The 54476-nt window shown below is 38.5% G+C and overlaps 1 protein-coding gene across 1 annotated transcript; it reads left to right on the top strand.

Annotated features, from left to right (window-relative positions):
* Positions 1–17888: 17888 nt before the first annotated feature.
* LOC140975276 (chitin elicitor receptor kinase 1-like) lies at positions 17889–42473 on the top strand. The gene is made up of 11 exons (XM_073438900.1): positions 17889–18637; positions 21076–21109; positions 21358–21506; positions 38853–39049; positions 39838–39927; positions 40685–40778; positions 40862–41013; positions 41087–41181; positions 41625–41763; positions 41858–41953; positions 42042–42473. Exons 1-11 carry the CDS (start codon positions 18025–18027, stop codon positions 42204–42206), a joined length of 1824 nt encoding a protein of 607 aa, XP_073295001.1. The 5' UTR covers positions 17889–18024; the 3' UTR covers positions 42207–42473.
* The last annotated feature ends 12003 nt before the right edge of the window (positions 42474–54476 follow it).

The raw sequence follows: 54476 nt of genomic DNA, 5'->3' as shown, positions 1-54476 counted from the left end.
TTACCCATCCATATCTCATATGGTGTCTTATCAACTGCCTTTGAATGGACATTGTTCAACAACAGTGCCGCTGTCTCAAGCGCATATCCCCAAAAGGATGGCGGCAACTCTGTGAACCCCATCATAGACCGAACCATGTCCATCAAAGTTCGGTTACGACGCTCCGAAACACCATTCAACTGCGGTGTAGCGGACGAAGTCCACTGCGAGAGAATCCCATTCTCCCTAAGATACTCTTGGAACTCGGCACTCAAGTACTCACCACCTCGATCCGATCGAAGTGTCTTGATGCTTCGTCCCAACTGTTTTTCTACTTCACTTCTGAATTCTTTGAACCTTTTAAAGGCTTCAAACTTGTATTTCATCAAATACACATACCCATACCTCGAAAAGTCATCGGTAAAGGTGATGAAGTAGGCATGTCCATGCTTAGTGGTGATGCTAAGCGGACCGCACACATCGGTATGGATCAAATCCAATAACCCTGGCTCGCTCCACATGGCCCTTAAAAGGGATTTTGGTCATCTTTCCTTTCAAACAGGATTTACAAGTCGTGAGAGCATTAATATCAGACATATCAAACATGCCCACTCCCACTAACTTGTTCATCCTTCTTAAGGAAATATGTCCTAATCGAGCATGCCATAATTGTGCCGAATTTAGAGTATCTTGTTTTCGTTTGTTTGTTGTTGTTATAGTTTGGACATTGTTTAGTGGAATATCTTTCAATTTTAAGTTGTAGAGATCGTTTTCAAGTTCTTCAGTACCAATTAAACATTCATTCTTGTAAATGTTGCAAACACCTTTGCTAAATAAACAAGAAAATCCATCTTTATCAAGCATAGAAATGGAAACAATGTTTTTCACCAATTCAGGTACAAACAAAACATCTCTTAAAATTAACTTAAAGTCATTGTTCAAAAGTAAACAAACATCTCCTACGGCCTTGGCAGCAACTCTTGCTCGATTGCCCATCCTCAAGAAGGTCTCACCTTCCCTTAGTCTCCTACTTCTTCCCATCACCTGCAACTCATTACAGAGATGTGAGCCACAGCCGGTATCTAATACCCAAGAAGTAGAGTTAATTGAAATGTTTACTTTGATATAGAACATACCATTTTCAGAACCTTTCTGGGCAAGATATTCCCTACAGTTACGCCTCCAACGTCCAAGCTTCTTGCAGTGATGATAGATGTCAACAGTCTTGTCAGCTTTAACTCGTGTAGCTGCCCCAATGGGATTCGGAGCTTGCCTCTTCAAGGGCACGTTCTTCTTGGGATGTTGGAAAGAACGCTTTTTTCCCTTCCCATGTGGACCAATCTCCGTACCAGATAAAGAACCCACATAAAGAACCGACTTCTCATCATTCAGAGAAGCCTGCATATAACACTTTGGCTTTCAAGTCATGGTCACACCATTCCTAGTAAGTTTGCAATTCCTCAGGAGTGCAGTCAGTCGGAGCCTCAACAGGGGGCGACTCAGTAAGTGTATACACTATCCTTTCCGAATTCAAGACGATTTTCAGGTTTCTTAGCCAAGTGAGGTAATTAGGTCCAGTTAATATGTGTTTTTCGAGTATTGCAGATAGCGGATTGCGAATCGAAGACATTGTCAAAAATTTGTACTGAAAAGTAAAACAGAAAATGTTAATGACTATTTTAAAATATTTAGTAAGATATAAAGTATGGACATTCACTTTATAAATTTTCGCTCCCACTGTTTTGACATTTTCACTACCCTCTAGTGAAAACGGGAAACTCATTTCCTCAGTAGGTACGTAAGGTCCAATTAGCGAATTATGATCCCGAATAATATCAGCCAATCATTATTCCTAAAAGGTAGTTTCCAATTGCATCACAATGCAACCCTTAACGTAAACTTTTGTCTCACGTTTGATTAGGACCCAATAATATGACGTCGTTCATCTATACGTGTCAAGCCTTACCCATCGATGTTGAACCTTAATGGACGGTCCCATGAGTTCCCTCAATAATATGAGCCGAAATCATGGGAGTTCCACGTAGTTCACATCACCATGTCAACGGATGTCACAGCTTTCCGGCACCCAGGGCCCCCCCAATAATATGAGCCGAGCCCCGAACACGGGTAGCGTTCATCATGCACCCATTGTCGATGGAAGACATGGAAATTATAAACAACTTTTTAATTCCCTTTTTCGGGCTTGATATTAATTTTGAATCTTATTCAAAATGAGGGTTATTAATTTTGAAAGGTCTCATCATTAATTTTATTTTAAAAGCTCGCCATGTTTGATCGTATGTTTGCCGGATTCATGCAACTCTGTTATTATCATAATAATAATGCACATACTCATTATTTATAACATATCATGCATATATTATAAACAGTAAACAAACAAAGATGACCAATCGCCCCAATACTAATGGCCCGTGTGAGCTAAACACGGGCCTAGGTCCAATCCTAGGGAAATGCATAGGATGCAAATGCAACTATTACATTAGCTTCCAATATTTACATGTCTTCAATCTTCATAATCATCAAGGCCACCATCTTCCGGAAGCGCTCATATACTGCTTCCGACCTAGTCCTCATACCCGTGTCTATACCAGCATTATTCTCCGCAAAACTGTGCGAAGAATTGAGTCATTCCAGCAAGCATCTACGTCTGTAAATCTGGTGGTGGACGTGGAGGAGTAACCCTCTCCTCGCCACGAGCCTCACGGCCTTCCTCTCGAATCTCACGGGCAACCAAACGTCTAGGAGGCATACTGTTCCAAAATTAAACACAACACATAACCAACATGCATGAAAATAATATTCATTTTATAGACTAAACATGAATCAAAACTTAAACATGCATATAAAGAAATCATATTTTTGATGCTCCCAACATAAATTTTTTTGAGTAGGTCTTATGTGAGACCGTCTCACTGATCTTAATCTGTGAGACGGGTCAACCCTACCCATATTCACAATAAAAAGTAATACTCTTAGCATAAAAAGTAATACTTTTTCATGGATGACCCAAATAAGAGATCCGTCTCACAAATACGACCCGTGAGACCGTCTCACACAAGTTTTTGCCAATTTTTTTTAATACTTACAGACTTAAGGCGTGACTTCATGAGCTTCTCGCAACCGGCAGTAGGCACAACCCTTCACAAAAACAACGCTCTGATATCGATTGTAACATCCCATAATAAAATAACTACTACTTTAAAATTTACGGAAAATAAAAATTTTTGTTATTTAAATAGTAAACCCAAGCCTTCTGAATTTAAATAAAATGATCGACTAAATTTTTGAAAATAATCCAAGTACAAAACATTTTCATGGCATAAAAAAAATATCATTCATCACTGCTGTAAAAGCGTTATCCAAAACGAGCATTTGAAAATACTTGTTTGCCAACAAATTTTTGAATAAATAAAAATCAGAGTAAAAGTTTAACGTGCATAAAATCCTTTCATAACAATAGCGGCAGGTTTGCAGCTCACACAGTCCGAACAAGCTCAATGGTCAGGACCTCCTATCTCCTCAAAAGCATCAACATCTGCATCGATCAAGTCTAGTGAGCCTAAAGACTCAACATGCATAAACCATTAATAGAAAATAATACTTAATAAAATCACATGCATTTGAAAGTAACGTGTACGAAATAACAGCTGAACATACATAAACATAGACGTGCCATAACTGCATAAACATTTTCATAATAGTGCTTCCATCATAATATACATAATCATACTTAATTTTGCGTATAAATATGTTCAAAGCAAGTGGCCCGTAACATAAATCGCCTGATCATACTAAACCACAGTACTGGGCTGGCAGAGATCACCACAGCCTTTCGACCGGATGTTCACTCCCACATACATAAATCTCCGATCATACTTTACCGTGGAGAGTTCCTCGGTCATGCTTTACCGTTTTCCAATCACATAATCATAAATCCCAAGTCATGCTTTACCGGGTGCCCACAAGACAAATCACATACCTCCAGAATAAAATATTTTTGCACACCGATCATACTTAAAAAAACGTCGAGAGCTTCGTTGGATAGCTCTAAACATGCTGCCCTAACCATAGCGGCAAAGATTCAGGAGATCCCAACGAAACCTACAACCAAAACTTGAGAAAACGTGAAGAACATGCACAAATTTTCACAGCTTGAGCGATTTTACGATGAAAATCATATCTCTCTCATTTCTAATCAAAAAATTACGAATTTGCTATCAAATCGAAGATAACACAGAGTACTACAAATCATATGTTGAAAATATTTCTAGAAAACCAACTTAAAAGTCGCAGAATTTGAAATAACAGAGGGTGATAGGTTTTGTAAGATAGATATTTCACAGCTTGTGCGGTTTACGATAAAAATCATATCTGCCGCGTTTCTTATCAGAAAATTACGAATTTACTGTCGAATCGAAGTTAACACCGAGTAATACAAATCATATGTTGAAAAAATTTCCAAAAAACTAACCTATAAGTCGTAGAATTTTAAATAACAGAGGGTGACGGGTTTTGTGACACAAAAATTTCACAGCTTGTGTGGTTTTACGATAAAAATCATATCTCCTTTGTTTTTTATCAGAAAATTGTGAATTTGCTATCGAATCGAAGATAACACAGAGTGATACAAATAATATGTTGAAAACATTTCCAGAACATCAACCTATAAGTCGCAGAAATCGAAATAACAGAGTGTGACGGGTTTTGTGACATAGAAATTTCACAGCTTGTGCAGTTTTACGATAAAAATCATATCTCCCTAGTTCCTTATCCGAAAATTATGAATTTTGTATCATATCGTGAAAGGGGATCGAATAAGGTGTTCAAATGCGCAACGGATTAAAATTTGTTTTTCAACAAGAAATTCGAACAACTCATGCCTAGAATGTGTAGCAAATACAAAACACCAAAATGTCATACATAGGGTGTTTAAAGAAAATGTACCTATCAATCTCTTGAGATTGATGTTGGCTCCAACATAGTTGATATACAACTAAGCTCTTGAGTGGTAGACAAATCTTCAAACTCTCCTTTGAGCACATCTTGCTCAAATATTAAGCCCACCACTTGCTATCTAGATCCACCTTACACTTGCACTAGAAAATGTAAGGCATTTTTCTTTGAGAAGGGTGTGATTTCCTCGACAAATTGAAGAACAAAATTGGGAGAAAAAATATGCTCAATATTGCGGCCACCACATGGAGGAGGAGAGAAGAATTGCTTTTCTTGGTTGGACAAAAAGTGTGCAAAGTAGCATGTGCATGCCATTCCTTGTTTTATGAAAAAGCACCTCCAACCCTTCACCTTCCATGCATGCTATTAGCTTGGGCTTGTAACAATTACAAGGCCCATGGACTTTTATTTTAAATTGTCTCAAACAAATTTGAGACCATTTAACCTTTACTTGATTTTTACTCAAGCCCACTAGTTTAATAATTATTTCTAATTGGGCTCTACAAGGCCCAATGTTATTTAATTAATTCAACAATTGAATTAATATAATTATTTGGACTCTACTAGGCCCACTAGTGTTTAATTATGGCATCGGTAAAGGTGATGAAGTAGGCATGTCCATGCTTAGTGGTGATGCTAAGCGGATCGCACACATCGGTATGGATCAAATCCAATAATCCTTTGGCTCACTCCACATGGCCCTTAAAGGGAATTTTGGTCATCTTTCCTTTCAGACAGGATTCACAAGTCGTGAGAGCATTAATATCATACATATCAAACATGTCTACTCCCACTAACTTGTTTATCCTTCTTAGGGAAATATGTCCTAATCGAGCATGCCATAATTGTGCCGAATTTAGAGTATCTTGTTTTCTCTTGCTTGTTGTTGTTATAGTTTGGACATTGTTTAGTAGAATATCTTTCAATTTTAAGTTGTAGAGATCGTTTTCAAGTTCTCCAGTACCAATTAAACATTCATTCTTGTAAATGTTGCAAACACCTTTGCTAAATAAACAAGAATATCCATCTTTATCAAGCAAAGAAATGGAAATAATGTTTTTCACCAATTCAAGTACAAACAAAACATCTCTTAAAATTAACTTAAAATCATCGTTCAAAAGCAAGTAAACATCTCCAATAACCTTGGCAGCAACTCTTGCTCCATTGCCCGGCCTCAAGAAGGTCTCACCTTTCCTTAGTCTCCTACTTCTTCCCATCCCCTGCAACTCATTACAGAGATGTGAGCCACAGCCGATATCTAAGACCCCAGTAGTAGAGTTAATTGAAATGTTTACTTCGATATAGAACATACCATTTACAGAACCTTTCTGGGCAAGATATTCCCTGCAATTACGCCTCCAATGTCCAGACTTCTTGCAGTGATGACAGATGTCAACAGTCTTGTCAGCTTTAACTGGTGTAGCTGCCACAACGGGATTCGGAGCTTGCCTCTTCAAGGGCACGTTCTTCTTGGGATGTTGGAAAGAACGCTTCTTTCCCTTCTCATGTGGACCAATTTCCGTACCAGATGAAGAACCCACATAAATAACCGAATTCTCATCATTCATAGAAGCCTGCATATAACACTTTGGCTTTCAAGTCATGGTCACACCATTCCTTGTAAGTTTGCAATTCCTCAAGAGTGCAGTCAGTCGGAGCCTCAACAGGGGGCGACTCAGTAAGTGTATACGCGGTCCTTTCCGAATTCAAGACGATTTTCAGGTTTCTTAGCCAAGTGAGGTAATTAGGTCCAGTTAATATGTGTTTTTCGAGTATTGCAGATAGCGGATTGCGAATCGAAGACATTGTCAAATTTGTACTGAAGAGTAAAACAGATAAATGTTATTGACTATTTTAAAATATTTAGTAAGATATCAAGTATGGACATTCACTTTATAAATTTTCGCTCCCACTGTTTTGACATTTTCACTACCCTCTAGTGAAAACGGGAAACTCCTTTCCTCAGTAGGTACGTAAGGTCCAATTAGCGAATTATGATCCGGAATAATATCAGCCAATCATTATTCCTAAAAGGTAGTTTCCAATTGCATCACAATGCAACCCTTAACGTAAACTTTTGTCTCACGTTTGATTAGGACCCAATAATATGACGTCGTTCATCTATACGTGTCAAGCCTTACCCATCGATGTTGAACCTTAATGGACGGTCCCATGAGTTCCCTCAATAATATGAGCCGAAATCATGGGAATTCCACGTAGTTCACATCACCATGTCAATGGATGTCACAGCTTTCTGGCACCCAGGGCCCTCCCAATAATATGAGCCGAGCCCCGAACACGGGTAGCGTTTATCATGCACCCATTGTCTATGGAAGACATGGAAATTATAAACAACTTTATAATTCCCCTTGTCGGGCTTGATATTAATTTTGAATTTTATTCAAAATGAGGGTTATTAATTTTGAAAGGTCTCATCATTAATTTTTATTTTAAAAGCTCGCCATGTTTGATCGTATGTTTGTCGGATTCATGCAACTTTGTTATTATCATAATAATAACGCACATACTCATTATTTATAACATATCATGCATATATTATAAACAGTAAACAAACAAGGATGATCAATCGCCCCAATACTAATGGCCCGTGTGAGCTAAATACGGGCCTAGGTCCAATCCTAGGGAAATGCATGGGATGCAAATGCAACTATTACATTATCTTTCAATATTTACATGTCTTCGATCTTCATATTCATCAAGGCCACCATCTTCTAATCTTGATCGTCCACTATACTAATATTTACAAATAAATATCCATGGAAAATAGGGATACATCTCATGGGGGTGGGAACGGGCCATAAACCAAGCCCATTTTATAAATTGATAATTATTACAATCATTCAACACAACATATCCTAGCATACACCTAGCAAATTGGGCTTGGGCTTTTGATCATCCGTCATGCATAATATCACATATCATACACCATCAATTAATTATCACATTAATTAATTGATCCAATATTATATATCTTGATCCAATCACTAACCGCCACAATTATAAACTAAATTAACAAAGTATACAAACACCTTGGTCTACTTTCTAATTAATTTATTTATAACCGAATTTCTTGTAAATTACAATTTACTATAAATAATTAAAGTCCAACTTCAATTATTTATTTCATGAGAAAATATTTGCAACCTTTTGTAAATTTAAACTTAAGGGCCCAAAAAATCATTTTTCACCAAAAACATTTTGGCCCATTTAAATTTCACAAATATTTTAGCAATCCAATGGCCCAACAACTCAAGGACCATGACACTTTGATATTTCAAAACACCTTTTGAAAACCCTAGTCGTCATTGCCGTCGCCGGATTCCGGCCAACATGCCAAAATTTGTTTTTTTAATTTTCGAAGGGGGGGTGTTCGGGCAGCCCGTGAGCCCGAGCTGCTCGAAATGAGCAGCAACATGCTGCCCGAAATTTCCCCAAAAACCGGCCTCGATTTTGTTGCCAAAATCCATCTCATGCGGTTAGAAATTGACCTCAATATAATATTATGTAAATGCTACACAAAATAGTATCCTTAGCTCATGATACCACTTGAAAGAGGATCGAATAAGGTGTTCAAATGCGCAACGGAAGTTTTAAAATTTGTTTTTCAACAAAAAATTCGAACACCTCATGCCTAGAATGTGTAGCAAATACAAAACACCAAAATTTCATACATAGGATGTTTAAAGAAAATGTCATATCAATCTCTTGAGATTGATGTTGGCTCCAACTTAGTTGATATACAACTAAGCTCTTGAGTGGTAGACAACTCTTCAAACTCTCCTTTGAGCACACCTTGCTCAAATATTCAGCCCACCACTTGCTATCTAGATCCACCTTACACTTGCACTAGAAAATGTAAGGCATTTTTCTTTGAGAAGGGTGTGATTTCCTCAACAAATTGAAGAACAAAATTGGGAGTAAAAATATGCTCAATATTTCGGCCACCACATGGAGGAAGAGAGAAGAATTGCTTTTCTTGGTTGGACAAAAAGTGTGTAAAGTAGCATGTGCATGCCATGCCTTGTTTTATGAAAAAGTGCCTCCAATCCTTCACCTTCCATGCATGCTATTATCTTGGGCTTGTAACAATTACAAGGCCCATGGACTTTTATTTTAAATTGTCTCAAACACCATTTAACCTTTACTTAATTTTTACTCAAGTCCACTAGTTTAATAATTATTTCTAATTAGGCTCTACAAGGCCCAATGTTATTTAATTAATTCAACACTTGAATTAATATAATTATTTGGACTCTACTAGGCCCACTAGTGTTTAATTAATTCAACACTTGAATTAATTTAATTTAGTCCATAATAATGTTTATGAAAATAACAATTTTCAAATACATTATTCATTTGGTCAACTTTTAATTTAGGAACACATTCATAAATTAAAAGTTACATTCCCCTCATAGAAGTCATACTTCTAATTTTCCTTACGCTTCTAACCTCCTTTATAAGCCGTTCAACACATTGAACTATTTTTATTCTCAACGGTATCTAGAAAGCTAGTACTTGTGTGGCCCTCAATGGATCATTGATACAACTAGTCGTGGGTTCACATCTCCATGTGATTTGGACTAAACATGTCCTTATACGAGCATACCTCAATTGCTCCATTCTTACTTATCAACGCCTTGATAATAAGAACGTCAGAACTCAAGTCTGATAGTACCCAACCAATCATGTTAAATGCCTAGCAGCATCGCATATATGATTCCCTAGGTATCAAATGATAATGCCTGCAAGAACCATTTAATTATGGTTAGCGTACAGTACGGTCCGTTCAACTCATATATCCCGATCGATTCGACAACCATTGGTATATCGAGAGTTGTCAATGAATCGATACTATGTGTCATGTCGTAGTTGCATCGATGGTGTAATCTATGAAACTCCTTTCATAAATACCATCATACTCTGATCAGAGATTTCAAACTACATACACATGAGATCACATAGGATATCCATACCCGAAGGTAAGCGGTGAATCCCCGACTACAATGCATCGACTCCTATATGTTTCGACAGAACACCCAACCTTGCCACCTGATGACCCCATGAGAGTCGGTAAACAAGTCAAAGTACAACGCTAGCACATAGAGTCTCAATATTGTCCCGGGTCATAAGGACTAATGGTGTACAACCATAAACTAGGACGTTTCCACTCGATAAGTGAGAACCACTTGGAAAGTCTTTTACGGAGGGTTGTTCAGTGCACTCTACCAGGAGCACCTATCTGCATGTTCGGACATCACAATGTCCCCTACCAATGAAACATGGTACTCACATCGCAGATGCTAGTCTCAAACTCGAGCGTCATATATCCTTCTTAGTGGCGGCTGAATCGACTAGGAACAGTTTAGAATATACAGTATTCCAAATATGAGTTTCATGATACTCATCATATGAGCATCTTATATTCTTTCTACTATTTTTTTATATATTCAAGGACTTTATCTATGCAACATGCATGGGTAAACAGATAAAGAAGTGCCAAAAAAATAATTTCAAATATTATTATTATTATAAAGACTGTTTAAACATAGAGTTTCATTGTTAACACTCGGCCAACACTTGGCTCGACGTGCACCTACTCTAACAAATCGAAGGTATTACAGAGGATTACAAATCATATGCTGAAGACGTTTCCAGAAAACATACCTATAAACTGCAGTAATCGAAATGACAGCAAATGGCAGGCTGTAGTAATCGAATTGACAGCAAATGGCAGGTTTTGTGACTCAAAATTTTCATAAATCGTTTAAATCATAACCCATCAAACTTTACACATAACGAAAGTATTTTCATGCACAATATACATCAAAATACATATTATGATGAGATCGATGCGTAAAATAAAAATTTATACATGTCTTTGCGTTAAAACGCATGAAGATAATGAATACCGGCGCGGTGGATTACGGGGATGACCGGGAGACGCTTGCTGTATGTTTTCTTGCTAGAAAATGAACGTGAATCTTCATAAATTTGTAAGGAAGAGGATGAGGGTGTGGCTGTTGAAAGAAGAGATTAGAACCCTAGCTTTTCAAGTTTTTTAGTGTGTGTAAAAGTGTGAGTGTGTGTTTGTGTGCGTGCGTGAGTTTAAAGGCTTTCTTCTTCTTCTTCTTTTTAAAATTTTAATTAAATTAATTAAATGGCTAAACTACTAATTAAGTTAAATAATTAAGCTCAAAAAATTTATAAAATAATAAATCATGAGTTAAAGAATTAACTCCTAATTTTCGAAAATTGAAAATAAAATGCTTAAAATATTTTAATTCATCTAATAAATTACCTTAAAATATTAAAATTCATAAATCATTTAAAATAACAAAGTTTCTTGTATTAAAATAAAAATATCACATTTTGTTAAATCACCTACATCGTCTCCAGTCTCCTTTACCCGATCCCGCATCGAATATTCTCCTTAAAAGATAAAGCTCGAGGAAACATTTTAATTTCCATAAAAATAAACATATAAACATTTAGCTTCAATTAAATCATGTAACATGCACCATTTAATTCATTTTAAATTAATTAAATAAGTTAACAAATTAATCATGCATGGGGTTTACGTGTACTGGTTTTCGGGCACTACACTTGTACTACTGTCATATAAAGCTACTACTGTAGATCCCAAAATCAGTACACGTAAACACATACATTTATTTAATGGTTAAATTAATTATTTAATTTTAAAATGATTTTAACGATGCATGATTTATGATTTTGCATTATTTTAAATTATTACACGTTTATTTGATGCAAGTTAAAACGTTTTCTTGAGTTTTATGTTTCAGGCGAATATTCGATACAGGATTGAGAAAAGAGACCGGTGACGATTTAGGCGATTTATGAATGTGTGGTATTTTATTTCAAGTCAAGAAAATTAGCATTTTAATTGATTTATGAAATTTTAAGTATTTTAAAGCCTAATTTAATTTATTAGGTGATTCTAAGATTTAAGCTTTTCAAAAATACTAATTTGATTAGTTGGGGAATTTTAAATCTTTAGAGTTTATCACTTGTGCAATTTATTTAAAATAAGGGGTGCTAGAAAATTAGTGGGAGATTAGTATTTTATTTAACATGTTAATTGTTTATTAGTATTTTTATTAACTTAATCAACTCCTAATTAAAACCCCCTAATTATCCCCACACGCGCACACACACAACACACGCACACACGTGTTGGATTTGAGAGGAAAGTAGGGTTCTAAGTCTTCTTTCAGCAGCAGTCACCCCTTCCCTTTCGAGCTTTCAGTGGATTCACGTTGTTTTTTCGAGTTAGAATCGTGTAGCAAGCATCTCCCAGTCATCTCCCGTAATCCACCACGTAGGTATTCGTTATCTTCAAGCGTTTAGACGCAAAGGTATGTATATTCTTTTATTTCTACAACGATCTTGTCTTAATAGGTATTTTGAAGTGTATTGTCTGTAAAAATTTGTGTATGTCATGCAAAAGTTTGAGCTATGATGTTGAAACGATTTTTGGAATGATTTTTAGATCGCAAAAACCAAATTTGCTGTCATTTCGAGTCTTGTGAATTTTAGGTAGGTTTTTTGAAAAACTTTCAAAATATAAAACGCAGTACTTTTTGATATCTTCGATTTGACAGTAAATTCGTTATTTTCGGACAAGAAAAGAGTGAGTTATGATTTTTCTCGTGTGACTGCTCAAACTGTTAAAAAAATGTGTTTTTGAGAATTTTCGAGTTGCAGGCTTCGTTGGAACTGGACGGCGCCCGAGCGGTAAGATCTTATTGCCCGAGCGCCAGGGCTTCTGGACGAGCAGCGCTGTAACAACCCATAATTTTTTTTTAAATTTTTTAAATTTGCGGAAGAAATAAAAAATTTCTTATTAATACAAACTCGAGTCGTTACAAAAAATAAAATACACTCATGCAACATAAATAAGTATTTTTACAATACACAACCCAGATTAATAATGTCATAGTACTGAAAATTCAAGTTTATAAAATACATAAATAAATACAACACTGGCGGCCCTCGGGTTTTCAACTGCCACAGTCCGAGACCACTCACTGATCACCGCCCCTAGCCTCCTCATCAACAACATCTGCATCAATCATGTATAGTGAGTCTAAAGACTCAACATGCATATACGTGGATAACAAATAATACGTAATAAAAATCATGTCATTTTAACATATTTAATACATGGTAACTTGAAACTGAATAAATAAATATATATGACTTGGCTTCTATATATGAAAATAATTTCCTGACTGTAGTCTCAACAAAAATATGTCATAATATGACGAGAACATAACTGGCATGACACTGTGTGAAAAATCATAACTCTTTCGTTTCTTATCAAAAAATTACGAATTTTATATCGAATCGAATATAACACAATAAACTACAGTTTTTGTGTTAAAAGAATTTTCAGAAAATGGACGGATAGATACCAGGATTTAAAAATACAAAAGATCAGATTTCAAGAGCTTGCTGTCAAAAATATTCTTCGGACAGATTGTGCGGTTTTGCAAGAAAAATCATATCTCCCTCATTTCTTATTCACAAATTACGAATTTCATATCGAATCGAAGATAACACAATAAACTACAATTTTTGTGTTGAAAGTATTTTCATAAAATGGACGGATAGATAACATAATTTAAAAAAACAAAAGATCAGAATTCAAGAGCTTGCTGTCAAAAATATTCTTCAGACAGATTGTGCGGTTTTGACACAAAACGTGTCAAAAGGGTTGAACATAATTGAACGTGAGAAACAATTGTATAATCTTGACATGAACATACTTGCATGAAAATGTTTTTCACAAACATAAAGGGTTGAAAATCCATACTATTACTTGATTGATGAAAAAAGAAACGTAATATACATGCTTTTGGTCTCGAAACGTAGAGAATCTCACAAATCTCGACGATCAGGACACGAAGAATAAATTTGGAGTTCTTTCTATTCTCAAATGGTAGAACCGATGGAAATGGAGCTCAAGAACACTTGAGGAGAGAAGGGAATTAATGAGGGGAAGTGGAGGAGAATTGATGGGCATGTGAAATTTCTTCCGGAGAAGACTTGGCCAAAGTCTTGTAATTTGAGTCAAGTGGGGTGGATTTAGGATATTCTAGGGATAATTTAAATATATTGATTAGGTTTAAACTAATTAATCAATATATGGTGTAAGCCAAATAAAATTTTACACTATTCGAGGCTTGAAAACTGATACATAAAATATTTCTAAATTTACAAAAGTTGCACAACAATTAAGGGAAAATAAAAATACTAATTGTCATAAAATAAAATACTCCATAATTTAAAATAATTTGGGCAGTGAATTTAGCTCAAAAATAAATATCTCTAATATCCTATCCCCGGTCCGATCTCTTGTATTTGCTTGAAAAACTAGAACTCAAATAATAAAATTAACTATATATACATGAATAAAATAATATATAATTGCATAAATAATATTTATAACAATTAAAATATGGTGCATGCATAATTTAAAATAATATAAATACATCATGTTTGATTTTACGTGTACTATTAAATTTTCGGGGCGTTACAAGCGCTCGAGCGGTATGATATTAACGCCCGAGTGCTAGGCATTCTGAAAATTTAAAAAAAATGTTTTAGCATGTGCAGTAGTCGTCCAAGCGGGATCCAACGAAGCCCTCAACGTTATATAAGTATGTTCGGCGTGAAAAAGAAAATGTTTTATATTTTTTAGGTATGTGAATTGTCTTGTGACCAATTATGAACGGGTTTGTAAGCCGGAGAACGTATCCGAGGACCTCTACACCCCGGTAAAGCATGACCGGGTTATGATCAGGATTGGGAAGCGGTAAAGCATGACCAAGGACTAATCCACCCGGTAAAGCATGACCGGAGATCTTATGTATGTGGTAGTGGACATCCCTGCCAGCCCAGTATTGTGGTTTAGTCTGATCAGGCGCAATATGTATGGGTCACTTGCTTGGAAACATATCTCTACGCAAAATGACGATGATTATGCATGTTTAAGTATGTACGATGCAAGCACGTTTATGAAAATATTTGTGAATTAATGGCACGTCTATGTTTATATAAGTATGTTCAAAGTTTAAGTATGTATGTGCTACTTTAAAACGCATGTGGACTTATTATGTATTACTTGCTATTCTCAGTTTATACATGTTGAGTCTTTAGACTCACTAGACTTGATCGATGCAGATGAGGACGAGTTTGAGGAGATGAGAGGCGGAGACCAGTGAGATGGCTCGGACTGGGTGAAGGACTAACCCGAGGACCGCTTAAATATTAAGGATTTTTATGCATATTGAACTCATTTACTCTGATTTTAACGAATTACTTTATGTTGTTTTAAACAAGTACTTGTTGCAAGTTCGTTTACATTCCAAATATTTGATCAAGCATTTTATTTACAAGTGTATTTTGACAGATAGTTAATTATTTATGAAAAAATTTTATTTTTCGCAAATTTGAAGTAGTTTAAAAGTACGGTACGTCACAAATACACCACGATTCAACGGATATTTGTCATTAAATGGTCATTAAATGCATTCAAATACGACCGTTGAGATCGAATACTATATATAGCTGATCGAATCAGTTTAAGAAGTTGGTGACTAAGAACAAGCGAACACAAGAAGCAATCAAACCAATCAATTGCGATACACTTCGTGAACATATTCTCAAGTTTAGAGATCACATTTTTAAGCTCTACAATCATTTTATTTATCAGTAGCATTCAGGCTAAAAATTAGAGCATCTTCAGTTTTATAATTTCTTAAGAATTGTTAGACTAAGAGTTTCAGTTTGGTAATGTGTAAGACCAACTGAAGTAGATTATTACAATTTGCTGTAATATATCAAAGTCTTTTAGTGAAATCATATCCTAGTGATAGAAGGGGTGACATAGGAATAGTTGAAGTCTCCGAACATCCAGAAAAATTCTTTGTGGCTATTTCAGGTATCATTTCAATTTATACTAAGTATTCAATCTATATTTCAGTCTTATTCCGCATTACTTTCAGTTGACTGATATATATCGACAAACAAGATTCTAGGATCAGTTCTTTAAAGAATTGATTCACATTTCAGAAAAGAATCCTAAAGGCCAAAGTGTTTATTCAACCTCTTTTCTAAACACCATAGTTTCCCTAATCGATCCTAACAACATATCATCATCTTGTGCAGCTAGATGAGCCTGCATTCTAATCTTCCAGTAATCAAATTCTTCTGTGGAAAACATTGGGATTTTATTGAAAAAAGACATGATTATCATATATATGTGTTTGAAAATATTCAAAACAAGATTTAACCGCTTTGATACTACTTATTAAGATCGATTAATACAGGTAAAATATTTAGAAGGGGGGAGGAGTTGAATAAACACTTAGTCTTGGAGGGTGAATAAACACATAGGCTTTTTGAACTCTCTTTCGAATATGAATAAGTTTTTTGAGGATCTGATCCTGAAATCTTGTATGTCTATATCGATTAGTTAACTAAAATAGTGCGGAATTAAACTGAAGGATGTGTTTGAATATTTAAGCTAGGGTACTGTGAAAACTGAATGAACAAGAATAATTCACACGAGGATTTTTATGAATGTTTAGAGACTTCAAATGCTCATATGTCACATCTTCTATCTCAAGGATAAATATTCACTAAAAAACTTTGATTAATTACAATAAATGTAATAATTAACTTACTTTAGTTATGAACTTCAATAATACTAAAATGAAACTTTTAGCTTTTCTTACATTTATCAGTTGATAACTGAATAACTCAAATGAGTAGCCTGAAAGCTACAAATATATCAACGAGTTGTGAGCTTGAATTTACAATTTGAAAACTGAATATGAACTTGAAATAAATTGGAACTGACTGAAATATTGATTGTTCTTGTTGTTCGTTACTGACTGTTGTTTGTCACTAACTTCTTCACAATCGAGCTTCTCAGCTATTATAGTCTTCGATTCCAATGGTCACATTGAATGCATTAATTAATGATATTCATCGAGTCGTCTTTTAGTCCGTGTAGACATCTTTTTTCTGACTGAGGTACGATGTATGAAACTGTTATGCTTCGTCTGTTATACTTTGATACGTAGTGTCAGTTTTTCTGTTGAGATTCAAATTGCAACTGATGACGTGGCTAACTGATCAAGAGTCAAATTGTTCGACCGATCAGTTCAGCTGGTCTATGTTAGTTCTAACTTATGTCCTTTCAGTTTGAACGTTCTACTATCAGTTCAGTTTTCAGTTACTTCATGTCAGTTTACATTCAATTCTGCTCTTCAGTTTTGGTAATATTCAGTTTGTCAACCTTCGATTCATGAGTTTGAGACTTATTAATACTTTTGAGAACTTTAGTTTAAATTACTTCAGTTTTACTTGGACCATTTCATTCCGATAAGTCTCCTTCAGTTTTGATATCGGTTACGACACTTTTTTAGTTATTATTCAGTTTCGATCTTGAGTTCTGTTACTGATTGATTTGTCAAATTTTGAAATATGAGATGTGATTTTTCTTAGTGCAATCCATTTATGGGAGAATTACGCAAATTTTTTTGGAATTTTACGATAACAATTGTGTTTTATATTGACACAAAAAATGTAAAAAAAAATACACATTTGACATTTATTTGTGTAAAAAAATGTCAATAACACATAGATAACTTGATTTAAAACTTATTTTCGTTGACTTCTGAAAATTCCATTAATAAATCAAACATTTTAGGTTATTTTAAATGTATAAATATGTTACAAATAGACCATACATAAATCAAATATTATGTTACACATATTTTACACGCAATATGTGTGCGTTATATATCAGTGTGTGTGTGTGTGTGTATATGTATATATATATATATATAGTTTTGATATGCTGCACACCTACCGTGCNAGAACAGTCCAAGTCAACGGTTCCGAAATTATGTCCATTGATTCATTTAAACTCCATAAATTCCATGCGAATCTCTCGCTTTTGAAATATTCATCGCCAATCTTGATCGGAAAATTCTCCGTCGCCTTTCGCCGGTCAGAATGAGCCTGCTATTTTTGAAATTTTTGCTCCTACTGCTTATCGGACTATTCTCCACCGCCGATTGCCGGTGCAGCCGTGGCTGTGACTTAGCGCTAGCATCCTACTACATGTGGCCGGAATCAAACTTCTCTTACCTTAACCAAGTCACCGGCGTCCCAATCCCAACAATCCTCAGTTACAACCCTCAAATTCATAATCAAGACAGCGTGCTAGCTGGTACGCGGACAAACATTCCGTTCCGTTGCGACTGCATCGGCGGAGAGTTCCTCGGTCACGTGTTCACTTATGACGTCGTCTCCGGAAACAATTACGAGACAATCGCGGAGCAGTATTACTCGAATTTGACGACTGTGCAACTTTTGACGAGGTTTAACAGTTATCCCGATTTCAATATTCCGGACACTGGACAGTTGAATGTCACTGTGAACTGTAGCTGTGGCGACAAGGACGTATCGAAAGATTATGGTTTGTTTGTGACTTATCCTCTGAGACCTGGGGAGAGCTTAGAGTCGGTGGCCCAAGCTAGTAATTTGAGTTCTACTCTGGTGAGGAGTTATAATCCGACGGCCAATTTCAGTGATGGTACCAGTGTGGTGTATATTCCGGGGAAAGGTGAGACATCAAAGTGAATTTTGGGAAATTTCATATTCATTTCTAATTACAGTATTATCCTGCAACCAATGTTAATGAATCGTATGAAATTGTTTGTATCTTATTTGTTAGATTGGGATGATTCATGTTTGGTGCAGTGATTATGGGGTTAAAACTGTTGAGTAGATTATAACTAGTCTGTGAGTTTGACAATCACAAGGCTCAAACTTCGTTGTCAGCGTCATGTTATTTCAACCCACTGGTATATTTTTTATTCCATGCCTTAATTTTCTATGTTACCTGAAATATTTCTTGTATGAAATCCTGACGAAATTTTCTATATGATGCTCAATGCTCGACTAACGACTGTTTCCTGAAACATAAGGTAGGGGTACTAATAATATTGCATTGACATAATTGGGCTAAATAGTAAAAAAAAAAGAAAAGATCAATATCTTATACCATTATTTCACTTTGAGATGTTTTTCTTGTCATCTCTCATTGTTTCACATCTGCTTTTCTTCAACCTGCACTAGAAAGGAGTATACGTACACACATATGTGGATTGAAAGTAGAATTCTTCATCACATAGGATACGTTGTATCTGGTCTTTTTAATAGATTACCTGACTCGCACAGTAGCAAAAGAAAAAGACTTTTTAGAAAATCCTAGAGATCTTTGAGGATAAAAACGAGTACCCATCTCAGAGAATAACAGCGTTTTGGAAACCAAGAGATGTGCTATGGATTAGGAAGCTTCATGAAAGAAACTTTTGAGCTTAGTTCTGATTTGGCGTTAAAAGTCTACAATTATAAGAAAAAAATAACGGTAAGACCATGGAAGAAATAGTTGAGTGGGAGTTTCATAAATTGGAGTTTTGATCTCTTCGTGAAGTTTTCCATGTGTTTTTTGGAAGGGCGGTGTCTTTTTTTCTCTCTTTGTCTAGAAAGACCCAGCTTCTCGTGATACTTTTTCCAACCTTTAAGGGATTTTTAATGTGTTAGGAGATAAAATGAGCGTATGTTGTGAATCTTTTTTATGTTTGAATATATTTTATGGGTATATGTGTCACACCTCAGGCTTAGACCCGCACAAACATGACTGTACAATGAGCACCTACAGTAATTACTTCATATCCGTCTGGGCCATAAAAAATGTTTAATTCAAGTTACAATGGAAATACATCATAGCTCATTATAAGTCATTTTAAACTTTGATTTTTAACATACGTGGGACAAAAGTGTTACAATCACCCTTTTTTCAGAACGCTACGTTCTCGTCGTTGCTTGCCCCTCAATCCATTAGCACCCGTAATCTAGAGATAACTCATACAGGTTCAAGAGTTGGCTCCCACCCGCATATCAATTTGCCCTGGATAGTATTTATTTCCCTTTCCTGCTGGTGATCAGTTCTGATACCATTCTATCATACCCTGAGCCCATGCCTGCACAAGCGCGACTGTACATGGACCCCTTTAGCAACCACTTCATATCTGTCATCGCTTTAGGAAAATGATTAACCCAAGTTGGTATGAAAATCTATTGCAACAAATTACGAGTCATTTTAGACTTTGATTTTTAAAGGGTATTACAATTTGTTTCAACCACTTTTGTACATTCTGATCGAAGTTCTAAATATATTCCGTCGATCAATGTTTTCTACCTAGATTATTTCATTTTTGAAGGATATCATATGTAATTCAAATCATTAATCGATCTTGCCGACTATAGGTGAGGCTCTAGGATAGATTTCGCATTCAGCGCATCAATTTCATATTAGGTCAGGCATTATTTTATAAGTTTTACATGATAAAAATATCACCGTTAATTCAAATCACGTGAATAAATTATATTTTTCCTAAATTTTTTTCATTTCATAATTGAACAAATTTTTATGTTAGATATGATCTTGAAAGCATTCAGAGCACGTTCAAGTTATCGATAAGATTTGAGTTTTCAACGCACTTTAAAATCAGAGCAGGGGATTTTAGCCGTGAATCCAAATGTGTTATATTTTTTATAATATTGTATCTGCATCATAGAAGTAGTTGACTCCTTCACCGAAACATGTTTTGAGAATTTCATGAATAGTTTACATTATAATCTCGTTTTAACTTGAAGTTTATTTTAATTTTTCCGAGATGAAAGATTTTTTTTATAAATTCCACGAGTTATGTGCACACATTTTATGTGCTAGGCCATTATTTTACCTCCTCAAAGTATCTAATCTAATACTGGAAATGTATCATCTATCTTATTGCTAGAGCTTTAAGCGAAATGTCAATAGTTATAGTTTCCTTCTTTTTGTCACCATCTAATGCTCCAATTTGTTGAAGTTTGAGATTTATTTAATGCCCTCAAACGTGTTCTCAATGAATTCGAAAGCTTTCTGTAGTGATTCTTATCATGTGATCAACTGCTTTAGCTGTTGCCTTAACTACGATTACTTATTTTCTGCAGATCAGAATGGGAGCTATCCTCCTCTAAATAGCAGGTAGCATGCCTTGGCTTTTATTTTATAACACAAAGAATCTGCAAATTATTTTATTAATTATTGTAACTGGACATATTGCGAATTTTAATGCACCAATTTTTTATTTTATGTTTTATCTTTTTGCAGAAAAGGTGGCCCGGCTTTCTCTTCATATGGGTTTCTAAAATTGTTCCATTTGTTTTTCCACTAACAAATAAGACTACAGATGGCAATGGAAAGCCTTGTATTCTGCTGATATTTTTCTATACCTTGTTATCAGGATTATCAGGTCGAATCATAGCTGGGATATCTGTTGCAGGAGTAGTTGGTGTTTTGTTATTTTCTGGATGTTTGTATATTGGATATCAGAGAAAAAAGAATGCAACCAGGATTCGATTGGTCTCAGGAGTATCTGAAGGTCAGCCATTCATTTAAAGCTGGTCATCTTGGATTGTTGGTTCTTTACTGCAAATCTGTTGTTACATCTACTTAATATTCGTTAACAAAATGAATGTTTCATATACCACTTTTAGTTAAAAATATCTGATACGTGTCTCTGGAAACTGGAGATCATATGCAGTTAATGAGCATAATAGAAATGACTAAGAACAGTTGCTTTCCCTTTTGGTCGAGTTTATCCATGAAGGGGTGAAGGGAAGCATTTTGGGATATTTGGTTTGAACCAGTTTTTCCTAAAGGCAACTCCTTCTGTTACATGGTTCTTCGAGACCCCGGACATCACAAATATGCAAAGCTATGTATCGTGGGCGTAATGAGAAAGAAGCTCATTAAGGACGTCACATGTCTAACTGTGAGGGCATCAATGTCCTCCGTCCTACACTGGTTTTGGGAGGAATTTTGAATTGTTTTTAAGAGAGCTTAGTTTTTTTCTAATGAAAAAAATTCCATTAAAGGGTAAATATAGTTCAGTACGATTACACTGGGTATACCCAGGAGAAATCAACATATCCCTAGTTCAGCGTGAGTTGTATGAAGCACAGCCGGTGCGCTGGGTCAGCATGCACTGCCCTGAGCAGAGCATGCGACCCAGCGATTGAATCTCTGTCCAAACGTCCTAGTAGTGTGCTAAACATTATGCACCAGTCTAATAACACAAAAACGGTGGCAAACCCATGAGCATACAAGTACAAGGGCATACACCGGATCTCCAGTTACAAATACGCGGGGCATACCCCAGGTCTCCGCTAGATCGATGGAAAAGGCCACACATCAGTCCATAATATGAGTTCTATCCATTAAAATCTGAATCTTCCTCAAAGTAGCATCCGAATCTGTACCTTCCCCATCGAACAACTGTCTATTCCTCATGTTGCAGATGTGATAAATGGTCACAACAATGGCTGATATACGAAATTTTGCAACTTTAGATGAGCCACGATAACAACTTCTGAATGCTCGGAGCAATGCTTGTGCTGACCCCATTGTTTTCTTCAACTCCAACCAATCTCTCACCTTCTTCCATAATTCCTTTGTCTTATGACACCAAGAAAAACAGATGTTGGAAAGATTCATTATCACACTTACAAAGGCTACATAACTTGTCAATTACATAGGGTTGGCGATTCTTAGTGAGGAATTTTCCATGGGCGAACAACCAAAAAGCAACCTATGTTTTGGGAGGATGCCCGGTTTCCAGATTAGTGGTTTCCACGGCCATATCATTGGATTAGGAGAGAACCAATGATACATTTTGTTCAACTTATTATTGTTACCATCAAACCAATCTCTCAAATTTTCGACCACATCGTCTTCTGATTCCATCCTATTTCTCATTTCATCCTGAATAATGTCAAGGCTTTTAAGTAATGGGGAATCCACTCTTTTCGGTATCCAACCCCAGAAATCCGCAAAGTAGAAATGATTAATCCACTTTATCCAGAAGGAGTCCTTTTTTCATGAATGTTCCGTATCACTTTTGATAACAGTGATTTATTCCAAGCCTTAAGATCTCTGAGACCCAATCCGCCCCCTTCAGTAGGTCTACATATTTTTGTCAAGAGACAGATGGGTGCTTTGACGACCAGTAAAAACTACTGCATAACCCGTATATCTTCGATATAACCCTTTCCGGGTTTGGTAAGATCGATAGCCAATGGCACTCTACACCTTGAAGAACCTATCTAATCAACTCTAATCTTCCCGCATAGGACAGTGAGTCTTTAGGCCAAGCAATGATTTTCACCGAGATTTTATCAATTAAAGGACTATATAATCAGGTATATTAAGCTTAACCGAAGCCAAAGGAATACCTCAGCATCTAAATGGAGAACTTCCAAGTTGAAATCCAGTTAACCTCAGAATCTCCTGTTTTTCTCCATCTGTCACTCCGGCCAAAAACGCATTAGATTTCAGCGCATCGGCACGTTGCCCAGCCATGTTACCAAATTGCGAGAGACATTGCCTCAAAATCCCCACTCCCAACATCACCTCTTGATAGAAGAAGAAGATCGTCCGCATATGCTAAATGAGTAATCCCCAACGACTCGCACTTGGGGTGGAAATTGAAGTCTGGGGAGGTAGACGCCAATTTATAGGATCTCGAAAGCATTTCTAGGCATATAGCAAACAAATATGGCGATAGCGGGTCTCCTTGTCTCAATCCACGTTGTCCTTTAAAGAAACTGTGCAGCTGTCCATTTACCGAGATAGAAAAAGATGTCGTAGTAACACATTCCATTATCCAAAGAATGAAAGTATTAGGAAATTCCAGGACTGTCTAGTAAAAAATCTCAATGTATAGTGTCATATACCTTTTGTAAGTCCACTTTCATTATGCATCTAGCTGAGGTATTTTTCTCATAATATTTTCGAAAAAGTTCTTGTGCTAGATGGATGTTATCCACAATTGAGCGATCCTTGATATATGCCATTTGAGACTCATCCACTATAATATCCCCCATGATCACAATCTATTAGCCAATACCTTGGAAATGATTTTGTAGAGCACATTGCAACAAGAAATGGGGCGGTAATCATTGTTTGAAGAGGCGTGTAAAGATTTAGGGACAAGATCGATGTCAAAAAGCGCATTCTTGATCTCGTCGACAGTAATTTCAGAAGTTAGCCTACCCCTTTTATGTTGTGGTACCACCACGGCTATAATATTGTCTCTGACAATCATTTGTGTTCTGTTTACCTCTGTTCCTAACAGTTGCTTATAGCAGAGAACAAATTCTTTAGCAGTCTCATCTCGGTTAGATGTTGTGTTACCATCCATTTTTTTTAATCGCGAAGATCATATTTTTCCTATTAGTACTCTTAATGAGATCATGAAAAAAATTTGAACATCTATCTCCATGTTTCAGAAAATCACATTTTGCTTTTGGAGCAAAAAACAGTCTCTCCCTTAACATTTAATGTCCCTATTTGAAATACCTCCAGACAAGACACATCTTTGAACATTTTCCAGGTCCTCAGCCATTTTTGACCTACTTGATGTATGACTAAAATGACGTGAATTCAAAACTTTTTAGGGGTTTTTAAGTCTACTAATCTTTGTTTCAAGAGATATTGCGCTGTCCCCACCTTATTCGCAACCCAATTGTTTCTCACTACATCCTCAAATTTATCATGAAGGGTCCACATATTAAAAAATTTGAAGCTCTTACCTCTCCCCATTTCCACATTATCCAAGGCAACAATATAACGTGAGTGATCAGAAATACACCCCGGAACGATAAATTCAGCAGACACATATTATATAAGAGCCATGCATTGTTCACCATCTCCTTGTCTAACTCGGAACACACAAGTCGAATTCATCCATGTATAGAAACATCCTGCACTTTGTAGATCCACCAATTCCAACTGTGCTACACATTCCTCAAAATCCACAGTTTCAAAATTTTTAATAGCAACCCTTTTTTTTTTATATCAAGAGTGAAGTAACTATTAAAATCCCCGAGTACAATCCAAGGTTCAGTAGTAGTCTTCCCAACATATTTTAGAGAATTCCACATTGGTTTCTGTTGGAACTTTTCAAGTTCGCAATCTTAATTTTGATGTTAACAAAACTTGTCATTTTGTGTTACTAATGATTTACCTTAAGTGTGCAGAAGCTAGGATCAGTTTGAGGAATCTAAATCGCAAACTGAAGAACCAACTGTTCGCACAAACTGAATCAGGAGAATTGATATGTCAAATGAGCAGTTCAGCTGATCGTCCAGTTGATAGGTAGATCAGCAGGAGAACCTCAGCAGCCTGGCCAGCCGAAGGAGTGTTCAACTGATGAAGAAGCCCAGCTGATCAGTTCAGCTGAACGAGAGTGAAATCAGTTCAACTGACAAGTCAGCTGATTTCATCAGCCCAACTGAAGATCAGTTCAGCTGACAAGTTCGGAGCGTCAGTTAAGAATCTTTCAGTTGTAGATGAAGAAAAACTCATTCATTGGATTCCAGCTATACACAAAGGTACAAAGTAATAGTCCAGTCAAAAGACAATAATGGACGTTGCATCAGAGCATTAAAGACAAACGTTTCAGAAGGGCAGTCCGAGAAAGTCGAGACACAAAGTCCAAGAAACGAATTCAAGATGCAACAGATACAATAATTGAGTCTCACTGTACGATCAGTTTCCCGCCTATATAAAGAGAAGATCAGCGGAGACGATGATATATACAGAACCAGAGAGAATGAGAAAAACAAAGAAAGGAAATGCTTAATGCTTATCAGCTTTCAAGAAGCAATCAACCGAGATTTGAGGGAACACTTCAACGTGTTATCAGCTTAGTTTAGAAGCTCACTTCCCTCAGTGTGTGAGAACACTTTTGTTCAGTTCTCACACACGAGCACACACCACCACCCAAAATACAGTCTTGCACAAAGACGTTAAACTTGTGTATGTAGTCTTTCTCACATAGACTTAAAAAAGTGTTGGCTGGAAGGTGCTGCCTTCAGTCTAGACTAGGAGTTCAGTTAGGCAGTGATATCCCATGGATGAGCCCATCAAGATCCGGCCCATATCTAGGGCCCACAGGTGAAGGGCCCATGACAAGCCCAGACATCCCCCTATAAATACCAGGTTTGAGCGTTCAGTTGAATTATTCACTATATTGTTTTCAGCAGCACCTTTAGCTGCTCCCCCCATATATCCTCAGTCTCTGACTTGAGCGTCGGAGGGGCTACGCCAGGACACCCTCCTGGCCCCCTTCTAACGGTCTTATTCTTGATTTCAGGCTCAGGGTGATCTTAAAGCCCACGTCTGAACTAGTGACGCTCGTTGGGATCGGACCCGAAATTTCCCGTGAGTATCACTTGGCGCCGTCTGTGGGAAAACTTGAGTTGAGACGTAGAGATGGTAGGCAGGAAAGGAAGTAGAAGGGCTACCTCAGCATCATCGCGTCCTCAGAGGGGACCCGAACAGTCTCATGTTGAGACAAGACATGAACAACCGCGTCTTGAGACGAGACATGAACAACCTCGTCAAGAGACAAGAACCGAGCAGCCCCTTCACGAGACAAGGGTCGAGCAAACCCGTACCAATGAGAACGTGGGGAACTTGACCCTGGAGCAGTTGGGCCAATTTATCACCCGGACAGTGGATGAGGCCATGAAAATGAATCAAGAGTCTGTGTTTGTAGAGGAACAGGCCGCCAGTCAGGAACGTGAGGAAAATGTTGAAGTCCACCAGAGTAGGGTGAAGGAGACGCAACCCCTCCCAACTGGGGAGATTAGTGAGATGGGGAAGATGTGGAAGGAGATACGGAGGTTGAGGGAGCAGGTAGGAAGCAGNAAGGTAGGAAGCAGAGCGCCGATACCCAAGAGAGGAAGCCCTTTTTCACTAGCCATCTTGGAGGAAGGGCTTCCTCCGAATTTTCGACAATCTAACATTGGTGAGTATGACGGACATACTGACCCCGAGGAACACTTGGGTAGATTTGAAAATACGGCTTTGTTGCACCAATATTCAGATGGAGTCAGGTGCAGGGTGTTTCTGGGCACGTTGGTGAGGTCAGCCCAACAGTGGTTTAACACCCTGCAGCCCAACTCCATACGTTCTTTCAAAACTTTTCAACTGCCTTCTTGCACCGATTCGCTAACAGCAAGAGGCACCAGAAAAATTATTTGAGCCTGTTCGTGATGAAANTAGAAAGAGGCACTAGAAAAATTATTTGAGCCTGTTTGTGATGAAACAACAGGAGTCTGAGACTTTGCGAGAATTTGTCCAGCGTTTTAACAATGCAGCGCTGGAGATACCATCGGCTACCCCGGAAATCATGATAAGTGCCTTCACCCAAGGCTTGAGAGGAGGGGAGTTTTTCAAATCACTGGTCATGAAACCTCCGTCGACCTATGATGACTGGCTGGCTCGGGCGGAGAAGTATGTAAATCTAGAGGATGCCCAACGGTATAGAAGGATGGAGCAGCGGCCCGGGGGAAGTAGGATGGAGGGGGAGAGAGAGGAGGTAGGAAGAGAGGTTCATGGGAGAATGAGGAGGACAGAAATAGAAGTAGAGGACAATTCTCATCACATGTTCCTCTAAACAGGAATCGCGATAAGGTAATGGAGGTGAGGGAGCTAGAGGGAAGGTGGGAGAAGTCGCAGAGAGCGGATGGCGGTGTTAGGATGCCTTCGGCGGACAAACGAGGGGCATCCTCATCCGGGGACCGACCGAAACCTCGCCCATCTCCTAGGCGAGGTCGAGGTCCTCCTTGGATCAACCAGAGGGTCAGAGAGCCGAGAAGAGAAGGGCGGGGTCAGGATGTTCCTCGGGAACCTGGCGAGCCGAGGAGGAGAGCAGAGGAAGATAACCACCCCACGAGAGGAATGATTCACATGGTCTCGGGGGTGCTACTGATGGAGACTCTGGGCGAGCTCGGAAAGCACACGGGAGGAGGTTGGAGAATTTTGAGATATCCAGGGGTGCAGACTTACCCCAAGATCCTGTCATCAGCTTCGGGCCGGAAGACCTTCGAGGTATCATGGCTCCTCATAACGATGCCTTGGTGGTGACCGCCACTATTGCCAACTACGATGTGGCAAGGATCTTCATTGATAATGGGAGCTCTGTAAATATATTGTTCAAGAGCACGTTGGATCAGATGAAGGTGGAAGGGTTCGAGTTTGATCCGGTCTCCACTCCTCTGTATGGGTTCGTGGGACATGCCATTCCGCCGCTGGGTCAAATTACTCTTCCCCTATCTTTGGGGCGCGACCCTCGGCGGGTAACAAAGATGATAACATTTACAGTGGTGGATACCCCTTCATCATATAATGGAATCCTGGGGCGGCCAGCCTTAAAGGATTTCAGAGCCGTAGCCTCCACGTATCATCAGAAGTTGATGTTTCCTGTGGGGAAGGAAGTGGGAGTCTTGTGCGGGGACCAGAAGGTCGCGCGTCGGTGTTATGAAGGGACGGTGAAGGAGGAGGGGAAGAGGGCGCGGGTGGAAGTTAATATGATGATAAGGGGGAGGAGTGGGTTGCCCGTAGCGAGGAAGGAGGTTTGGGAGATTATGGAGGAAGAACCGGAGGTCATAGTGCTGGGACCCGAAAAGAAAATGCTCAGAATAGCCCGTGACCTTGACCTAAGGGTTAGGGAGGAACTCATTGCTTTCTTACAGGCCAATCTCAGCGTGTTCGCTTGGTCAGCTCAAGAGCTCACTGGGACGGCCCCGGATGTTGCGGAGCATCGGTTGAACATCTTGCCGAATGCTCGCCCAGTAAAACAAAAGAAAAGACATTTCGGGCCTGAAAAAGATAAAGTTATACAGAAAGAGGTCGGTGAATTGCTTGAGGCTGGGCACATTCGAGAAGTGCAATTACCTACATGGCTATCGAATGTTGTCCTAGTCCCGAAGAGTTCAGGGAAGTGGAGGATGTGTGTGGACTTCAGAGATCTCAACAAGGCATGTCCTAAAGATTGTTATCATATGCCTCGGATAGATCAGTTGGTGGACTCCACAGCTGGACATCAGTATTTGTGCATGCTGGACGCTTATCAAGGGTACCATCAAATCCCTTTGGCTGTGGAGGATCAGGATAAAGTGAGTTTCATCACCTTTGAAGGAACTTTCTGTTACGTGGTCATGCCCTTTGGACTCAAAAATGCCGGAGCCACGTATCGGCGATTGATGGATAGAGTCTTTTCTGAGCAGGTGGGAAGGAATGTCGAAGTGTATGTGGATGACATCATGGTAAAGTCTAAGGATTCAACCCAGCTCATACCTGACTTAGTAGAGACCTTTTCCACCCTCTGGTCCTATAGGCTGAAGTTGAATCCTTAGAAGTGTATTTTTGGGGTGAGGAGCGGGAAGTTCCTTGGTTATATGGTGACAGAAAGGAGGATCGAGGCCAACCCGAGAAAGTTCAAGCTATCCAAGATATGGTCTCTCCACAGGGACCCAAAGATGTTCAGCAGCTGACAGGTAGGATTGCTGCGCTGGCACGCTTTATCTAGAGGTCCGCCCACCGAAGCTTACGATTCTTTCGGACCTTGTGTAAAGCGAGAAAATTTGAGTGGGGTCCGGATTGCGAGAAGGCTTTCACAGAATTGAAGGAATACCTTGCCGAGCTTCCTGTCCTGACCAAACCGGCGGTGGGTGAGCCTTTGTGGGTATATTTATCTGCCACTGAAGAGGCTGTAAGTTCAGTCCTTGTTAAGCTAGATGGGTCAGTTCAGCAGCCGGTGTACTATGTTTCGCATGCACTCAAAGGGGCAGAGATCCGATACTCGGGGTTGGAAAAATTGGCTTTGGCTTTGGTAGTGACAGCAAGACGCTTGAGGCCCAACTTTCTATCTCATCCGATTGTGGTGCTCACTAACAGTCCATTGGGCAGAATCCTAACTCATTCGGATATGTCTGACCGTTTGATCAAGTGGACTACTGAGCTAGGAGAGTATGACATCCAGTATGAGCCAATAACACCTATCAAAGCACAAGCCTTAGCCGATTTTCTGGCTGAGACCGTGCATCAAGAAAATGAAGACCCTTGGAAAGTGTATGTGGATGGTTCCTCCTCGAAGGAGGGAAGCGGGGTGGGGGTGGTACTGATTTCACCAGCTGGGGAGGAGGTGAAATTAGCGGTTAGGTTGGATTTTCGAGCATCCAACAATGAGGCAGAATATGAGGATGTGTTGGCAGTACTTCGAGCAGCCATGAATGTGGGAGCTACCCGGATACTTATTTTTTCTGACTCTTAGCTGGTGGCACAACAGATGAAGGGAGCGTATGATGTGAAAGATGAGAAACTTATTGAGTATGCTCGAGAAGTGGACATGGTCAGAGAGAAGTTCACAGAGATTACATTTGTACAGATTCCCCGGAAAGAGAATGAAAAGGCAGACACGCTGGCCAAAATGGCTGGGACTATCGGAAGTTGGAAGAATAGAGAGGTCGTCTTCCAGGTCGAACTCACACCTCACATGAGTTCACCTGCAGTTGAGCAAGAGGAAGAGGATTGGAGAACCGCTATAACTGATTACTTGAAGGAGGGAAAGCTTCCTGATGACCCTCGCGAGGCTCGTAAGTTGAAGACGAAATGTTCACGTTATGTGATAGTCGGAGAAGTGTTGTTTAGGACGTCTTTTGCAGGGCCGCTTCTTAGGTGTTTGAGTTATCAAGAGGCTGATTATGTGTTCCGAGAAGTTCACGAGGGATGTTGTGGAAATCATCTAGGGGCTTATGCATTGGCGAGGAAAGTGCTGCTCGCCGGTTATTCTTGTCCCTCAGTGCTGCATGATGCTCAAGAGTTAGTGATGTCTTGTGATAGTTGTCAACGTCATGCCCGGTTGCAGCACCGACCGGCCGCGATGATGAAGGCTGTCACGGCCGCTTGTCCTTTTGACCAGTGGGGAATGGATATTGTGGGACCTTTTCCTATAGCTCCTACTCAGAAGAAATTCCTTTTGGTAGCAGTTGACTATTTCTCAAAATGGGTGGAAGCAGAGCCTCTGGCCAGAATCACTGAGAATGACGTCCTGAAGTTCTTGTGGAAGGGTATAGTATGCAGATACGGGGTACCTAGGAGACTGATATCCGATAATGGGAGACAGTTCCAAGGGACCAAGATCCAAGCTTGGTGTAAAGAGATGAAGATCACACAAGTCTTTACCTCTGTAGCTTACCCGCAGAGTAATGGTCAGGTGGAGGTGATTAATCGGAAGCTGGTGCAGGGTCTAAAGGTTCGACTTGGCAGAGCTAAGGGTAATTGGGTGGATGAGCTACCAAGTGTCCTATGGGCATACCGAACCACTCCGAGAGCAGGAACCAAAGAAACTCCTTTCAGTTTGGTCTACGGTAATGAGGCAGTGCTCCCGGCTGAGATTGGGTTGGAATCGGCAAGAGTAGTGTTTTATGACGAGGACAATGATGCGAGACGCGCTACTGACCTTGATCTTTTGGAAGAAAAGAGAGAGCCTGCCAGCATTCACATGGAAGCTTATAAGAACCGCATTGCACAGTCTTATAATCGAAGAGTCATTCAGAGAAACTTTCAGGTAGGTGACTTGGTTCTGAGGAAGGTGCAAGAGGAGCAGAGAGGAAAGTTGAACCCAAAATGGGAGGGCCCCTTCAAAGTGATCGAGAGGCTGAGCTCTGGAGCCTATTACTTGGAGGATGTGCAAGGCAAGGCTGTGAAGAGGCCTTGGAACGCTTATCACCTTAGGAAATATTATTCTTGATTCCATCATTGATGTATTTTATTTTCTTAATTTCCTTATGTAATCCGTTGGAATTCAATAAAATCAAGCTCTTTTAGTTCATGAATGTTGTTGTATTGTGAAGGTGATAAAAAATTTATTTTCCTACTAAGGCATCGCCGAGTAGAGGAGCAGAGTGGAGGAGAAAAAGTTTATTTTCCTGCTATGTCATCGCCTAGCAGAGGAGCAGAGTTAGGGAGGAGAAAAATTTTATTTTAATGCTATGTCATCGCCTAGCAGAGGAGCAGAGGTGGGGTGGAGAAAAATTTTATTTTCCTGCTAAGGCATCGCCTAGCAGAGGAGCAGAGTTGGGGAGGAGAAAAAGTTTATTTTACTGCTATGTCATCGCCTACCAGAGGAGCAGAGGTGGGGAGGAGAAAAATTTTATTTTCCTACTAAGGCACCGCTTAGTAGAGGAGCAGAGGGCAGGAGAAAAATTATATTTTCCTATTAAGGCATCGCCTAGTAGAGGAGTAGCGCGCAGGCGGAAGAGTGTAGTTTCCAACTAGAGCATGGCCCAGGAGGGGAGCAGCGTGCAATTATCCTATTAAGGCATCGCCTAGTAGAGGAGTAGCGTGCAGGAGAAAAGTCTAGGAAAAAAATTAAATTTTCCTATTAAGGCACCGCTTAGTAGAGGAGCAGAGGGCAGGAGAAAAATTAAATTATCCTATTAAGGCATCGCCTAGTAGAGGAGTAGCGTGCAGGAGAAAAATTAAATTTTCCAACTAAGGCATGGCCTAGTAGAGGAGTAGCGTGCAGGAGAAAAATTTTATTTTCCTACTAAGGCACCGCTTAGTAGAGGAGCATAGGGAAGGAGAAAAATTAAATTTTCCTACTAAGGCATCGCCTAGTAGAGGAGTAGCGCGCAGGAGAAAAATTTTATTTTCTTACTAAGGCATCGCCTAGTAGAGGAGTAGCGTGCAGGAGAAAAATTAAATTTTCCTACTAAGTCACCGCTTAGTAGAGGAGCAGATGGCAGGAGAAAAATTAAATTTTCCTACTAAGGCATCGCCTAGTAGAGGAGTAGTGTGCAGGAGAAAAATTTTATTTTCCTACTAAGGCATCGCCTAGTAGAGGAGCGGAGGACAGGAGAAAAATTTTATTTTCCTACTAAGACATCACCTAGTAGAGGAGTTACAGGGTGTGGATGTTGAATTTTCAATTTCCTGCTAAGATATCACATAGTAGAGAAGTTCATACCCTGTCGATTTTATTCACCCTAGTGATTTAAAGGCAACAGAGATAAATTAAGAAGAAGCAGTGAATGCGAACGCAAAATACTCAATACCACAGAAAACGAGTTCGTACATGCCAAAAGTGCGCAAAAAGAAATAACCAAATGTAAACCTCACAAAAGTTGCATAATACTACGGAAAGTAAAGCAGTGCAGAAAGTAACAAAATATGGCCCGAAGGCCTACAATGTCTGCATAAATGAGAAAATAACACAAGTTTTTTTTTTTAAAAAAAAAAATGGTCTAGAGATCAGGTGGGAGACTCGCTACAAAGTCCTCAAGGCTGATGAAATCAGTGGGAGCGCCGGTCGGAGGGTAGCCTTGAGCCTTGAAAAGGTCAACTGCACCCTCAAAACCCACCTCCAAGTAGTGAAAAGCTCTCGGGCCACAGATCTCAACGAATTCTTCAGATTTGAGAAAGTCTTCTTTGAAGGAGGAGGCTTCTGCAGCATGTCGTGCCTTGGCGTCTTTAAGTTCAGCTCGCAAATTCTTTAACTCCTCCTTCAGCTTTTGGTTCTCTTTGGCGTGGTCCTCTATCAGTCGCTGAAACTCTTGTATCTCCTTCAAGAGCTCGCCACATTGAGCTTGAGACTCCGAAAGCTCCTTAACGTGCGTCGCTTTCGCTTCATCTAGGGTCGCCTGGAGTTGGTCGCAAAAAGCCTTACTTTCGCGCAAGTCATGGCAAGCGCTGGACCGGGTAGCATTTGCACGCTCCACCAACTCCTTTAAGTACATCATGTCCTGAGTAAGATAGATAAGAATGAAAAAACGACAAGAAAAGCAAGCATATATTGAATATCAGTCTAGAATCTGGAATAAGAAGTATACCTCAGCGATGCTGCTGCATGTCCGGCGGGTAAGATCAGACCATCCTAGTGAACTCATGAACGTCGCATCTGCGTGAGAAGGAAGCTGATACAATATCTTCTGAGCTAAATGAGAAGGACCTCGACCAACGATTACCGACTCCGGCGTGTATAAGGGGTGTATACTCGGCCCGGTGATAGGCCCATCATCCGACTCAGGTGCTTCCGGAGAGAAGACCGTTGTGGCCGAGATCTCAGAAATCTTGCGCTTGCTCTTCTGTGGAATGGACGGGCCAGGGTCGGCAGATGTCTTTTCTTTGCCAGATGGAGGATGTGATTCAGCCTGAGGAGGTGGGGAGGAGGCTCGCTCCTGAGTGGAAGAGAAGGAGCCTGCCTTCTTCTTCTTTGCCGGGGTGGGCAGGCCAGCAGGTTTTGTCGCTGTGGTAGAGCATGTTCTTTTCATCCCCGTCTTGAGTGCTGAGGCAACTGACTTCTGAGGTACTGATGATGCACCCTCAGTCTTCTTCTTTGCAATTTCACGGAGAAAAAGAGCATTCATAACTCTAGTACCTGCAAGCAAAGACAATGAACCAGATGAGAGTGTTATCAAGTAACGTAATAAGCAAAAGGAAAAACGAGAAACATAAAAAGTGAGAGTATCTACCAGGATTCTCCTTCAGCTTAATTTTCACGGGACTTAACCTGGCGTGGCACAGAAGATCTTCAGACAGGAGTTGGGGAATACTAAAACATCGATCTCCTAACACACTCATTATCTGCAGATACTCCTTATCTTTCTTATAACCTTTGGAAAGTTTGGGCTTGGTGAAGGTGGGGTACCAATCAGTGGAGCAAGTCAATTCCTTGGGAGGCTGAATGAAGAAGTAATATTTTTTCCAATCTTTCACGTGACTGGGGGCTCCGTCAAAAAGTTTGTGGCTAGACCGGGAAGTCACATAAAAAGGTCCTTCTCTTGATCTGGACAAAACTAAGAAGTAGGAGAAGGTGGTAAAATTCAAAGGGAGGCCTAGGGCCCGGAATAACACAGCAAAGCAGCTTATCAAGCGGAAAGCATTAGGCGTGAGTAAACCTAAGTGCACCTGGTAGTACTTGCTCAACTCTTGGAAGAAATCACACAGAGGAAAACGAAGACCTGCATCAAAATGATGCTGAAAAAAGGTATAATAGCCCTTAGGGGCTAGGTAAGGCCGGTCCTCTGGGCTGGGAATGATTATCTGGTGGGAGGAAGGAATGTGCCACAGAGTCCTAAGTTTTGACTTACTACCAGAAAGGATGTGGGATGACAAGTGACCGTACCATAGGTTATCTGCCTCAGATATATTCATTTGTTGGGACACGTGACGCACTTCTTTACCAGGACGACTATGGGTGGCGACCTCCTCCTCGTGGGAATCGAAGGTAAACTCAGGATCGGCTAGGGAAGTCGTACTCTGGCTAGACTCACTTGATTCACTAGACTCGCTAGACCCGCTGAACCTCTCAGAATCACTTGAGGAACTAGACTCGAAATCGGAAGAAGACATGGGTGCTAATGATAATTAAACAGATAGGGGAGAAAACTGACCCGGAAATAACGCGGGAGAATACTCAAAAGATAGGACCGCAATAACGAACAAGTGAGGAGCTTGGGACGAGCGTGCGTGCGCTGGCAGGGGCGAGGGTGCGCTAGCAATGGCGAGGGCGCGTGGGCAGGCAACGGCGAGGGCGACGCTCGGAAGGGGCGACGCGCAGTGGGGCGAGGCGAGCAGGAGATGGGCGAGGCGCTGGTGCTGGGCGAGCGTCCGGGCTGGGCTGTCGGCGAGGTGGAGGCTTGCACGCTGGCAGGGGCGACGCTCGGCGAGGGCGAGACACGGTGGGGCAAGGCGAGCAGTAGATGGGCGAGGCGCTGGGGCTGGGCGAGCGTGCGTGCTGGCGAGCGTACGCGCTGGGCTGTCGGCGAGGTGGTGGTTGGCGCGCTGGCAGGGGCGATGCGCGGCGAGGGCGAGCGTCTAGCAGGCGAGCAGGAGATGAGCGCTTGGGCGTGGCGTCGTGCGAGCGTGGCGCTTGTGTGTGCTAGCGCTCGGGCGAGCGTGCGGCTGGGGCCGGGCGAGCTTCTGGCAGGGGCGAAGCACACGGCTGGCAGGGCGAGGGCGCTCGGCGGCTGGGGCAAGCGCGCGCTGAGGCGAGGCGCTGCCGGGACGTGTTGAGGGCGAGGCGCGCTTGGGCTGGACGCCGGGCGAGCGTGGCGCTTGTGTGCGCGAGCGTGGCTCGGGCGCTGGGCGAGCGCGGCAGAGGCGAGGGTTCGGCGGCGTCGGGCGAAGTCACGAGCGTGAGTGTAGAGTGAGAAGGTGGCCTGCGATGGTGGAGAGCTGGTGAAATAGTAGCAGAGGAAATTATATATGGGAGAAGTGAAAATGAAGTAAGGAGGGAACCCATATTTATAGAAGGAGCCCAGACCAAATCTTTCCTTTCAAGGCAGGATTACGATTTGATTTCTTTCCCTTCAGAATAAGATTGCGATATGATTTAATTTGTTTCCAAATCTTTGGAGACTGACGAACGGCAAAAAGAAAATGCAGGTCGATCCCCGTAATTTTCGCAGTGGTAAACATCGTTCGTTAACGCAAACGAAATAAATTTTTCTAATACGGTACGTCCTCATCGCCGATAAACCAAGGACAACACAATTAATCGAACTTTGTATCTACGATTCAGTTCGACTCGGGAGGGGGAGACTGGTGATACCCCATGGATGAGCCCATCAAGATCCGGCCCAAACTCCTGGCCCATATCTTGGGCCCACAGGTGAAGGGCCCATGACAAGCCCAGACATCCCCCTATAAATACCAGGTTTGAGCGTTCAGTTGAATTATTCACTATATTGTTTTCAGCAGCACCCTTAGCTGCTCCCCCCATATATCCTCAGTCTCTGACTTGAGCGTCAGAGGGGCTACGCCAGGACACCCTCCTGTCCCCTTCTAACGGTCTTATTCTTGATTTCAGGCTCAGGGTGATCTTAAAGCCCACGTCTGAACTAGTGACGCTCGTTGGGATCGGACCCGAAATTTCATGTGAGTATCAGGCAGTGTGTAAGTCCTAAGCTGGGTGGGTTTGTACAAGTAGTTGTATAAATCAAAGTCTTCTAGTGGCTACTACCCAAGGTGGTAGAAGGGGTGACGTAGGAGCAGTTGAAGTCTCCGAACATCCATAAACATATCTTGTGTATTTAACTGATTAACTGCTGTTTTCAAACTGACTTGATAAGTTAGAGCATCCGTCAGTTCAGTTTTTACCATAACTAAACTGATATATGCGACAACTAATCCCCTGATTTTCAGTTATTCAGTTTACATAAGTTAAAATGTTTTCTAATATAACAGTCTTCTTCACGAAGGATTACTTCGAGTTTCTTCCGCTTGGTTTTAAACCAAACTCGATTTTATTCATCGGTGTTAACATTCTTAGAACACAAGCTGTTGCAGCTCATTGGAGAATATTGTGTTTGAAATGCTTTCAAAGGCACGAACCAGCACACGATCCTTCAATTGGTATCAGAGCTAGTTGTTCTAAGAAGAATATTTGAAGAAAACTCTATTTTGAAATTTGTTACTTTAAAATAGTGTTAAAACCTATTTAAAAGTATTTCATACTATTTTCAAAACTATTTGAAAATGTTTATCTATCACTCATTGCGAAGGGTTGAGAGGATTGGCTCTGCACGTTGTCGCCACTTCTCTCGACTCCTAGTTTTGGGGCTTTAATCAGCCTGCAGGGTCCTGAGCTTCATCTGTCAAGATGCACGGCTAAATTGTTCGATGAACAAGATCTCAGTTGCAAGCCTACCAGGTCAGCTGTTCTTCAGACGAAACTCATCCATGTGGGGACGTTGGTTGATTAAATCACCAGCTGAATTCCGCTTGAGCCTCAAAGTGGTCAAAATTTATCCACAACCAAGGGTCACCTTGGTGCACTCGAGGGTCATTCGTTACATCTTAATTATGTCAAACTTCTAGTTCCTCCCATGTCATACTTTTTGGCTACTTTAAGATATAAATCAATGAGCTTCTTTGAGCTAAAATCTTGAGTTCATGAACTAGGGTTTTTCTTCTCCGATCGGCAACATTTCGGTCCTTGTGGTTTTGCAACGCCTTGAGCAACATTATGTTGTATTTTCCACATCTTGAGCTTTAATTTCAAGTCCAGTTGTTGAGCTCTGAGTTTGACAAGCTTGAGCTAAAGTTCTCGAGGTTTATTGTCTGTGTGATTTGCCTCGAAAATCTGAGTCCTCACAGGGTTCTCCTCCTTCGATATCTCCCTGAAAAATGCATCTATATTGCTGGGTGAGATTTCTTAAAACAGTTATGTATGGTAAGAGAACTTGTACCTTCTTTACGAGCAATCTTAGCGAAGACATATGGAGTCAGTTCTTGCTGAAAGAACGTGTTATGAAGATCAAGAACAGATTTAGTTTGTTGCTTTTTATGTCTTGCCTTTGAGATGGGGAAGCCTCAGTCGATGTGTAGCATTGATCAGTGTCATGTGATTGTAGTTGCTCGCCTTACATTTCAAAGAGTGAACTTAAAGCACTTAAAATTAGAAGAACTGAAATCCAGGGATAGTTGATTTAAGATTTCTATCTGGAGTCGGCGGATTAATGCTTCATTTACAGTGAGGAAGGACAAATCGTCACGAAATCTGTGATGGTAGAAAACTTAGAATTCATTAAAACCAAAGATAAGGCACTGTGAAGTGTGAACATATTGCTGATGAAAGCTCTCTATTTGATGCTAAGCTTCAGTTTAAATATGCAAGTCTTGCTAATGCTGTATTTTACAACTCCAACGATAGCTTTAATGACTGCTTTCTAAACAATGGATCCTGGGCATTCACGATAAGGAGTTATTGTTTTATATTCTTCATTCTAACAAGGAAAATATTTGACACTGCAATTGCAGCAGAAGCATTCAAAAACAATTTTCGTTTTTTATCTACTTTTTGTGTATAAGTAATTGGTGTCCTTACACTATTTGATAATCTAATTTTCTTCCATTTCTCAATGAGCTCCAGGAGGCACATTTATCCATGCGTCCGATTCTCCTGTTAACCGGGTTGGCACCTCTCATGGGCTTACCGGCGTTACTGTTGACAAATCTGTTGAGTTCTCATATGAAGAACTTGCAAGCGCAACTAGTGACTTTGACATTGCTAATAAGATTGGTGAAGGGGGTTTTGGTTCTGTCTACTATGCCGAGCTCCGAGGTGAGGTAAGTAGTTATTCTATTTGTGCTGTACAGAATGGTTATAGCATTGCAAGCCAAGGTCTGACTGTACTGAAGTTTCAATTTCCATGCAAATTATGTAATTTGTTGGTTCTTTGAAAGTCTGTCCTATTGCATAAGTAAAAAGTGGTAGAAGGGGTGCAACTTGGATCACATCGGATTCTTAAATTTCTGAATTCAATACAGATTCAACTGGGACCAAAGTGGATACTAATAAAAGTAACTATCAATTTGAAATTTTTGCATTTCTTAAACTATCTGATATGACCCCAATCTCGATCATTAATCAAGATCAAAGCCTGGAGATAAACTAAGATAGGATTGAGTGAAGTGACCAATTAGGGAGCCATGATGCAGGGAGAGTCTAGTTCGAACTATACATCAAGCATACAAATGACTTTGGTTTAATCAAATGAATTGAACCTAGATATCAAGGATTTTGGTTTTCGACTTTCATACAGTTGGGTCAGCAAACTAATATTATTGTTTTGGTATCAGGGTGTTTTGGTCAGAATGTAGAAATAACAAGATACATGTTTGGAGTGCTGACATAGGACCCCTTCAACAGATTGTTGAGGATTTTAGGTTTGTAGTTTGCTAGGAGTTGTGATCTGGCGCATTTGGTCCTATGTATTTGATCTTATCCATTTGTGCTCCATTCTAGGTCCAATACCATATGGTTCATTCATCCGTTATCCACCGCTAGTTGAGGGATTATTTGATGTCTGGTTTTTTATATCATATTTGTTTTTATATGAAAAATTTCCATGCAGAAAGCTGCAATAAAGAAAATGGATATGCAAGCCAGTAGAGAATTTCTTGCTGAATTAAAGGTTTTGACGCATGTTCACCACCTCAACCTGGTATTTTTCTCTATATTCTTCAATACGTGAGATTTTCATTTATGAATGATGGTTTTCATCATCTTTTCGCTGCATCATTTTGAATAAATGATCCCGTTGAAGCCAACTCATCTTATTAATGCCATGTCTTCATGAAGTCTGGTTTTGTAGTTATGAAATGTGGATATTCTTATGACAGTTTATGGGTAATACTGGGTTTCGGTTAATAGGTGATAATGGGTTGGATCTAAACAGGAATTATCTAAAATATAATGTGTAAGAATAAAAATGGGGTGGGGTAGTTATTTTCTGTGTTAAGAATAAAAATGGGTATGTGTGTGCATTTTGTTACGGTTTCTGCTTGCTTTGCTAGGGAGAGGGGATTTATTCTGTTAAAATATTTTCTGCTCTAGGGGTCATTCTCCTTGTAAGAATCGAACATTTTCTTATGTAATTTCTGTTTTAGTTAATGAAATTATAGTTTTTTTTAAAAAAAATGTGGTTTGAGTTCGCAATAGTACCTTGTTTGGACTTATGAGTCAAATTTCTGATTCATGGAATTAGAGCCGTCAATTTGGGTTGGGCTCATTTGTCGGTCCACCCCGCCACACAATTTAAGTGGGTTGGTTTGAAATTTTTTCAATTGACGGGCCTAGATGGGCCAAACCTGTCAATTTGGGTTGGGCTCGTGCATTCTGAGATTATAGATCAGTTCTGCTCTGGTGGTGGATTGCGAGAATGATCTTGCTAGTTATTCTTAATTCATCTTTTGACACAGGTGCGGTTAATAGGATATTGCGTGGAGGGCTCTCTGTTTCTTGTATATGAATACATTGAGAATGGAAACTTAAGTCAGCATCTTCGTGGCTCAGGTGAGATGTGTTTTCAAATGTATTAATGGGATACACAATTTGGCGTTGATAAAAGGCACTAGATTTAGCATGTGTTTTGCCAGGCAGGGAACCACTGACATGGTCAACTAGACTGCAGATCGCTCTGGATTCAGCAAGAGGTCTTGAATATATCCACGAACACACTGTCCCAGTCTACATCCATCGTGATATTAAACCGGCAAATATTTTAATAGACAAGAACTTCCGCGCAAAGGTTGCAGAACAACCTTTATCTTATTGTTGAAAACAATTTGTGTCATACTTTAGTTACATAAACTGCCATGCAGGTTGCAGATTTTGGATTAACAAAACTAACTGAGGTGGGAAGTACTTCATTGCCAACAGGCCGTCTTGTGGGCACATTTGGGTATATGCCACCAGAGTAAGTCCCCCAACACATCTTAATGTTCAATGATCGGCCTTAACTTTTGTTGCAGGGATCTTGATACAGCTGATGAAGTTGAACCGTGTGTTGTCTAAGTTTTGCCCTTATGTCAACCAGGGCGAAGAGCAACATTTGTATTATCTTTAATTAAACTGTAATTTAGTTAACTGAATGAACCCATGGTATTCCTAGTGTTGCAATCTTTTAGAAAAGGTAAAAAAAAGCTAGTAATTTAGCTAATCACTCAGCAAAATTTTTGAAAAAGACGGAGACCTTAAAGGTCACAGAAGCTCTTGGATTTTGAAGGAGAATGATTGGCAATTATCTTGTTGGATTGTTAATGTAAAATAAAAAATTTATGTGAATTATTCAGCTTCACAGGGACATGATGGTTGCCCGACAAAGGAGACTCGTTTTGACTTTCTGTATTCTGCTTGTAGATATGCTCAATATGGTGATGTTTCTCCAAAAGTTGATGTCTATGCTTTTGGTGTCGTCCTTTATGAGTTAATTTCTGCAAAAGATGCAATAGTTAAGTCTACTGGTTCTGCTGCAGACTCAAAGGGCCTTGTTGCGTTGGTAAGTTCCAGTGAGTTTCTTGGATGATTTAGATGCAATATCCCATTATTGGATGTGTCTGCTACTTATTGATGGGTTAAACCGACGTACGCAGTTTGAAGAAGATTTTAATAATCCAAACCGGAGCAAAAACCTCCAAACACTGGTTGACCCCACACTTGCAGATTATCCCCTCGAATCAGTTGTCAAGGTTTCATTACTCTTTAAAGCTACCGATCAAATGATTTCTTATTCGAGGTAATTTAGTAAAATCACCCCAAATTTGTATGTTGTTGTAGTTGGCCGAGCTTGCAAGAGCTTGTACACATGAAACTCCTCAAATTCGACCAACCATGAGATCTATTGTGGTTGCGCTTATGACTCTCTCGTCGTCAACAGAAGATTGGGACGTGGGCTCTTTCTATGGAAACCAAGGTTTGTTAAATTTATTGTCTGGAAGATAGGAACAGAAGTGCCATGTCTTCGAGACAATCCAACCATCAGAAGCTGTGTTGCTGAATGTATAGTTATGTACATTTGAAGTGTAGCGTTATTTGATGTGAATGGGGAAGAAAGAGCCTCTATAAATGGAGATTTTTATTTCAGCTAGTGAATGTTTTTCTTTCTATATTAGCAATTTAGCAGCAGGAACACAGTTGTTGTACTTGCATAATACAGGAATATCGTCTGAGGTATGTAACGTAATAATTGACCTTTGATATTTGTTTAATCAATTTATAGATTGAATGTTGAATATTTGTAATTTGATTTAGATACTATAATATAATATGATATAAATTATATAATGAACTTGTACCACTTGCATCAATTTATACAAGGATCAATAAATATGTCAAAATGTGTCGAAATAATTTTACAATGCACCATATATGTATCACATAATCGAATTTGGAGCAATGCAGCATATAGTCTACAAGCAAGGTAAGTAGGTTCCGTTACCGGAACGCGGCGGCTATGGAAAAGTTTGGCCGAAATTTTCCTCAAATTTTCTTAAGGTGGCCGAAACTTTGCTTGGAAGGTGGAGGGAATTAGGGTGAACTTTTGTGCTTGTTTTTGTGTGCAAAAACAAAGGATATTTCATATGACCCTCAATGAAATATTTATAGAGGTTGATTCCTGATCACATCAGGAGCCTTTCTCCCATCCGAATTCCTAATCCTTGTCTCACCGACTGTTAATTCTCATTAAATTAAATTCTCATATTATTGTTATATCATATATTTATCAACTTTTGATAATATATGATATATTAATAATATATATACACATATTTATACTTCCATATAAAATGTATATATAAAATTAACATATTTACACATGCACTTTTAATATGCGCACAAATATATTAATTAAACTAAATATCAATTATTTAATTAACTTATTAGTTAATTAATTATATATCTCTTTAGAATATTTTATGAGAATTTGTACACATTAGTAGTCACGACTACTAGTACTATCATTTAATTAGTAAATTTTAAATTCAGTAAATAAATTATTTTGAAGTCATTATACCCGACGATGTGTCAATGATACAAGTTTTGTTCATATAATGAAAACTGAAAATTTTGAAGATCAAAATTTTCACTTACCGTATTGGGCAGCTGGCAGTTTAGTGAACTCATTCACCAAAACAGGCAGTTTCACTGTAACGTCTACTACTAAACTACTGCTGGATTTTTTTTTAAGTATAAGCCTTGGCCGAAATATACACACACACACACACACACACACACACACACACACACATATATATATATACAAAAGTTCGTCCCACTCGATTTACCAAACAACCCAACTACTGAATAAAATAATTGCAGTTAAAATCCAAAAGTGTAATCGACTGAAACATTACTGTTAAATGTAAAATATCAAGCATAATAAAATTTACCAAAAACCCTCAACACAGTAAAATCCTCAACCTTTTAAAATTGTTTAAACATGTTCTCTTAAAATCATGAAATGCAGAAGAAACGCAAGGTCCTCGGGCTTCAAGTACGCCACCATCCCAGTCCACTCAGTCCTCAGTACCTCCAGTATCCTCATAAACAAACTGCTCACCTGAATCAATCACATCTAGTGAGTCTTAAAACTCAACACACCTGAACCGTTATAAAAAAGTACATATACATATCAAGCAACAGTGAAAAGTACTGTATTTAAAATAACTTTCATGATATTTATAAAGCATGTCAATATACATAACCATAACATAAACATATTCAAATCATTTCATCATAAACGTATTCGTTTTTCCTTTATTGAATTCAAATCATTAGTTGTGACTTTCCTATCAGGAGTTGTTCGATGGATCCATCTACGTATAACCATGGTACCGGACGGCGGGGACATCAGCGACACTCTCACCCGTCAACTGAGCCTTGACCTTACATGTTTCGTGTTCGTGTTCATATTAGTCACAACCAAGTCACCTCCTTCAAACGTGTCATCATATTCATCACTTAATAAAATTTCATGCAAATACATAAATTTTCTTGAAAACAAGCATGCAACATATTTTCATATAAATTCCATATTCAAAAGAAATTAGGGGTGTCAATCGGGTCGGGTGGGTCGGGTTTCGGGTCAACCCGCAAAATTTTTTTTTTTTCAACCCGAACCCAACCCGAAGCAATCCGAAAAGCCCCAACCGGAACACGAACCCGTCTAACCCGACTCAACCCGCCTAACCCGAATATTTTTTTTTTAAATTAATGAAAAAAATTCGAAAAAATAAAAAAAATATTTTAATTTAAACACATAATAACAAAATTTCCAATTTAAATTTGAAAGTTTAATCGTAGAAAATTAAAAGTATATTTACTAAATCAAATAAACAATTGTTAAAAAAATAAAAAAATATACAAAATAAATATTAAATGATGAAAATTTATCATATAAATATACAATAAATTTTGTTTAAACATACAATATATAAAAATATAGGTAATATTTTCAAAAAAAAAAAATCGGGTCAACCCGCGACCCAACCCAAAACCCGCCGAACCTGGTGCTAACCCGAACCCACCTAACCCGAACCCAACCCGAACCCGAACCCGAAAAACCCTAACCCGAACCTAATTTTTTTCGTGTTGGGTCGTGTCGGGTTGACGGGTCGTGTCGCATTTTGACACCCCTAAAAGAAATAAACATTTTAAACATGTATTTTCAGCTGTCAGGACCTGAAACCCTAATTTGACCATTTTACCCCTGGACCTTAAAATTTCGACCGAATCGATCCAAACTTATTAAAGCGTATTTATAATCGTTTTTAGACGTAAACTCGAGCTCATGCATTACATTCTATAATTCGTTTTAAAACTTGGACCGGAGTCTCGATTTTAACCCGAATCAATCCGTAACACAATCTGACCTAGCCGTGGCCTCTAGCACCATGCACGCGGACATGCATGGTTCACTCGAAGTTACCAAAACCGAGCCACCACGCCCCTAGATCTCTCAATCTGCCCTTAGCCTACAACCATCCGTGCTCGAGACACCCTAGGCCACGTCTCGGACCCACCATGGTCTGATCCAAGGCCTAGAACGACCCCTGCACCGCTACTTCTTACCCATAACTCAATCGAGACCAAAACATCAACAAAACCCTATGACCCATTTGGTCCTCTACATAGCTTGCACCAACTTTGAATCGAGCACCTTCCCACCTTCAAACCTACTACAAAATTACTCTTAACCCTCAAGTCAAGGCAGCCCCTTCATTCATGGAAGAAACGTGAGATGCATGAACAAGAATTCCATAATTTTTCATGTAAAAACCATGAAAAATAGATTCATATCAATAGGTCTATTAAATGGCATGCAAGATCAATCAAAATACATAATAGTATGTGATTGGCGAGAAAAAGAGGGTGTAGGGCGTGCCTTTTGCGTCTAAATGCTCAAAAAATCTAACCAACGAAGCGAGAGACGAACACCAGAGGAACGGGACGATTCTCCTACTGAATTTTCCTTGAAAACACGGCCGAAATCCTGCTGGTGTGCGAGTGTGTGTGTGCGGCCGAGAGGGTGTGGGGAGGGGCTAGGGTTTGAGTGTGTTTTAATAATAAAATGAGTGCATATTTGGGCCTAGATTTTTAAAATATTGAGGTGTAGTGGGCTTGAACCAAAAATCTACTAACACAAGCCCATTAGGCCCAATAACACGCTCGTAAAATATTTCGTTTTGGTACGTTTTCAAAAATATTACCCGAACCTCAAAATGTCCTTCATTTTGCTAAAAATCGACTACCGGTTTAAAATATTGCCCGACGTGTAAAAATATCATAAAATCCTTATTTTTGAAAATCACCTATTAAATACATCATATATTAAATAATTAAAAATAATTATTTAATAAAAACATTTTTCTTAAATTGTCCTCGATCTCCGCTCCTCGTTCGAGCATCGAATACTGCCAAAAGCCATATATTATATAATTCTAGTAAACCATGCCATATAATCATGAAATCATGTCATAACCATGCATTAAATGCATTTAAAATATTAATTAAGTATTTTTAATAATACTCTAGATTTTCATGCAGTCACGTTACGACGGTTGAATTTCTATACCTTACATCCATTCTTTTTCCTTAATTATCTATTAAGCTAATTCCATTTCTTTCATCTTATGGAATCAGCTTATAAACTCATTTATAAGCATTTTGTTTAATCTCCATCAAACTATATTCGCCAAATTCAAATCCTTGAAATTTGACTTTCTCAACGGGAATACAGAATCGGATACTCGTGTGACCCTCAATGGTTCAGGGATACAGCTAGTCGTGGGTTCACATCTCTAGGTGATTCAGAATAACATTTATTCTTTTTCGGGATTATCCGAATTAGCCTCATTATTTTCATCAACTTCTTGACTAAGAATGTCAGTACTCACTTATGATTGCACCTATTGGATCAAGGTTAGAGCGTCTAATAGCATCACCCCATAATTCCCTAGGTATCACTTATAGTGCTTGCAAGAACCTTAAGTTATGGTTAGCGTACAGTACGATCCCTTCAACTCATATATCTCGATCGAATCTGCAACCATTGGTATAACGAGAGTTACATATGAATTCGATAACGATGTGATATATCTTTGAGTACTAATTGTAACATAGTATGTGCAACTAATTTTAACATAGTATGTGCAACCGAGGACACTTCTTTCCAAAATGCACATGTCTTACTCTTGCCAGATATTCCTTGCCTTATTAACTCATCAGATCACATATGATATCTTCACCTGTAGGCAAACGGTGAATCCTTCACTATAATACATTTGCTCCTACGTATTTCAAAACTATACTCAAGCTCGCCACCTGATGACCCTTAATGGTGTCGGTAAAATGATCAAAGTGTATTCTAGTACGTAAAGCCGCTACATTGTCCCGGGTCAAAGGACTAATGATATACAACCATAACCGCTGACTATTCCACTAGACAAGTGAAAACCACTTGGACAGTTAAATGGAGGGTTGTTCAATGAATCATCATATGATCACCCATCAGTATGAATTGACATCTCTATGCCCTTACCAATAAAATATGATGTTTACATAACATATGATAGTCTCGAATCAAATATTCATTCTTGTAAATATTACAAACACATTTGCTAAATAAACAAGAAAATTCATCTTTATCCAGCATAGAAATAAAAATAATGTTTTTTAACAAAATCCGGAACAAATAAAACATCTCTAAAAAACAACTTAAAATTATTGTTTAATATTAAATAGACATCTCATATGGTCTTTGCAGCAACTCTTGCTCCATTACCCATCCTCATAAAGGTCTCACCTTCCCTTAGCCTTCTACATCTTTTCATCGCCTGCAAATCATTGCATAGATGAGATCCACATCCGGTATCTAATACCCAAGAAGTTGAATTAATGGAGACATTTATTTCAATATAAAACAAACCATTGTCGGAACTCTTCTGGTCAAGATACTCCTTGCAATTGCGCTTCCCGTGTCCATGCTTCTTGCAGTGGAAGCCAAGGTCTTCTAATTTTCCAAGCCTTTTGGGCCATTTAGAAGCGTTTGTAGCCTGCTTTTTATCGGGTTTTTTTTTATTAGAAGGAGAAGAACATTTCTTTCCCTTCCTTTTTTGTAACGCCCAAAAGTCAACTCACGTAAACCGCATGCATGAAAATGATTTAAATTGCATATTTATTTTACTTAATCGATTTTAAATACTTGAATGATATATTTTACATGCTTAAATGTTTAAAGTGCATGATTTCATGAAATTGAAGGATTTTACCCGAATATTCGATAATAGACTGGGGGAAAGGAGACCAAAGACGACCATGAAAAAATAAATATTTTTCAATAAATATTTTCAAGGTTTATTAATATGATTAAATTTTTCTAAAAATGATAGAGTTAAAATTATTTTACAAGACGAGCTCGATTTCATCCGGGAAGCTGGTTTTGGGCAAACGAGGGACTTTTAAAATATCAAATGTATTATTTTTGAAAACTAATTTTTATAAACTTTTATTTTTCAATTAAATAGGTATTATTGAGCCTAATTTATATAGGATGGGTAGACCCGATTGTTCCTAAACTTGAAAGCCCAAAACCCAAGCCCATTATCATACAAATTAAAACCTATAAAATAAAAACCTAGGCTTTGGAGACCACATACCAGCCGAAATTTACACACACCACACACACATATTTTCGAAAATTCCAAGGGAAGAAAACGAGGAGTTTTCGTCGCCCGTTCGTCCTTCTTCGTACCCCACGCCAACGATCGTATTTTTTAGCGTTGTAAAACGCAAAAGCACGTTTCTAAATCCTTTGATGCATCATTCAAACAATATTATGCATGTTTTGATTTATTTTGAATGAAAAATATTTATGCTCGATTGGTTTAACGCTATAACGATTATTTCAAAGTTTTGATGATTTTACGCTTGTTAAATAAACACTATTATTTCCAAGGGATTGGCTGCCAACATAGGATGTCTAATAAGTGGAACGTGGACGATTTAGGATGGAAACAAGTTGGCTAAGGAAGAACAAGCCTAGGGTTTCCTTGCCATAATCGAGGGAAAGATGGGTCGGCTTTTGTGTTGTGCACCGGGGGCTCGGCCAGGGTTGGGATAGGGCTCGATGTGAAGTCACGGTTCAGGGTATGAAAGGGTCCTAGTTGGGTTAGTCGACAGGGCAGACTCCATGATCACATGGACTCTTCCCATGTGCATAGGATGCAATCGCGATCGGCTGCAGCGTGGAGGGTCAGGGCTTGCCTAGGGTGGTCTAGGCTAGGTCTAAGGGTTGTCCAGTGAGGGTCAGGAGGGTTCGGTCTTGGTGGTGGCTCGAGTAGAAGAGTCCTTGTCTCGCTAAACTCCTAGGATCGGCCGCGGCTCATGCAGAACTTGCAGGGTGGGCTAGGGGCTGGTTAAATGGGCCAGAGATGGTCTGTAGGGTCCCTAGGTGGTCTGGTCAAGGTTTGGCTTGAGGTGGCTCGGGTGTGGTTCGAGTAAAATGTGAGATGGCTCGAGGGAACTATCTAGGGTTCGTGATATTGAAATTTAATGGTTAAGGGGTCAAACCATGGTCCACGGGGGTCGGTTCATGGTTCACGAGGGTAATTTAGGTATGAAAAGTTCATGATAAAAGTTTGAGATTAAAATATTAAATTTTGAATTAATCCGAGAATTTAACGCTTCACGAATTAGTAAATAAGAAATTAAATCGAAACCCTCGAATTTAAGTCAAATAAAAATATTTAAAAATTTAATTTAAGCTTAAATAATTATTTGGGATGATCTACAGTCAATGAAAGTAAGAAAAAGTCAAAATCGAGAAATTTTACGTCCGGGGACAAAACGGTCATTTTACACCTGGGTAGTACAAAAAGGGTTGGCAGCGTCCCGATGGGTCATAACACATATTAAATGATATTTTATGATGTTTATGCTGAAAATACGAGATTTTATGATTTATGGTAAAGCTGTACAATTTTTACTGTCAAATTGCTATTTTTGGAAAGCCATGATATTTTATAAATTAAAAGGAAAGGAAAAATGTTTTGAAGGATGTGAATTGACTGTGACAAAGAGGATATGATATATGATTTTTGGGAATATCGTGAGAGAAAAGGCCCAGAAGGAGCCTGTTTACGGGAAAAGGTCCCCAGAGAGAGCCCAACGATCGAATTTCCATTTTTACGTCGGTGCCTAGTGCCCGTCTCCATGCGCAATTGTGAGCTAAAACTGATCAGTTGACCAGAGGATAAAGGATAATTACTTTCAAGGATCAAACTTCACCCAAAATGATAAATGACTGACAGTTTTACGATTTTACAATTTGATGATTTACGATTTATGTATGCTTAAAGGTATTTTGAATAAAAATATGATTTTGATACATGTGCTTGTATATGTATTATTTGTTACCCTTGTTTAGAACGTGTTGAGTCATTAGACTCCCTAAGTTTGAATGCTGCAGGTGATGATGTTATCGAGAGAGGCGCTGACGCTTGAGTGAATCAAGGCAGACAGTACACTCCCGAAGACTTTATTTTTCGCATTAGCTTGATAGTCAATGTTTTAAAAGATTTTTGTTAATTATTTAATTAGATATTTTTATGCTTTATTTTGAAGTTAGTATGATCATGTTAAATGTTGGAGTTGAATTTTGGTTAATTGACGATTTAGGGATTTTGTGCAATCGAGATTTTAAATGTTAAGTTATTTTGATTTATAGAAATGTTAAGTTATTTTAATGGTGAATTTTGAAAATTGATGTTTTAAATCAAAAAAATTAGTAATATTTTAAAGTAGAAAGGTAGTTGACGTTTCATTTTTGGCCCTTTCTTTGTCCTAGACGAAGAGCCCACGAGGAAAATATGTTTTTCCTTCTTGATGGAAGCTTCATAAGTAGTCAGCATATTGACCAACTCTTCAAGGCTGGCCTCCAACTTGTTCATGTTGAAATTCACCACAAACACATAAAACTCCGATGACAGTGACAACAGTAGAATGTTCAGTGACAATTCATTAGGGATAACAAGGTCCAGGCCCATTAGCTTTTCAATAATCCTAATCATCCTCATGACATGCTCATGGACCGAGGCCCCTTCTCGCAAGCGTGATGTCATGAGCTCCTTGACATTAGAGTGCTTCAGTGGACGTGTTTGTTCACCATACAACTCTTGTAGAATTTCAGCAGTATTTACAGCTTCCTCAAACCGCCTCTGCAGCTCGTTTGACATAGAAGCTAGCATATAGCTCTTAGCTTGAAGATCATGATCTTACCATTTATCAAGCTTGCCCAATTCCTCAACAAAGGCATTGGCAGTTGCCTGTTTTGGAGGAGCTTTCTTGAGCATATATGCTATCTTATTGGAATTTAAAACAATTTTTCAATTCCTTAGCCAATCGTGATATTTAGGTCCAGTTAACTTTTTGATCGATAGTGGGTTTCGAGACGACATCGCAAATATACTGAAATGGAAACATAATAAACGATAATGACTATTTTAAAATATTTTGTAAGACATAAAATATGGAGTTTTGTTTTTATGAATTGCCTCCCACTATTTTGATTTTTTTACCACCTTATGATGAAAACTGGAAATCCAATTTCCTTAGAGAGTACCCAAGGCCCGATTGCAAAATCACGATCTCGAATAATATCAGTCAATCACAATTTCCAAAAGACAGAGCCCAATTTCTACTCCTTGCAACTCTCACGTAATTTTGTTTCACGTTTGAGCAGGGTCCAATAATATGATTCTCTTTCTTTTGATGTGTCGAGCTCGACCCATCAATGTCGAACCTAGTGACTCACGGCCAAGCCTCCACCATCAGACCTTTGTCCACCTTCACATGTCATCGTGATTTCGCCAACTTCCTGTAATCAATTCTCAACACAAATTTTTGTCTGGATTTCTAGTGCAACTTAGGCAACAGAAAAAGCTTTCCATCGTAAACCTAATTATTGAAGATTGAACAAAGGCAACTTCCAGTAGATCGTTTGTAGGGATTTACAAGAAGTGTTATATCATTTTAAAATCCAGAATAGTTTGGTGTCTAGCGTCTAGAACACAAAGATAATAAACTTTAAACATTTTATGTATAAATTTGAATCATACGACGCCTAGGTAATGTTTTGAATGTCAAATTCAAAATTTTTAAACTTCTGCTGCATCTTCGATTCGAGAAAACGATACTCCAACAAAAACTAAATTTTGAATGGACTTGACAATGCACTATAAAATGTGTACTGTCAAGCAAACTGCGAAGGAATCGTGGGACTTGTTTGAAAAAAAGTTAAATGCAGAAAATGTTGGCCTTAAAAAATTCATAGTGGGACTCTTCTTAGACCTCAAATGGTAGGTTCATAGTCCGTGGTGAGTCAAGTGCAAGAAATATAATTACTACTGCACGAGATTCATGTGGAAGGGATGAGTAAGAGAATATTTTCAAGTTGCTGCTTTGATAGAGAAACTCCATCCATTGTGGAAATATTTCAAAAATTACTTGAGGAAGGAAACGAGACTCAAAGATCTGATCGTGAGACTGCGAATCGAGGAAGACAAACGTTATACGGACGTCAAAACAAATAAGATGGTTGCAAAAGTAAACATCGAGAATCCAGCAACAAAGGTAAGAAAAGAAATTTTGTTGGTGAACAACTGATTAATACAAAGAAATGTATATTTATTAAATTTTGTGTACATTATTTTATAGTTTAAAGTATACTAAATATTTAAGTTTTATAAGTTTTTATAATAATTTGTATAAAAAAAAGTTATATGTGTTGTATAATTGTATTATTTTTGTTATTTATACAGGTTCGGTAAAACAATAATAACTTTGGCTAGAAAAATGAGAATGAGATGATTCTTAAACATGTATAAATTTGATTTCAATGTCCACAATATTGATGAAAAGTATGAGTTAAAATTTTTCTCACAATTGAGGTCAAATTGAGCAACATGTGAAAGTGGTATAAATAGAATTACAGTTTTACTTAGCTTAAGTGTTTTGACCATATCTATCACAAAACTTGGTAAAACAATATGAAAATTTACCAAAATTCAGAAAATACAATTATGAACAAATATGTTTTACGTGAAAGAATCAAATATGTTAGGAAGATTGTCAAAGATAGAGGAAGACAAACGTTATACGGACGTCAAAACAAATAAGATGGTTGCAAAAGTAAACATCGAGAATCCAACAACAAAGGTAAGAAAAGAAATTTTGTTGGTGAACAACCGATTAAAACAAAGAAATGTATATTTATTAAATTTTTTGTACATTATTTTATAGTTTAAAGTATACTAAATATTTAAGTTTTATAAGTTTTTATAATAATTTGTATAAGGCAAAAACTTGTGTGAGACGGTCTCACGGGTCATATATGTGAGACGGATCTCTTATTTGGGTCATCCATGAAAAAGTATTACTTTTTATGCTAAGAGTATTACTTTTTATTGTGAATATTGGTAGGGTTGACTCACAGATTAAGATCCGTGAGACGGTCTCACATAAGACCCACTCTTTGTATAAAAAAAAGTTATATGTGTTGTATAATTGTATTATTTTTGTTATTTCTACAGGTTCGGTAAAACAATAATAACTTTGGCTTGAAAAATGAGAATGAGATGATTCTTAAACATGTATAAATTTGATTTCAATGTCCACAATATTGATGAAAAGTATGAGTTAAAATTTTTCTCACAATTGAGGTCAAATTGAGCAACATGTGAAAGTGGTATAAATAGAATTACAGTTTTACTTAGCTTAAGTGTTTTGACCATATCTATCACAAAACTTGGTAAAAATATATGAAAATTTATCACAATTCAGAAAATAAAATTATGAACAAATATGTATTACGTGAAAGAATTAAATATGTTAGGAAGATTGTCAAAGATAGAGTACAAGATGCAATAATGGTTTGGATCATTCATGAAGAAAAATTGCACCAATTATGTGCACAATAATATTTTATTTTCTTTTGTCTCCCAAAATTAGCCTATAAATAGGAGTGTATTGTGACGAATTAAATCATCCCTAATTCTATGAAATAAACTTTGAGTTAATTTTTATATTTATTTTCTCTAAATTTCTTCACTTAAATACAATTATCTTGTTTAGTATATATTCCAAGTTCTTCATTTTCACCATGAGTAGCTGCTACTACTTAAATTATAATTCACCTAAGTGTAGGTTGTCTGCAAATAATATATTTTGTAAGTACGAGATCGATCCACAGAGAGGTTATTTTAAGTTTAAATTTATTAATTTATAGATTACCAAATGCAAGAACGAAGTTTACAAATTATAAATTTTGTCAAGGCTCGAGGATTTATTCTTGGTTTATGCAATATTGTTTAACTAAAAGTAAAACAAATGAAACCATCATAAATAATGGTTCCAATAAAATAAAAATATTTAAACACACACCTAATATAATATAGTTCCCACTATAGAAAATATCGAATTCACCGATATTTTATATATGGTACCTATGATTATATATATAACTATATAAATATATAACTGCATAAAATAAATGTTAAATTAAATCATTATATTTCATTTAGAACAACCGGCAGAGCCACACTATTGCCTAAATGAAATATATGATTTAATAAGTTAGTTGCGGGAAAGTAAAAGTTAGTTGCGATAAAGTAAAAGTTAGATGCGGAAAGTAAAAGTTAGTTGCGATAAAGTAAA

Source organism: Primulina huaijiensis, chromosome 4 (genome assembly GCF_012295235.1).
Source record: "Primulina huaijiensis isolate GDHJ02 chromosome 4, ASM1229523v2, whole genome shotgun sequence".
Taxonomy (NCBI): domain Eukaryota; kingdom Viridiplantae; phylum Streptophyta; class Magnoliopsida; order Lamiales; family Gesneriaceae; genus Primulina; species Primulina huaijiensis.
The sequence above is the reverse complement of the archived record's forward strand: the minus strand, read 5'-3'. Positions and strand labels throughout refer to the sequence as shown.

Excerpts from the sequence above, each read along its gene's own strand:
- LOC140975276 (XM_073438900.1), top strand. The coding sequence starts at position 18,025 with ATGAGCCTGCTATTTTTGAAATTTTTGCTCCTACTGCTTATCGGACTA. Across the intron at positions 18,638-21,075 it reads GGTGTATATTCCGGGGAAAG|ATCAGAATGGGAGCTATCCT; the intron begins GTGAGACATCAA and ends TATTTTCTGCAG. Across the intron at positions 41,764-41,857 it reads CAAAGGGCCTTGTTGCGTTG|TTTGAAGAAGATTTTAATAA; the intron begins GTAAGTTCCAGT and ends CGACGTACGCAG.